At 33.3% G+C, this 71605-nt stretch overlaps 6 protein-coding genes across 10 annotated transcripts in view; 2 read left to right on the plus strand and 4 right to left on the minus strand.

Annotated features, from left to right (window-relative positions):
- Window positions 1-8936: 8936 nt before the first annotated feature.
- On the plus strand, window positions 8937-9725 carry LOC137822325 (uncharacterized). The gene has a single exon (XM_068627210.1). The coding sequence runs from the start codon at window positions 8937-8939 to the stop codon at window positions 9723-9725; it is 789 nt and encodes a 262-aa protein (XP_068483311.1).
- An 11842-nt stretch (window positions 9726-21567) lies between these two features.
- Window positions 21568-26562, plus strand: LOC137822844 (transcription factor GTE10-like). 4 transcript variants are annotated; one of them, XM_068627847.1, is made up of 11 exons: window positions 21606-21881; window positions 22075-23676; window positions 24073-24118; window positions 24214-24378; window positions 24577-24650; window positions 24755-24824; window positions 24938-25018; window positions 25098-25213; window positions 25478-25544; window positions 25639-25769; window positions 25846-26562. In XM_068627847.1, the coding sequence occupies exons 2-11, from the start codon at window positions 22366-22368 to the stop codon at window positions 26128-26130; spliced, it is 2346 nt and encodes a 781-aa protein (XP_068483948.1). In that variant the 5' UTR covers window positions 21606-21881; window positions 22075-22365; the 3' UTR covers window positions 26131-26562. The 4 variants fall into 4 exon arrangements, with proteins under 4 accessions (XP_068483949.1, XP_068483948.1, XP_068483950.1 ...); XM_068627849.1 differs by having other exon boundaries at window positions 24214-24372; XM_068627848.1 differs by having other exon boundaries at window positions 21568-23676; window positions 24214-24372.
- Window positions 26563-27491: 929 nt separating this feature from the next.
- LOC137822845 (protein PLASTID TRANSCRIPTIONALLY ACTIVE 10) lies at window positions 27492-38472 on the minus strand. Its single transcript, XM_068627851.1, has 12 exons — window positions 37649-38472; window positions 36870-36929; window positions 36747-36776; window positions 36321-36394; window positions 35547-35628; window positions 34237-34310; window positions 34057-34123; window positions 30368-30460; window positions 28576-28752; window positions 28445-28495; window positions 28116-28267; window positions 27492-28035 (listed from the first exon to the last, which is right to left on the minus strand). Exons 1-12 carry the CDS (start codon window positions 38399-38401, stop codon window positions 27606-27608), a joined length of 2043 nt encoding a protein of 680 aa, XP_068483952.1. The 5' UTR covers window positions 38402-38472; the 3' UTR covers window positions 27492-27605.
- Window positions 38473-45599: 7127 nt separating this feature from the next.
- Window positions 45600-52380, minus strand: LOC137821562 (uncharacterized). 2 transcript variants are annotated; one of them, XM_068626210.1, is made up of 9 exons: window positions 51662-52380; window positions 50485-50643; window positions 49897-49992; window positions 49738-49812; window positions 49492-49590; window positions 48389-48526; window positions 47956-48279; window positions 47286-47620; window positions 45600-46324 (listed from the first exon to the last, which is right to left on the minus strand). In XM_068626210.1, the coding sequence occupies exons 1-8, from the start codon at window positions 52148-52150 to the stop codon at window positions 47330-47332; spliced, it is 1671 nt and encodes a 556-aa protein (XP_068482311.1). In that variant the 5' UTR covers window positions 52151-52380; the 3' UTR covers window positions 45600-46324; window positions 47286-47329. The 2 variants fall into 2 exon arrangements, with proteins under 2 accessions (XP_068482311.1, XP_068482310.1); XM_068626209.1 differs by lacking the exon at window positions 45600-46324 and having other exon boundaries at window positions 47101-47620.
- A 5148-nt stretch (window positions 52381-57528) lies between these two features.
- Window positions 57529-60422, minus strand: LOC137822343 (glyceraldehyde-3-phosphate dehydrogenase, cytosolic). Its single transcript, XM_068627226.1, has 12 exons — window positions 60290-60422; window positions 60120-60143; window positions 59929-60029; window positions 59657-59772; window positions 59446-59545; window positions 59077-59223; window positions 58922-58982; window positions 58732-58829; window positions 58474-58616; window positions 58233-58316; window positions 58037-58126; window positions 57529-57885 (listed from the first exon to the last, which is right to left on the minus strand). The coding sequence occupies exons 1-12, from the start codon at window positions 60291-60293 to the stop codon at window positions 57837-57839; spliced, it is 1017 nt and encodes a 338-aa protein (XP_068483327.1). The 5' UTR covers window positions 60294-60422; the 3' UTR covers window positions 57529-57836.
- Window positions 60423-69941: 9519 nt separating this feature from the next.
- LOC137822344 (glyceraldehyde-3-phosphate dehydrogenase, cytosolic) overlaps window positions 69942-71605 on the minus strand; it is a 2917-nt gene continuing 1253 nt past the window's right edge. Inside the window, exons 6-12 of the mRNA XM_068627227.1 lie at window positions 71454-71600; window positions 71299-71359; window positions 71109-71206; window positions 70851-70993; window positions 70607-70690; window positions 70411-70500; window positions 69942-70259 (exon numbers count right to left, since the gene is read on the minus strand). Of these exons, the coding sequence (XP_068483328.1) occupies window positions 70211-70259; window positions 70411-70500; window positions 70607-70690; window positions 70851-70993; window positions 71109-71206; window positions 71299-71359; window positions 71454-71600 (672 nt within the window). The 3' untranslated portion in view covers window positions 69942-70210. The remainder of the gene's footprint in view (window positions 70260-70410; window positions 70501-70606; window positions 70691-70850; window positions 70994-71108; window positions 71207-71298; window positions 71360-71453; window positions 71601-71605) is intronic.

Genomic DNA, 71605 nt, shown 5'->3' on the forward strand with positions numbered 1-71605 from the left:
TAACCTCATCAAAGATGATCATGGGCCCAATAAGCATGGATGGAGGCCTAATCAGGCTCAATCTGCTTGTAGGCTCCTGGTCAGGGTTATAGGTTTTCAACCTCTTTATTATGTGGATGTTGTGGTTGGATGAGTTTCCATTATTCCCTTCCTCTTTAGAAGAATTTCTCCTGAGATCTGCATTGCTTTTAGTGATAATAACCTTATTGGTGTTCATGGTTTGTGCTTTCCTCTAGGGTCGAACACCATCCTATAAATGCCAAACAACAAAGTTAGTTGCACATGTACAAGCATTCTAAGAAGGAAAATTCCTCCAAAGACATTATTAATAAAAACTTGACACATAAGGGTCATGCACCTTTTATCAAATGAGAGACATAGGTACATGTTATTAGGAGTATTTTTATATATTTTTGTCTTGTTTTATAATTTTCTCCCTTGTGTTGTTTCTATGTTTCTTTGATTGATATTGGTTTTCTAGACAACTCAACACAAGGTTGATTTAAAAAAGGGTTCATATCGTTGACAATGTGATAAACTTCATCTTCTAGCTTGGAGATTCAATAATGGATTGTTGATTTGAAGTGGCGAAAGCTAATGAGTGGAAGATGAACCCTCGATGTTGAAGTGTAAAGAGAGAAGAGATTTCTAAAGGAGAGGTTGGGCCAACTCTTCTAAGAAAGAGATTAGGGTTTATCCTAATTAGGCAACTATCCTAATAAAGACTTAAGAACAAGCATAGGCTAAATTTTGGTAGTAATTTCTTACTCATTCAAAAGTGAAAATTACAAAGCCTCAAGGTCCTATTTATAGATTTATTGGTTGACCATTTGGAGAAGCAAAGGGTTGGAAATTTGAATTCAATTTAAATTAAAAAAAAAACCATTAAAAGTGATGCATGGAGTGGATCAAGTGTCACTTTTCCGCTCATGCTTTCCATATTAGAGCATGTGTTCAAGACATGGGAAGCATGTGCCCTTCCTCAACCCTAGACCGACTTAGGGTTTCTCTTGGGTCGTTGGAAGCCAAATTGAAATCCTAACTAAGTTAAAGAAAACCTAATCTAACCCTAATACACTTAAAACCAAAATACAAACCCAAAATCCTAGACTTCTTGGCCCAAATACAATGCCCAATTATTATACACTACTTGGCCCAATATAAGGCCCATGAAAACCTATTCTACTCTATACAATATTTACAAGTTAAAGCTTGGCTCATGATTATAAGAGTTTGGGTTTGTTGAGGTTAATTAAGTCCCCATCGTCTCGTATTCTTCTGGTCACGGCTCTAGTGGTTTAGGTAAGGGGTCTTCCATCATCCCCTTCCTCTTGAAAAGTATTTGTTCTCAAATCTAAAGGGTTTGTCTCATCATCAATACCACCTATAAAATGAATAAGGTCAGATACATTAAAAGAGGTATGTACTCCATAATTCTCAGGTAGATCTAACCTATATGCATTAATATTGACTTTCTTAAGGACCTAAAATGGACCATCACCCTAGGTGTTGAGTTTAAACTTCCTCTTTTTAGGGAATCTGTCTTTTCTCAAATGAATCCAAAGTCAATCCCCTTCATCAAAAATCAAATCTCTCTTCCCTTTATTATTTTGTTTTGTGTACCTCTCTGTTCTATTTGGTTCATAACCCTCTCATGAAGTTTCTTAATAAATTCAGCCTTAGATACCCCTTCCTTGTGTATAAATTCATGTAGATTAAAGTACCAACTCTAAAGGAGTGAGAGGGTTAAAATCATATACAATCTCAAATAAAGAGATCCTAGTAGACTTATGAACTACTTTATTATATGCATACTCTATGTGTGGAAGATACCCATCCCAAGATTTGTGAGTTTCCTTCAAGATTGCCCATAACATAGTGGAGAAAGGCTTATTGACTACTATAAGTGTCATAATCCAGTAATATTTTATATAAAAAGATAGGCACTTAAGGATTTAGATTGATAAAATAGTTATAATTCAACCCCTTATTTAGTAATTTAAACATTTTTACATATTTTTTATTATAAGATGAATGTGAACGATTTATTCCCAAATTTGTGTTAATTTCAGGATTCTATAGGAGAATGTAGATAAAAGGGCTAAAGGAGAATGGCCAAGCTAAAACGACAAAGTTTGAACATTGTAAACTCGCCCAAGCAAGATCACTCTAGAAGATCTTGCACAAGGCTCACCCAAGTAAGGAAGTAATAACTCGCTTAGAACATTTGGCTTTTTCTCGTCACACTCGCTTAAGTAAGTAATAACTCGCTTAAGCAACATGTCACTTAACCCAAACCCAACTAGGTTAAATAGAAGGCGTGAGGCATAACCTTAGACATCATTGAAAGAATATAGAGAAATAGAAAACCCTAGAGGAGGCAACCATCAAGAAGAAACATCTTGGATCTTCTTTTCTTGCTTGTAATGGCCAACATGAGTCGTTAATTCTTCCCTTTGGGGTTAAGAGTAATTTGTTCAAACTTTTATGTATTGAGGTGATGTTTATCTATAATATTTAGTTATTGATTGATGATTGGAGTTATCATTTTATTCTAAAAGCTTGAACTAATCATGATTTCAATCCTTAGATTTGACTAGAAAGTACTTCTAAACATTTTACCTAAATGATAATGCTTAACATATTTGAATGCTAAGAATAAATTTGAAATGTTAATTATTTTGTAACATTTGTTCTTAATGATAATGAGATTTTATAAATATGTGAGAAATCGATATTTAAGAGACTCTCTTAATAATTGTGTATGCGAGGAATCGATATGAATGAATTTTATAAGTGCATCAATATCAATCAAGATGGAATATTATATATGTTTTTGAAAAAAAAAATATACAAACAAGTGAGAAGTATGAACCCCAATATCAATTTTTCCAATTGACTCATACAAATCATTTACTTTCCTTTATTTAATTTCTTGCAAATTGACGATACAAACAACCTTTCCGACAAACTTTTACACATTTTCTTATATTTAGTGAATATTATACTTGAAATTTTATAATTGTTTCTTGTGGATTCGATATACGTCCTTAGGGACAAATTATTACTTCTGACTTAGTACACTTGCCGTAAAATAGTCATCAACTACCTTTATTTGCTCATTAGTTTGAAGGTGATAGGAGGTTGAAAAGTTAAGCATAGTCCTTAACCTCTCCCAAAGTGTTCTCCATAAATAGCTAATGAACTTTGGGTCTCGATCTGACATTATATTCTTTGGTATGTCATGAAACCACTTATCTGGGAAAGAGTTTTATTATATTGCTTTCATCATCCACTTTGTGGCATGGTATAAAATGGCTTTTTTGTTAAATTTGTCCATCACCACAAAAATAGAATCAAAGCCCCTTTGGGTTCTAGGGAGACCAAGGACAAAGTCCATACTAATATCTTCCCAATAAGCACAAAAAATGGGTAAATGAATGTATAGTCCATGAGGCATTATCTTAGACTTGGCATGTAAACATATGATTGTGCCTTTGAACATTTTTTCACATGTGGGCCAAAACAATTTTTTCTTTAAGTAGACTTAGAGTTTTATCAACTCGAAAATACCTCATGAGACATCCCACATGTGTTACTTTGATATGGAGTTTTCTATGAGATCCTTGGGATATATAAATTTTTCCTTCTTAGAAACCCCCATTGTGTCCTATGTTAGCAACTAGCAAAGGTGAAGGAGAAATCAAAGTCTTGAGCATACATCTTGGATATGTGATCAAATATGAGTCTTAAGTTTTTAAAATAATGTGTGCCTTCTAGATCAGGTACCAATAACAATATTGGACTTTCCTTCCTGTATTTAATCACATAAAAAGAATTGCTCTAAAATCTTCATCCATTTTTCACATCTTATTTTTAATTTATGTTGATTCTTCAAATATTTAAGTGGCTCGTGGTCACTATGAATGACAAACTCTTTGGACACAAGATAATGTCCCCAAGTTTGAAGGGTCCTCGCAAGATCATAAAGCTTTTTGTCACAAGTAGGATAGTTGAAAGAGGCACCATGTAATTTTGCACTGAAATAAGTAATGGGGTTTCCTCTTGCAACAATACAACACATATGCCTACTCTCGATGCATCACATTATAGTTCAAAAGATTTTGAAAAGTTAGGCAAGGCTAGAACTAGTGCATTGGTGAGTTGAGCTTTAAGCTTTTGGAAAGCTTTCTCATGTTTCTCTTTCCAACAAAATGTGACATATTTTTTTCACTAACTCATTGAGTAGTAAAACCAGACTAGAGAACTTAGGCACAAAATGTATGTAAAAACCTGTCAATCCATGAACTCTTTACTTCTCCCAGACTATGTGGTGTTGGCCACTCTTGGATGGATTTAATTTTCTTGGGGTCCATATGAAGCCCATTTTTAAAGACTACAAATCATAAGAAAATAAAACTTTCAACACAAAGGTGCATTTATCTATATTGGCAAACAAATTATTATTTCTAAGAACTAACATCATTTCCCTAAGATGTTGTACATGCTGACTAAGACTGAGATTGTACACTGTAATCAAAATAAACAACTACAAACTTACCTACGCAATCCCTATTAACATGATTCATAAACCTCATGAATGTGTTGTGCATTAGTAAAGCCAAAAGGCATCACCAACAACTCATACAATCCAAACTTGATTTTAAAAGCGGTTTTCCACTCGTCACCTTCTTTGATCTTTATCTAGTGATAACCACTCTTCAGATCAATTTTAGAAAATATTGAGGACCCATGCAACTCATCAAGCATAGGAGTTAGGTGCCTATATTTTATGGTGATGTTGTAGATGGCTCTTTAGTCACAAAACATCCTTTGTTTTCCATCCTTTTTTGGCACCCATAAGATAGGTACGACACAAGGACCGAGACTCTTTTGAATCCAAGTCTTCTTTAACAACTTCTGAACTTGAGATTATATCTCCTTAGTCTGTTGAGGACTTGTTATGTATGTTGGTCTATTAGGTAGAAGCCTAATTGGACCCTCACATGGGAATGCATAATCAAATTCATTTAAAAGATTTTGGATTTTTGAGGTAAAACCTTAGACTTAGTACATAAGGCAATGCACACGAGTGTTCATTTATAAAGAAGGAGGTATAAAGGTTACTCAATAAAGAGAACTTTTTTTATTGATTTATTTCACAAAATATTTTCTTTCTAACTGACATCGTGGGAAGGAACACTAAATTCCCACACCTCGGACACATCTTTAGTCTTAATTTTTGGAGTTTTTGTTCTCCCTGTCTTTTTTGTTTCATCTACATTTGATCCTTTAACATTGGTGTAGGTGTCAAAGGATTAAGCACAAACTTTTATTCCTTATGGGTGAATGTAATCTCGTTAGTAAGGTCATTGTGCATGGTTTGCTTGTCAAATTGTCAAGGCTCTCTCAATAAGATGTGGCAAGGTTCTATTAGTACTACATAAGATAAAGCTTTATCTTCATACTTTCCAATGGAAAACTTAACATTCACCTACTAATTTACTATCATATCCCTATCTTCATTTATCCAATGCAATTTATAAGGTTTGGTAAGTAGCACAATAGTTAGATTCAATTTCTCAACCAGTCTAGTGCTACTATAGTTATAACACAACCCACTATCAGCAATAAGAGAACAAGTATTTTCAAAAATATTATATCTTGTGTCGCTTTTATTTTCAATTTCTTTATAGTTTATATCTATTGTAATTTAATTTATGTTTTATTAAAAAAATCTTTGGATGACTTTAATGTACTTCTCTCTTTTTTTTCTAATAATTACAATTCTGGCTATTTTATTTGTGATTTATAATTTGTATTAATTGTTTTTTATAATTACTTGTATGTGGTAAAATGAATTGTTATATAATTTAATTGTATTATATAAGTAACACAAGTATATCAACTTATTAAACATAAATTTAATTTATTTAAATATAAGTGCTTTTCGGAACAATTTTTTTAATTTATTTTTTTGAAATATTATTTTTATTCATATTTGTAGTGAAAAAATACTTTTATTTTAATTTTAAAAAATCAAATTTTAATTATGTTTTTAAAATATATTTTACAAAATTAAGAACATATAAGATTATAAAATAATTAAACAGATACTTGATTCTTACTAGGGCAAACTTTTTAAGTCTAGAAAAGTAATAAATATTTTAATGCTTTTAACATTTAATCACTTTTAATCTCTATTATAAATTATCAAATCATCACAAGTTTTTTATTCTATTACCTCAATTCAATCATTCATAAAGTTTTCACTGATTTCATTTTTCATTTTATTTTATTTTACTTTATTTCCTTTTCACTTTATTTTCTTTCCATTCTCTAATTCAAACTTATGTAGCACAGACACTAACACATACACTAATACGACATGGACACAGATATACATATAATCTCTAAAATATAGGACATAGGGACACAAATATATATATTATATAGTTATGGATTATATAAATTACAATAAAGATTTATGTGTACAAGTATGTTTCAAAAAAATTTAGCAAAAAGATGTTTTTCATGGCTGGTTCAAAAGGATTTGTTCATTATTTTTATAATTATAATAAAATTTTATACAATAAGTTTGAGTTTTTAGAAAATTAATGTATTTATCTTTTTAAAAATTGTGTTACAATTGTTAAAAATCCAACAAATATTTTTTGAATTAGATACTTCATCAATATGTGTCCTAAGAGTGTCAGTGTCTCGGTGTCTGATACGTATATCCGACACGAACACGCCATTTAAGAGAAGTATCTGAGTCTCGTAGATTAAAAAAAAACTTATAAGAAGGATATTAATTGATTTCAGTATAACATATATTTAAGATTTAATTTTTGAGGTTTCCACACATATTTGGTTTAAAAATTATAAGAACATAAAAGAAATTAAATCAAACGTAAGATAATTTTATAATTTTTTCTTTCTTCCTAATAGTTACAAAGTGAAAAAAATCAATATATATATATATATACACTTTAAAAAATAATAAAAATATGAATACTTGAGTCTTTTGTTATTTACACCACCATTATATTCTTCTTCTCTCAAACTTGTGTTGAATTTCATTCTTTCTTTACTGTTTAAGGTTACCATTTAAAAGAACAGATTCTTTTGAGTTGTCCAGGATTCATTTATCTGGTTTTAGCTTGTTCAAATAGAATATCATAATCCACTGCATTTTGAATACAACTACTTCCTTAAATAAATAAATATATATATATATGATATTATTAAAAAAAGTCTTTCATTTTTTTAAATATTTATTTTAATTTTGTAAAATCGATTAATTTTAGTCTTTCTTTTTGGTCATAGACATGATGATGTCTGTTAATGGCTGACGTTTGAGAAAAGTGGACTACAATACTCCCAGGTGACAAACTCGAACAAAAAAATACCGTTTGATGAATTTTTAACGTTATGCCTTCAGATTTGGAAAGACAGATTTGGGTTTCCTTACAAAGTAAATAGAAGCGAGCTACTTCTACTGCATTATGAGGGCACATGCAAAAAATTTAGATTTCTTTTTGTTTTATATGAAATTCTGATATATAAAAAAAAATAGATTATATGTTCTATTAACTTTTACTCTATTTTATAATTTAGTTTGATAAATTTCTTCTAATTTTTCTTGTTTTATAAATATAAATATTTTATTTCTCTATGTTTTAGGAATGATAAAACGGGTTGAGTTTGGCGGGCCGGTCCGTCGGTCTGTCATCATTTTGTTGGGACGGATTAGTTTTTTAACCAGACAATCTGTATTGGTCCAGTTAACCTAACCTATCAACTTATATTGGTCCGGTCCATCTAACTCGCCAACCCAACAGGTCACAAGCAGAACGGAGTCTGCCTTTTTTTTTTTATACTTTTAAAGAGTAATCTCATGCTTTTGGAATACAAATTTGTGATAACCAATGTTTTATATAGAACTTTATTTACATTAATTTCTTTATACATCATTTTATTTTTTGAAGTATTATTGATATTTATTTTATTTTATTAGGTATTAAATTTTTTCATTAGAATATTAAATTTGTATTTAATTATATTACTATTTTTATTTTTTTTTAAATGATATTAATGATCATAACAAAATAAATATATCTAAAATAAAAAATAAATAAAAATTTGAAAAGTAATAGACCATTCCGTCCTACGACGGATAGGTTACTATTTTCAACCCACCCTGCCTCATTTTTTGTGGGTGGATCGTTTACACAAAATTTTATAATGATAGTTAACTCTTATGGTAGTTTAAGAGAACATGTTTTAGAAAAACAATAATGATTTAGTTTTAAGGTTTTGGAAGTTAGGTAGTGACTCAAGGTATATTTTTATTTAGATTTTCATAAACTTTTGAACGATTATGCATGTATATGTTAAGAGGTTTACACTAAAGTTATATTTAATTTTATTGTAAAAAAACTATAATCAATACCCAATTACTTTTAAGTTGCAGAGGGAAGAACTTGTAACCGGGAAGTTGAAATAAAAGAGAAATTTGGAATCTATGTTGAGATTTGGGAAGAATGGGAAACATGAGTCCTAAATTTAAAAATGAAGAGAAATAATAATTTGGGTGTATATATTTTATAGAATAAAATAAGAACGTGAGAAGAGTGTCGTAATCAAACCGTCCACTTGGCGAGTATCTCTGGTTTCTAATTAGGGAAATCCAATGGTCGTTTTCGCAATCTCCATTGGCACACGTGGTCCATGCACTCTTCCCCACACTTACCCAACACTTTACTGCTACGTGTCCACCGCCACGTCTCTCTCTCGCACGTGTCTCATTACTCGTGTCGTCTCTCCCCACTATTCCTATAAACCCAACCTCCACTCCCTGCAATCCCCTCCATGTTTCTCCAACCTCTTTCGCTGTTACTCTCACTCACTTTCCAAACCCTAAAAACACAAAAATGGAAACTGAAGGGGCCTGCTGCATCACCAACTTTCAAACACCTGCTGCACACCACATCTCCAGGGTCCACAGAATAATGTTAGGCTTCCGCCCTATCGCCCCCAAACCCCTCCCCGCCGCCGCTCTTTCCGATGCTTCTTCCTCCGAGACCGCCGCCGACGCCTTCTCCAGATCCACCACATCCAAACGAAAGCGCGCAAAAGGTAACGGTAAAACCACCACCAGGCACTGCACTCGTAAGAGAAACGCGCCTCCTCCGCCGCCACCGCCTACAACGCTCCCGCTGCTGCCGGAGACTCCGGTGCCGAAGAAAACCGCCTCCAGAGAAAGCCACAAGAGCGCGCCGGTGTGGCTGAGTTTCGGGAACCGCGGCGGTGCAGTAACGTCGGTGGATCCGTTCTGGTTCCCGGCGGCCGGATCGGTGGTGACGGTGGAGTGCGTGACGGAGATGTGGCGGGAGGAGGAGGGGCTGGGGTTGGGGAGTGGAGACGAGGAGAGGAAGGCGAAACTGGAAGAGGACACGTGTCCGGGGTTTATCTCGGACGGTTACGGGAGGGTGACGTGGACGAATGGTGCGTACAGGGAAGTGGTTGGTGAGGGAGGAGTTTGGCTGGCGATGAAAGTGAGCGTAGCGTATCCGTATCGAGGGTTCACGGGCTGGGTTAGGGTGCAGTACGCTTCTGGGAAAGAGAGAACCGTGCCGTGTGACGTTTGGAGAATGGATTGCGGTGGTTTTGCCTGGAGGTTAGACGTTAAAGCGGCTCTTACCTTGACCCTAGCTTTGTAATATAATATATAATATACCTCCACTAACTCCTGTTAAGGTTCTTCACCAAACAGACAAAAGAAAACTCCCATTCAAACGATACCGTTTTCTTCCCTGCCACCTCCACCTCCACCTCACTACAATAACTCTGAAATATATTACCCTATAAGGCTCTTGATCGTAAAGTGTAAATTATCGCACGTGCTTTTAGTGAGATCGGAACGTTAGTTTCTGTGTTGGAATCTGTATACGAAATATGTATATATATATTAATTATATGGGATGTTATGTTTTGGAGCTTTGATGGTTGCGCTTGGTTCTGGTGTTGATGATCGGAGGGGGGAAGAAGTAAAGTTGAAGGTGATGATGAAAAAGTTAAAAATTAGAAATTTTGATTTGATTGGATTGGCGTGAGGATAGATCTGGGTTGTATGAATAAAGATGATGTGATGGGTGGGACAGATGGTGAAGGAGGGTTGGGAGGAGAAGCAGTAACAGTGTTGGTTAGTGTTTTTGGTTGGGTGGGGTCAGGATGACATTCCAATATGCCATTATAAGCTCCTCGGAAGTTGTTCATTGCACCACGTCGCTGCATCTCACTACCATGCATACTTTTTCACCTTTTTCCTTATATATGTTTTGCCTTTCTTTCGTTTTTGCTTCTAATGGAAACACTACATTATAACATCCTTGCCAAGACCCATCCTTATCTTCCAACTACGTACACTACCCGTCACCCACACACCAGAACTACTTATATTGCAAACCGATATGCTTTTCTTACGCCTTATTACTTACTTTTCTTATCACTTTTGGAAAACGAATATTGCGAAGCGATGCCCTTCATTCATCATCAAAGGTTTAATTGTAAATGAGTTGCAGTCAAATCCGTGATGATATTTAATTCAAAATATGTAACACTATAAACCATAACTCAGATATTAGGTAGATGAAATCAAATGGAAAATGCTTTGCGCAAGACACTTTGACAAGAGTGCTAGGAAGACTTCATATATGATACTTGAAAAGGAAAAAATGTAAGTTGCATAACATGGATAGTGGAAATAACATCGGAGAGAGTGAGGGATGGGAACCGGAAGGACTTATCCAAGGATACAACAAGAAGTTTTCGAGTATCATAACTAGCAAGTTACTTTTAAAATAGTAAGAACCTAATAAAATTTTGAAAAATAATTATAAAATAAAAGAAAAAATGAAGAGAGATAGGGAGGAAGAGAAGAAGATGAACTCTGCATGCTGAGATGAAAATGAAGAAGAGAAGAAGGTGAGTGAGAGATGTGTTTTCTGAAGCAAAAGGTTGCGCTATTTATAGATGGAGAAAATAACCGCATCCCACTACATGAGCAAAACTGTTTCCCATGGTCAAGGCGGTTCCGAGCTGTTGCAGAGAAGAAGACTGTGTCTTCCTAGAGAGTGCGGAGCAGATCTGGATCTGTTGAGAGCACGCACGTTCTAGGTGATTCATTCAAGGTAGGAACCGTTTCTGGATGTCTCCTTAGGTTGCGGAACATTAGGACTCTATCCCACGTTCAACCTCTGCGAACGAGGGTTTCGAACGTTGGTCCTCTACGAACGAGAGTTTCAGAGGTTTGTGCGCACACTCTGTTTTCCGTTTTTGCACACACTTTGTTTTTTCATTTATGTTTTGCAATATTATAGATTATGTTTTACAACAAAAATATGATTTGGTTCTTGGAAAACGACAAAACTATTAAATATATTTTAAAATATTTTTGTATTAGACTTAAACATGACATGATTATTAATGAGGAATTTCGAATTTAACCCACTGTTAATAGTTTGAGAAATGTTCTTATACAATGTACAGTTGAAGCTTTCCAAAATTTGGGCATGAGTAAGTCGTTCATATAGGAGTGTGCCAAGAGGCAAATGTCCAAGGACATTAAAAGCGACTCGGTTTGGTCTACCCACCAAGTAAACTTCGTCTCTCCTCGGATTGCTCCTACAACATAAGTAGCCAATTCATGGTTTTGTAATTGATAATTGTTTTACTGAGGACGAGTTTCGTTCAAGGTGGATATTACACTTGTACGAGTCGATTGACCTTTCTTATGTGAAGGGTTACAAAACGTTGGTGATAAAAATAGTGGTGGTTTAGTTGCGGAAGATTTTTAATGCTTAAGTCAATAAGAATTTGATAAATATGAATGAGCACTACAAAAAAAATCATGAAATAGAAACCAATTTTAGAGACAAAAAATAATTAATTGTTGTAGTGACTAAATTAGAAACCATTTTAGGGACTAAATAAATTTTTTGTTTCTAAATTAGTTTCTATTATTGTTAAATGGTTTCTAAATTGGTATCTAATTAGCAACTAAGGTTTTTGCTACCAAATTTAGAATCTAAATAATTGGTAGTTAAAACCTTGGTAGCTAATTAGATACCAATTTAGAAACTATTTCACAATAATATAAATTAATTTAGAAACCAAACATTTTTTTAGTCTATAAAATGGTCTCTAATTTAGTTACTATTGCAACTAATTATTTTGGTTTTTAAAAATTGGTTTCTATTTGATGATTTTCTTGTAGTGGAGTAAATAATGAGTGTGAGAAGAATATTTTGTGAGATGGTATTTACAAGTTTTGGGCCTATAACTGTCTCAGTAATTTTTACCGTTATCAGATACTTGGTCGATTTCCACAGGGATGTGGAGTGATTACTTTCTATTAGTGGTATAAGTGACAACTGCAAGTGGTTGATTCTCACTATCGCATGTGAGTATTAGCTACTCAATGCCTTTCCATACTAGGTAGTACACAAGCTCCCAAGCTCTAGAACCCGATTTTAGGGTAATAGGACTTTTATTTTGAATTTTAGCTCTATTTGTGTCTTTGTTGAGCTCTCAAAATAGATAGTGTTTTCATGACTAGTCATAAGTCAGATTTTACGACTTTTTACATATCTTGTTGATCCATACTTTTCTAGCTTGATGTTTCGAGCTTCTCAAACTCGATATTCTGAGCTTAATATGATTACAATGCAATTAAGGTGGGAATTATTATTACTATTAAATAGTAATTAAAGCAGTAATAATGACATGTCACAATGAGAGGAACAAAATCCTATAAGCATTAATGAAGGGTTTAATAAGGGAGTTTTATTTCTAATGATGACTTGTACGTTTTTGTGGTGCCACGTTAGTTTGATGGCTGACGTTTCACCCAAAAGAGGCTACGAATGGATGTGTTGCCCTAGACCGAGGTGATGTTTCATTTTTTGCACTTGTCTTTTCGTTCATAGCATTTTGAGCGTTAAGGTTTTAAATGAGGTGTTTTCAAAACTTATAAAATCCAAAAAGTGAATACTTTGTCACCTTTCATTCATTTGCTTTGGTTGGTGTGTGCGCTCTGCTTTCATTCTCTATTTTCGTTCTCCATACTCTTGTTTATACATTTGTTGTTTACTCTCACTTAGGTATGTCTACTTTTGTTTCCTATTCTTCTGATTCTATCTCTTCATTTGGGAATATGTCGAACAAGCTCAAGATTGAAAGCTTCTTGTAGCACTACATCGCATGTAATGTTAAGAGGTGTATATGTGTCAAACTTGTTTATGTGCCTTTTCTTGAAGTTTTGGGTTAGAGGAGGAAGAATAATTTAACCTTAACTCATTTTTTGACCTCTGAGCTCTCTTCAATGTTGATGTATCTAGTCACTCGTTCTTGGAGGGCATCCATGATGGTTGAAAGATTAACATACAAGGAGTCTAAGAAAGAGCCTGGTTGGAGCCCTAAATTCATGGAATGCATAGTTACGACATGATGCAAGTCGGAGATGTTCATGGATGCTTTGGCGAACCGAGTCATATATTGTCGTAATGGCTCAATGTTTCCTTGAATAACATTTTGAAGAGACATGGAATCTGTTACAATGGGCTTACAATCTACAAACCGAGTTTTAACACATGTTGTAGAAGGTTTTGAAAGATTCTATCGAGAGAAGAGGTAACAAGTAGTACCACCTAAGACCTATTCCTTTCAAGGTATTTGGGAATAGTTGGCAATGTAAGCAAAAATCTATGAAAAAAATATTGACTTGAGTAAGATAGGCCTTGTTGTGAGTTGCCAGGTTTGAAGACCTATCATATCTTTCAAAGTTTTGCCACCGCCATGTCTTTGGTAACTGAACATGCATTACCTCGGGGGTAAAAGGATGAAAACGGGCCAATGTCTGCATGTTCCCAAGGCACAACCAAGCTTTTATAATGTGTGGTCAAACTCAAGTTCCTGGTTGTGATCAATATCAACTGTCCTCACTGATACGCTATGATTTGGAACTGATGGAACTGGTGGAACGTTTGCATTCGATTTTCCTCGTATACTCAACAAGACTCTACCATTGTCCTCGACCATTTTTGAAGGAGGTGCAGGACGAGACTCCCCTTCCTGATTTGTGCAATGTTGCATTGCCTACTTTGAGTGGAGGGTCACCCAATCATGCTAGAGCGAGGTATCTACTTGTGAAGAGTCAATATTTCATTATGATCTTGTCTCCCAAGGGATTGGATTTCTTCCTGATTTTGATTCCTCATCAGCTTTATGTCCTTTTGTATGCTAGAGATGGCATGTTGAACAACCATTTTGTTCCTTTGGAGGACATTGTCAATGTGGATCTTGAGGGATTTTATAGCATATGGATCCATCTCTGAATAGGATGTTGATGCAATTGTTTAGCGTCTGGTGAGTACCATAAGACTTGTGGCCAATGAAGAGTTTTATCAGGGCCCTATAGTGGGAGCCAAATTTTCTTACCGAGGATGAGTTGGAGTCGTCTGAGGTAGATATCCGAGTTGTGTAAGTTGATTGACCTCTTCTATGAAGGGTTGTCGAGCTTTGGTGATGAAATTCGAATAGTGGTCCACCTATAAAACACTTTTTGATGCTCAAGTCGGTAAGAGTTTGAGAAATGTGAATAACTAAGTAATGAGTGAAAGTAGTTAGTGTGAGAAGAACACTCCCTAAAATGGTATTGATAGGTTTTTGGGCTTGTAACTTGTCTCAGTTGTTGATCAAGAGTGATCATGTGCTTTGAAGAATCCAAATCCAAGGTGTTTGATGAAAGGCTGGTGTTGCTGTTGTGTTTGGATGGGATCTGGGTAGAATAAAGTGTGATTCACTCCTTTGTTGAATCTAAAACTGATGTGATTTAAAACCTTTTTGAAATCAAGTGTTTTTCCAACTAAGTGAAAAACAACATGTTGTTTTGTCGAATCAACCGGTTGTTTTGCTCTTAGGAGTTTTGAAAAAGGTTGAAAATTGTTTTGGTTTGGTTGACTTAACTGTCAAGCCAAACAATCGGTTGTTTCGTGGTTTCAACTGATTGTTTATTTGAAAATCCTAACACAATTCAATTTTGAATGGTGAATCTGTTTTAAATATTTTCTAACTGAATACGCTCCTTCATTAAATGCTTTGACCAATCTTTGGAAAATATAAATGGTTTGTTTATGTTTTCAAACAAGTAAGAAAACTGTTTAGAGAAATTCAGTTTGATAAATTTGATTCTAAGATTTCAAGATTCACATCAAGCTTTGGATTTTCAAGAGAGAGTGGAATAGGATTGCAATTGTATTCAATTCAGATTGTACTATGATAAGGTGTAATCCTTTCTAAAACTACTATATTTTTGGTGTTGTGTTGCCAAGGAGTGTTGTGTGTTCTTGAGGTGTTCAAGTTCAATACTCTTGGTGTGGTTTGCCAAAGGTAGTGTGTTTCTTGAAGGGTTCAAGGTCACTACTTTGGTGGTTTGTGTTTTGTAATCTGGTTTGATTGCTTAGTGGATTACCCAGTGGTATTTCGGGGACTGGATGTAGCTCTTGACTTAAGAGTGAACCAGTACAAACTGTTGGTGTATTTCTCTCTACTTACAATATATATTTAATACATTGTTACTCATTCCATTAAATTTATCTAATTCTCCTAGAACTCTAATAGTGGTGTTAGGTCTAAGTTCAACCATCTAGGACGCATAAATATAATACTAAACTAACTTTATAAAAACTTTCTTATTATATCTTATATCAATTTCAAAAATTTCCTAACCAATGAGTAATGTAAATCCTTCTTAATCTATTCATGTACCTAAATTTATTGGAGAAAATTATTAGAGATTACAACTTATAATAATTTATAGGTTATAGAGTTTAGAACTTATAATAATTTATGATAATATTTTGAAAATATACCACTGAGTAAAAAGGTTACCATCAAAATTGATGAAAGTGCTTATTGAAATTAGAAACAAGGAAAAATAATGAGAAACAACACCTTTATAACAACACACAAATCTCAAGAAGAAGTGATAGAAGATTTCTCACTTCCTTCCTCTATATAAGATTTCTCACTAGTTTATACTCCTAAATAAGTAAGATGTTTGATATATCAAACAACTATATCAAGCTCCATACTTTTCACTGAAGAGGAAAAAAGCTACATACATAGGCATGATAAGTTATGTCATGTATCAAAGAACTTGCGTAAAGAAGCCACAACATTTAATGTTGCATGAAGAGCCTTTAATGTGTCTATGTGCTTAAACATAGTCAAATGACATTCAAAGAAGATGAAAGACTTGTAAACCTCATAATAGTTCCACAAGGATTTACAACTATTATTTTCTTCTCAAATCTATATATGAAAACCTTCATAAAGACGACATATTGATGACACTTACGAAAGTTGTTATAATTGCTTTCAATCCTTAGCAATCCTTTAGCCTTAGTGTGCGAGTAAGAACATTGTTTATGCTCATATCAACCTAAAAGAGTATTTATCATCTTATATTCGTCTTAGGACGTTACCTTTTTTTAGTTAGTAACATGTGATATTTTATGCTGCATCCTTTGGATAAACAAAGTGGTTTATCTAAGAGTGATTGTGTTTTAAAGAATACATAGAGTGGATGTGTTCGAAATAATACTTGTGCTTAGTCAACGATAGCTACGTTCCAAAGAATATTCATGCTTATGCATAAGTGGTTGCATTTCAAACAATACTCATTTTTAGGTAGGAGTGGTGGATGTGTCCAAAGAATACTTATGTTTAGCCAAGAGTGATTGTGTCCAAAGAGTACTCGTGTTTAGTAGGAATGGTTAGATCTAAAGAATACTCGTGTTTAGCAGGAGTGGTTGTGTCCAAAGAATACTTGTAGTTTAGCCATAAGTGATTAGATAATACTTATTTTGTACCTTGCATCGTTAGTTTGCATTAGTGGGACCTTGATCTTATCGATAAAGAATTATATATACTTTGGTTATAACACGATCTATTACAAAACTACCTTATATAATCTTTCAACTCTTATCTTTTTGCATTACATGTTATCAATCTGTAACAAGTTTAAGGAGAGATTTGTGAAAAACGATCTTTGAAAAGTACTTTAGACAATTTATTTTTCAGCTTCAAATTACGACTAACGACTTTTAATCTGACATAGTCTTTTAGAAAACTTGATTGACAATGAGTCTATTAAACTTTGTCTATTCGTGTTTATCAAATGAAGCTTAGTAAAAAAAATTTGAAAATTTTAAATACACAATTCAATCATCTCTTCTTATGTTTTTGACCTATTTTCACAAGTATTTTTTGTGTATTGAATATCAATAAGTATTTTCATTCATTATTTCATCAATAACATGTATTTACAAGTACAAATCTATATTTTATTTCATTATTCACTTTAATATATATTTTTTCATAGTATGTTCCTTATTTACTTTTTAGTAAATCATTTATCTTCTAACTTCTTTAAGTGTTATACTTAGAGTAAATATTTGTTTTTATAAGATGGTGAAGTTTAAGATTACAAATTTATAAATGATTTTCTAAATTTCTTTAAAAAAAATAATTTAGGCAAATTATCCCTAAACTAATAAAATAAATATTAATAAAAATAAAATAGGAACAAATTTGTATAAGAAAAAACAGTTTTAATGGACAATCCTATTTCCTTTATATAAGTATAGATTAGTAGAATATGTTGCACTTATCCACATTTTTTAAATATATTTATATAATAATATTATATTATAATTTTAATATTACATTTATATGATAAAAAATATTACAATAATATATGATAAAAAATAGAACTAGTTCAAAAAAAAGTAATACATAGTTATATAATTTTAACAAATTTAATATAATAATTTTTTTTACAATTAATATATGATAAGAAAATATAACTAATTCAAAGAACCAACTTTTACCGTAATACACAATTATATGATTTTAACAAATTTTATATGATAAAAAATATTACAATATTATATGATAAGAAAACATAACTAATTTTTACAGTAATATAAGGTTTAACCAACATAATTTTATGAATTTTAAAAAATTTTATATGATAACAAATATTACAATAATATATGGTAAGAAAATAGAACTAATTCAAAAAGCTAACTTTTACAGTAATACATTGTTCTGATTATTTAAAAAAAATACATAATTAAAAAATATGACCATTAATATATGATAAAAAAAATATAACTAATTCAAATAAGTAACTTTTACCGTAATAGATAATTATATGGTTTTAACAAATTTGATATGATAAGAAAATGTAACAAATTATAAATAAAGTTATCTGAGAAAAAATGTAGTTAATCCTTCAAACAGAAGTTGAAACCCGGAGAGATTTTAACTTATTTTTTTAACTATGAAATAAATAAATAAATTGAAATTTAATAATTTCATGTTCTGTCCAAACTTTTGGTCCAATAGATCTGAACCCACAGTCCAACTCTTCAGCTCCAGATCACGAAAATGGCAAGCCTTTCACTTACATTCTTCTTATAACTATTAATAATATAGAAAAACAAAAAACAAAAAATTAAAAAACAAAAACCATATCATAAATTTAAAAACACAATTAATGTAAGGAAGATGAAAAATGGAAGAATTGGAACAAAGTCAGTGAAAAACTGAATTTGGATTCATCTAACTTAAAAAATAGATTTTGTATAGATTAATCAAAAGATAGAAAAAAAGTAAGATATATGAAAACAAGAATGTGTGTCTGCCTAAAAAATAAAAGGAAAACGAAAAGAAAATGAAGTTTAAAATACATTATTTGACTTGTAATTAATAATTTTAAGAGAAAGATAAATTATTAAATTGATAACTATTATATTTTCAAGGATATAATTGAGAAAGAAAAGTTATTAAATCAATATATTATAGTGATATTCTTATTTCTATGAATAACTAAGGATAAAAGTACAAAAATACTGAATATACTAAAAAAATCATTCAATAAAAATTGAGGTAAAAAATAATTAATTACTATATTAAATAAATTAGATATTATTTTAAAAATTAAAAAAATTTAGTCTTTAAATAAATATTAATTTAAAAAATAATTTATAAATTTTATTAATAATAATAATAATAATAATAATAACTTAAAACAACATTATATTTTAAATTCTAAAATAATAACTAATTTAAATAATATAGTACTTAATTATATTTTATCTTGATTTATATTCAATGAAATCCTGATATATCTATAATAATATATAATAGTTATAATCGCCTTCTAGCTATTATTTTGGTCATACACATTTTTTTTATCACAGTATTTTATTTTATTTTAGTGTATATATTTTATGTCAACATTCTTTTTTCCAGTTTTATTCTCTATATATAGTTACTTTTAATAAAATATTTTTATAATTTAATAATATATTTATTTTAATAGTTATTCTAATAATAGATTTTTTTTTCAAAAGAAAAAAATCAACAGTGTTTAAATTATTTATCTTCAGTAAATAAATAAAAATATTTATTTATTTAATAAAATAAATAATTGTATAATGTTTGAAAATATATAATAAATTTTGTAATGACATTTATAAATCTATAATTCAATAAAATTATAATGATTATAAAATTATAATATAATATTTATAACAAAAGATAACATAACAAAATATTTAAAAATTGCGAAGTAACAGAGAGAGTGCGAACCAGCTAAAAGAATATAAAGAGAATATATTGTTTAATAATTTTTTTAACATTATCTTTTAATTGAACAATTTTATGATTTAATTAAAAAAATTATTTATTTAATAAAATAAATAATAAAATAGTTTTCTTTATTTAAAAAAAATAAAAAACTAACTTTTTCTTTTAAAATGATAGTATATGTATTTGTGTAGGGTTTAGATAGTTTATATTTGGGGTCTAGATAGTACTTGTTACCGGTTTAAACAATCGTCTCTGATCTGTTGGTCGTTTTCCTTCTCTTTTATTTTCGTACTTGATTGTGATAATCACGCAATTCTTCAAGTTGCATAAATTTTGTTGCTCGTTGTCTCAATTCATCTAAGTTAGTCGCTGGTTTCTTGTATAAACTATCGGCGAACGATCCTGGCCGTAGTGCTGCCACCAAATGATGCATGGCCACTTCCGGATTAAGATTTCGGATTTTTGAAGATAATTTACCGAACCTCTCCATGAAGGTTTGAAGTGATTCACCTTTTTTTTGCCGTATATCGATAAGTGCAATGGATGTAAGATAATACGGTCTAGTTGCAAACTGAGTACCAAACTTGGACAAAAGTGTTTTAAAGCAATCCACCGAGTTAGGGAGAAGCCTTGTGAACCAACTGAGTGCCCCTCCCTTTAATGATGTGGGGAATACTCGACACAACACCGAGCTGTCTGACGTATAAAGACTCATTTGTGTTTTATATATGTTCACATGATCGTCCGGATCTGTAGTTCCGTCATAAAGATCAATGTTTAGCCCTTCCCAATTAGGAGGAAGTTGTGCTTTCATGATTTCATCAGTAAAGGGGTGTCCCTTTGGTTCGTCCTCCAAAATGAGCGTACGTTTTGAGGAGGATTTTTTCGGGAAGGGTTGTCTTTCGGCTTCCAAATTCAACCCTTGAGGCCTTGGTGCATGCGGTGGTCTCCTAATTTCTGGGTCCCGCCTTCGAGACTCTCGTCTGCATACGATCTTGGCTAGTTGTTGCTTCATTTGATCATTTTGTTCTTGGAGGATTCGTATTTCCTCCTCGTTCTTCTGTTGGAGGGCTTGTATCTTTTGACGCATTTCTACCATCTCTCTTTGTAAGATTTGGAGCAAAGTTATTTGTTCGGCCTCTGTCATTCTCTCGCTTGCCATCTGCCTTGTCGAAAGTATCTACTGTGCTCCTTTGAGTCTATCGACCTAGATAAAACCTACTCCTGGCTTAAACAATTGCCTCTCGATCGGAAGTTAATATGCAAAAAAATTTCCGAAGATTAAGTAAACTCTTTGTATAAGAGCGAATGATATATTAATAAATGTGTTTATGCTAATTTATAGGGTTAATAGTAGACTATTTCGTGTATAGTTAATAAAATAATATTCTCTGATTTATCGTATGGTTACCAAATTTATAATATATTTTTGATTTATCGCGTATCTTTTATTTTCTACTCAATATATCATACATTATATGATTGTTTGTTACTATTTTTATAAATTAATATATATATATATATATATATTAAATTGTATTATTTTTTGAATTACGTGAATACAGGTAAGATAAGTTTTTTCGCTAATTATGATAAAAGTAATATATTTGAGTTAAAGAAATGGAAAATCAGTTACGATAAAAAATAAAAAATATTTCAAATACAAATCTTTAAATTACTTTTAAAGATGCAATTGAATCAAATAATATATTTCTTTATTACCTAATACCAAATAACGTAATTATATTATTATTCTAAATTTTCATTGAATAATTTATGTTTATGGATAAAAAGATATGCTAGTTTTATTGCTAAAATCATCCTGGTATAATTTATATGATTATGTGTTAAAGTATAAAAAATATATATAGAGAGAGAAAGAGGAAAAGCATCAGTGAGCGTGCGATTAAGATGGAGGCGTGATGGAGTGTGGGCCGTGGGATCTTGAGATGGTGGAAAGGAAAAGAGTCTTTAAGTAGAAAGAGGAGAGAGCGATCTAACCCTTTTGGCATCGCAGCGTTTGCATTTCTTCGCGATTTGCTCTCTCTTTGTGTGTTGCGCTGAGTTGAGAAGGTGGTGAGCCTCTGCAATGGAAACGCGTCGCTGTTAGGGTTTCAACCACATTGCATTTGGGAGGTCACGCTATACACACCCAGGTTCTCAATTGGATTCTCCTTAGGGTTTCGCACATTTTTCTTTCCCTTCCATCGCGCATCCTTGAGATCTAGGGTTTATGCTTCGGTTATTCTTTTCGCTTTCCTTTCCATTTTCGCAATTCTTTCGTTTTTCTGTTTCTCTCCTCCGTTTTAAATAATGAGCGTCTCATTGCTCACTTGGCTGTGCCAATAGGGATTTTGAGGAATCTTGCATCGGATTAAGTCACGGCCTCCAAAAGGAAAGCCTCGTCTTTCTTTCCACATTTTTTTTATTGGAAGCGAATTGGGAAACCGACAAACTGATTTAGGCCGATAGGGTATGAGAGAAGTACACCCGTCACTGGGTTTTATGATATTTTGCTTTAAAATTTGGAGGATAAGACTTGATTTGTGCTTCGGGGGATTGGTTTTTTCTCTGAGATTGTTGTGTGGGAGTAAAATTTGTTGTCGGCGTTGATATGTGCAGTTGTTGGAGTTTTATCTTATGGCACCAACTGTACCTATAGAGTTTGCTGGACAAAAGGAATCCAGAAAGTACTCTCATTCACAGAATATGGGGAAGTCTAGGAAATATTCTAAAGCTTATGCTGCTGGCTTTGTTCCTGATTTTCGGCATGCTGTTGAGACCATGGGTGAATCGGAAGGGTTGGGTAGCTTGGGAAGGGTTGATACGGAGCTGACGGCATCAGCAGATTCTTGTGCACCAAAGAGGAAATGTCCTGGTTTGAATACCGGTGGTTATGGCAGTTTTGATGTACCTTTTCAACTTTTCTCTTTGTCAAGGATGTCGGGTTTTGAGAGAAAGGATTTGAAAACGAGGTTGACATGGGAACTTGAACAGGTAAAGGAATTTCAGAAGAAAGTTGAGGCTATGAACTCAAATGTTGTTGGATTGTCACCCTCCAGTGACATTAGGAGCTGCAGTGCAGGGCAGAAGAGGCCTAAGCTGGAGAGCCAGCATATGACAATGGAAGTATCGGTGCCACATGGTAAGAAGAGGCCCTTACCAGCAAATAGTGGTCCCAAGACAAAGAAAACTATATCTGGGCGTCCTGAATTTCCAAAACCTGCTGCGCCAATGACCTCACATGCTGCGATGCTGAAACCGTGTGAGTCATTGCTTAACCGATTGATGACTCATCAATTTGGTTGGGTTTTTAACACACCAGTTGATGTTGTTAAATTGAACATTCCGGATTATTTCACTGTAATCAAACATCCAATGGATTTGGGTACTGTGAAGAGGAGAATAACCTCTGGTGACTACTTAAATCTCATGGATTTTGCTGCTGATGTGCGACTGACTTTCTCAAATGCAATGACTTATAATCCACCAGGCAATGACGTACACCTCATGGCAGATACCCTTAATAAAATTTTTGAATCGAGATGGAAGGCAATAGAAAAAAAAATTCCTGTTATTGACTGTGTCCCATCTGAGCCTTCTAGAACTACTCGCGTGGATACAGAATTTTCTGATCGAGTTCCTCCCACAAAAAAGAAGAAAATTACATCAAATAATGTCAAGCCTGAGCCTCTTAAAAAAATCATGACTGTAGAGGAGAAGCATAAATTGAGTGTAGAGTTGGAGGCAATGCTTGGGGAGCTGCCTGATGCTATTGTTGATTTCTTGAGAGAGCAAAGTTATAATGCAGGGCAAACCAATGATGATGAAATTGAAATTGATATCGATGCTCTTAGTGATGATACCCTGTTCAAACTGCGGAAGCTTCTAGATGATTATTTGCTGGAGAAGAAAAGATCCCAGGCAAAAGCCGGACAATGTGAAATGGAGGTCTCTCACTCCCCCTCTCTGTATAACTAATATTTGCCCATCTTATTTGATATTATTGTGAAGTAAATTATATACTCGTAACTAAGTCTTTTATTGACTAGTCGTTCTGGAAATTAATATTAAAAGCATATGATAACGACAAGAAAAGGTAGATCAACTAATTGTAAATCCTATCAAGTTACAGGAAGACTTGCCTTATGATGACATTCAACCCAACAATTTAATTAATGAAATTTGACGATAAAAATTCAATGTAGTGTTTTAAGAGGCGTAGACAAGATAGGTGGTTCCCTGATTATGCATGTACCAAACTATTATTATGTGAGATGTCTACAAAGCATATATGGCGGGTATCATTCTGACTGACCATTTTTTGCTTGCTTGATTTTTATGCAGCCTCTGAATGAATCAGGGTTCAGTAATTCTCCGGTGCAGGGCAAAGGTATATTCTTTTTCTTATGCTGTTATGTTTTTTCGTACCTTTATTCTATAAATAATTGACACCAGGTGTGGTCTTTTATCTCACTGCAAATTCAGGCAATGAACTGGTTGAGGAGGATGTGGACATTGTTGGTGGAAATGATCCTCCTATTTCAACTTATCCTCCATTAGAGATTGAAAAAGATGGTAACCATAGAAACAGTAAATGTAGTAGTTCAAGCAGCTCTAGTAGTGAATCTGGCACTTCATCCAGTGGTTCGTGTTAGTGCATACTTTGACATTTTTCACTTTTCAGGATATGTTAACTGTTTCTTTTAAATTCATTAGATACTAGCAACTCTGCCTGTTTGACTCATGATCATCGCAACATTAATCACCTAAAAATGAGTTCTTTATGTCAGGAATAATTTATTCTTGTCTGTCACATGCAAATGATTAAGTGTAATTGTGGTGTAACAGATTCAGACTCGGGTAGTTCATCTGGCAGTGAGTTGGATATAGCTAAAACATCAGAGCCTCTTAGTGGTACCAAGGTAATTGGGATACATATGGTTTCAGATGTCATGGTATTCCGGATAAAAGGGAAAGGCTAGTGGTTTGATCAATATCATTGCTAACAATAAGCCACGTACTGCAGGAAAATGTAGGATCTGGCTTGACTTTAGATCAAAACAAAGGGGATCCTGGTAATTCAGAAACTGGAAAGGGTGAGTACCAAAGTTGATGTCAGTAATGATGTCCGTATTGGGTTTGTTTGGATTATTTTTTATGAGGATGCCTCAGCCACTGTTGCCTTCTAGCTTATGATCTCTTTCTTTAGATTCAACAAATGTGGGAGGCCAAGTTGATCACACTTCCCAGAGTAAGCTTGTTGCTTCTGAACCAGAAAGCCATCAAGAGGGTAAGCTTGAAAAATTGAAGAAACCTGTCTGCTGTTTGTTTTAGGGTATGATCTCACCGTTCATGCTGTAACATTTTAGGGGAGAGTGCTGCATCTAAGAGGCAAGTCTCTCCCGAAAAGCTCTACCGTGCAGCTTTATTAAGGAGCCGTTTTGCTGACACCATTCTTAAAGCTCAAGAGAAAGCCCTTGAAAAGGTTTGTTAAGGGGGTAATGCTTTGATTGCAATTTTAATTCCTTGCATCACTAGAAAAGGTCTATTGGGTGAAGTGCAGACATTTGAAAAACATCAAAATCTAGTAATTGTTTTCTCCTTCCACCAGTAGAGCAGGTCTGTGACTGCTAATGTATCATTAAATCTAGTAATTACCAATTTACCACCATTATTGTCTTTCATGAAAGCTTTGCCAGCATTTTTGCTAGTTTTTTTGTTTTGTATTTCAACTCTGTCTTGATCTCAGGATGAAAAGCGGGATCCTGAAAAACTTAGGATAGAGCGAGAAGATCTTGAACGGCGGCAGAAAGAAGGTGTGTTTGTTGTTTTAAATATTCAGTTTTATCAAAATATTGCCTCGGATTCAAGAATCAACTGACAGTTGTAATTTTGTTTATGGTGCATTAGAAAAAGCACGGTTACAGGCAGAGGCAAAGGCTGCAGAAGAAGCTCGGAGGAAGGCTGAAGCAGAAGCTGCAGCTGAAGCCAAAAGGAAAAGGGAACTGGAAAGAGAAGCAGCCCGTCAAGCTTTGCAAAAGGTAACATTGAAAAGGAAAGTATGGTAGGTGAAAATTCAGCTTCCTTGTATGTTGGACTGAATGGTTCTGTTTGCAGATGGAGAAAACTGTTGATATCAACGAGAGCAGTCAATTTTTGGAAGATCTTGAGATGCTGAGTGCTGTACATGACGAACCTATGCCAAGTTTCAAAGAGGAGACAAGCACAGATCAACCTCAAAATGGATTGGGTAGGATCAAGCTACAGGGGAATCCCTTAGAACAGCTAGGATTGTATATGAAGGATGATGATGATGAGGAGGAGGAGGAGGAGGAGGAGGAACTGCCTGCGAGTGGTGCTGCAGGACCATCAAATGATGTCGAAGAAGGAGAAATTGACTGATTTGTCCCCCTTGATTGTGAAACATTATTTTGGGCAAATATATAAACGGTGGATCTTGCGAGCAGTTGCTGGACTAAGGAAGGAGGGATGCAGAATATATCTCACTATTTGTATGGTCTGATGCTAGTTCACACCTAAGTTTGAAGATGGAATAGCGAAAACTTATAGCAAAGGAGTGAATATTGGATTTGGTTTTGCTTCTTTCTGATTATTTTGGTTTTAACTTGGGAAATGATTTCTGAAAATGTGGATAGCAAGCTCGCAGCCCCCATTTATTGAAGGGCTTTGGTATCTTGGATGGGAAGTTTGTATCAATCAGGATGTCCAATTTTGCTTGTAAAAATGAAGTTCTGTGTCTGACTTCCAAGTAGTTAGCTTCTCTGACAATGTAAAAATATTTTAGAGCCAGGTAAAATCAATTCTTTCTATTTATTCTTTCCTTTTTGATTGACCGAGTCTAGTAGTGTATATAAGTTATTTCCTAATCGACATTAGAGTTGTCTTTGCTTTTCTTGAGTTGCAAGGTTAAAGTCGCACATTATTTAAAAGCAAGTAAATAGTTGTTTTAAAACCAAAATTAGAGATTGATAATTTAGTTTTGTAAAGGTACAAGTTGATCCTTCCCGAGATTTGGGGGTCTGGTTTGATTGTTGTAGCTGGGTGAGGAGGCCCTAAGTAGGATGTACTTTTCTGTGTTTGATTGGGGGGTAATGTGGTATTGAAGAGAAAGAGAAGTGGAGGTTTATTCATGGGATTATTTTAGTGACTAAATGCCAAAACTTAGTTCGCTGCAAACCAGATCCTCTTTTGTTTGGCTAAGTTTATAAGATTAATTTTCATGACGTATTGAACTGAGTGTTGGTTGGTGAAACCATTAAAGAAGAAATTTGGTAGTAAAGCAAAGGTTGTGGTTTTGGGAAAAAGGAAAATGACCGCAATGACATTATTTTCACGAAACATTTGCATTTAATGTGATACTTATAATTTTATATGCGTATTTCAATCAGCGTTAACTCGAGAGATTATTAGCTAGTGATCATAATGACAACCTAATAATATGATGCGACATCGAACAAAATTTCTCCAATTAAGACCCTTTTTGGATAAAGCTTTTCGAATTCACAAGCTACGATCATACAACATCAAATTACCAGAAACGCGGTGGCGGTTATTCATAAAAAATTCCCAGAAATCCTTGTCGGTTGCATTTTTTAAATAGTACAAAAATTTGAAACTATTTCTAAAATAATTTATTTTAATATTTTTCTTAAACAGTAATGTCTAAAACTACATGGTTGACATTTCGCAGAATGTCTTGATTTTCATTTCAAGAAAACCAAAATGATTATTTCTTTCGCGACTTCATAAAAGTGCATGCATAGAAATTTTTTCGTAATGGTACAAAATAAATTAGATTGCCATTGTCAAAATTTATGCACATTTCTCAGCCTAACTGTACATTTTAATTTGCATACTTAGTCCTCAAACATGCCCTCACCTGATACTGTAGAAGACTCGGTCCCATTAACATGAGGCTGATCTGAGAAATTACTATCTACAGAGTTCAGAATACTGAAGTCAAAATAGTCATCGTCATCTTCCTCATCTTCATCATTTTGATCATCCTCATCTTTGCCTTCCTGTTCCTTTGACTGGGCTTCACTTTCCATCTGCTCCTTGACGCAATCATCGTAGGACATTGAATACCAGACATCTGCCTTGCCCACAATTTTTTTGTTATGAATATCAGTCATCCGCTCTTGAATGCTCTTCTCTGAGTTCTTAGGTTCCCCCCAGTAGTCATAACGATAAAGAGGACTTGTAGGATCATATTTGTCTTTATCAAAATGACTAGCATCCATATACCTTCCAGGCTCTTCCAATGGCAGACCAAGAGCTTTGCGACTGCAAAAGGGAGAAATAGTTAAAAAATTAACGCATCATTACAAGGAATTATGTTGTGATGAATATCAACGTAACAGTACCAGCTCATGTCTCTAATCAATGCTTCTCTTTCCTCAAATGATCTTCGCCAATGCATGTAATCATACTCATCCATCTCAATATTGCGCCTCAGTTTGGTAATTTTGTATTTTTCACCTCTCTCCGCTGCTTCTTTGCCTAGTTTAACAAGGTGCTGTGTACCAAAAGGGTAACATCAGATTTTGAAAAGAGGAAAACTACATGTATCAGTAACAGGTCGAGGAAATCTACAATTTGACAAAAATATCAATAAAAGCCCCTTCTAACAAGCTGTAATACATGCATTACAACAATATCATAGAAAAGGTTTTAGCAAAAATGGAAAGCCGACCTCACGCTCGACAAGTGCAGCCTCTAAATCGAGCTCTTTGAGACTTGTTTTCTGCCAAAGTGTTAAAAATCAAAATAGGTAAAAAAATCCACAACCATGTATAAATGCAAATTCACAAGAATAATACTCACCATAGTCATTTGTGGTATTAATGTATTTTTATATTTTACTTTGGAATACTGAACAACATTTTGTTCATCAAAATCTTCTTCATCAATCAAATCTGACACCTTTTTATCTTTATATTTATCAGGATTAATTGCCATATCATCCACCATCATTTGCTCAGCCGCATTAATTTGCCACAACTGCAAAATAAAGACAGTAAAGTATAAGCAAGGATAAGACACGGCTATGATCAATGTAAAATTCAAAGCACATTGAAGAAGGCTCATGCCACAAAGTTTCTAGTTAAGTTTTACCAGCGCACAGTTTAGTGGTCTGAATGTTCAACTCAAACATAGCAAAGGGAAAGTGATTTATATTGATGAAATTCGAGTTTTTTCTCAGGTTATAGAGTATTGCAATGTGTAATCTTTAGTAAGGTTAGCACTGACAATATGAAAAAAAATTCATACACTCTATGCTGGGGTTAGAGATCACGAACAATTTGGAACAAGGACAAGGATTCTTGAAATGCATCAGGGCCTTAGTTCAACCAAGAATATGTAGTTTTTCTTCATCTCGTTCTTTTTCTTTCTCTCTATGTGTAGTTAACTCTTTATTGTGGGCACGATGATTTCAATTAAACCTCTTTGAAGTTTGATTTGTTCTTAATTTAATTCGTCTTGATTAATGATTAGATGAACCATGAAATGATTTTAGATTTAATTATACAGTTGGTGGGTCTGTTACATTTGGGGTAGCTCACCATACACGTTCTTAGTCTAGGAATATAATGATGTGCATGTTATCTTGGTTAATACCTGAACTGTCATGCTTGCTCTAATTAATGAAATTTGAGATATTAGATTCTTGAGTTAGGATAAAGGGTTAAGGTATCAAGGAATTGAACCTTAGCAAATTGTGTGAATTTGATCATGAACTGAGGGAAGGAGTTTGAATTAAGTCTTGTCAGAGAAGAATGATGTGTATGAAATCAATTCCCCCCCTTCCACCTTTTTGCTTCGTGATTTCACCTTCTAGAAACTAAATATCATTACCTTTAGTTTCTTGTCCCTTTAATTCTTTTAGTATTTTGTAGATATAACAATTCACAATATTATGATCAATTAGATTGATTCTATATTTATGATATTGGCCTAAAATAGAGTAACTGAATATTCTGTAATTATGTTTTCTCCTCTACAATAGGTCTATTGTGGTTTAAACTCACAAATTCATCATGTCTTTTCGTTCTCCCTCTTCTCAACAATTTAAAACATTTAAGTCTGAATAGGTAAAAGAGCTCGAAAATAGTACTTGAATCTTAATTCCTTCACATGCAATTTATTACTTATGCCAACCTTGTACACTAGCTGGTCTAGCAAATATCCTTCAAGGCAAGAAGTGTCTTTTACCCTTCAGAGTTTTAAGGAATAATGTAACTGCACGTGTATAGTTTTTATGAATGACCATTGTCCATGCAAGATTCAACTAAACATCCATCCATTCAGGTTAACTATGGGTGGATAAGAAAAAGGCAGAAAGTTCTTCTGGCTTCACATTCATGCAGAGTGCAGCCAGTTTAAAAACTAAAGTCATGCTCACACAAGGGATTTGGAACACCGTGTGTGCTTATAGACATATCAATTCAAAAAGAGAAAGCTGCCATGATCTAGACCCACCATTAACCTATATTATATTGACTGGTATATTCTTGAATGGGGTAAAATTTGGTTAAAGAGAGAAATGTAAGAGCTAAACAGCCCACCACAAATGTTCCTCCTTGCAACTACTAAAAGAGATGAATTTATAAGATACCTTATCAACATATGGATGATTAGACAATAGAGATTCTTCCTCTGGCTTGTCTCCCATATCTTTTCTAGGAACAGGAGGTCTTCCACTGTCACGCTGCAAATTTTGAAATCTCAAATCAAGAGAATAACTAATAACACCATTTAAAAACAAACCACATTTTGACAGATTAAAAACACAGAATCCAGAGAAAGTTGAACCTCATTAAATGTTAAATATTATCCATTGAAAAGGCACTAATGCTTTTTAAAATGTTGACCCTCTCTTACATACTCTATGAATAATACCAATGTAATACAAATATTTCCAATTGACAAATCTATCTCAATATATTATATTTGTTAGAATAAGTATCAAATTAGATAGTAAGTAGTTGTATTGGAAAACTATTATGAGTTGTTTACTTATTAGCATTAATTTCTTGTACCATGTAAATAACAAAGATCAGCTGAGGATAATCAATCTCAAGTTCTATTTATCACATTTTCATTCTTCTGTTGGAACTTGAGCAAGTATATCCCACTATGCTAGTATTTCGGCTGTCCACTACCATCCTCCATTGTCGTTGTCTCTCCCCTAGACATTGTTTTGTTATGATGAACACCTAGTGTGATTCGTCTCATTGAGATATAATTAATACATTGCATTTTGTCACTTCTCGCCGCTAGCCACCTTTTTTCTCTAATGACCACTGGATCTAGTGTGTTTCATCGTGTGACATCCAACCCACTTGGTCACGTCCACTAGTTATCCGCCACACGCAGCACGCGTCATCTCCATCTGTAGCAACTCAACACATGAAGGTCACACGCCACCTTCTCGTCACTGGAACAACTTTGTGTCTTCTCGACAAGGCTCCTTGTCCTTGTTTTGACCCTTGTTTCTCTTATTTCAACTTTGGTCGAAAGGCTCCACTCTCCTCTCTCTCATATCTTGACCACTATTTGCCGACTTTTACAATTACCACTGCCTATGGAGTGTAGATTGTTGCTGAAATTCTTATTCTTGGTGAGTTCTTCCTTCAATATGCCTTCCTTTACTCAAAGTGGATACAAATGTCCTCAGTATTTCTTTTGTAATAGAATTGGTCACACTCAAAATAAATGTTTCTCCATACATGGTTTTCCTACCAAGACAGCAAACATCTTTTAATCTAATAAGGTTGAACCACATTTTTCTAATGAAGAATATCAAGAATATCTTAGTTTGAAGTCTGACAACCAAGCATAGCCTTTCACTAGCTTGTCAACAACTTGCATATTTGAAACCTTGGAATGTCAATGTCCACAAATAATTGACTCAGGTGCTTCAATTTCTCATCCTAACATTCCTTGTGTTATTACTTTACCCAATGGATCCAAAGTTACTTCTCAAGGAGTTGCTCAAATCTCCCTTTCACCGTCTCTTAAACTAAACCATGTTTCTTTTGTCCCTAATTGTCTTTTTAACCTAATTTCCTTAAGTCAATTAACTAAATATTTTAAATTGCTCTATAACATTTGAGGAAAAATTATTGTTATACAAGAGTATAGTACAAGTCGATTTATTGGTATAGGACACGAATTTAGGGAATTCTACTATCAAGGCACTAGATCATCAATGTCTCCTTTCGCATCCTCATCTCGTAAGCTTCTACAAGATCGCTTTTTAATCCACATTTATCAAAAAGGATGACTCCCAAACTTAGCAAACTCCAAGTCTTAGAATGTGAGTCATGTCAAACATATTCAGTCTTCTTTTCCAAAAAGAAAAGAATCAAGATGCAACTCTATCTTTTCTATAAAGCATTTTGATATTTGGGATCTAAGTCATGTTTCATCCATTGAGTTTCATTATTTTGTCACTTTTATTGATGAGTATTCTCGTTTTATTTGGGTTTACTTAATGAAAGAGTGGTCAAAACTTTTGAATGTTTGTGTCTTTCCTTAATGAAATCAAGAACCAATTTGGCCAAGTGATTGAGTTCTTAAGGTGTGATAATACCTTCTGGTTTAAAACTCACATGGTATTTTACACCAGTCCACTTGTCCTCACACCTCAACAAAATGGTATACCAGAAAGAAAGAATAGACACTTAGCTGAAACTACTCATACCTTGCCACTTGATGTCAATGTACCTGTCCCTCATTAGGGTGATGTCATTCTTACTACGTGATATCTTATTAATAGAATGTCCTCTTTTTCTTTGGACAATAAAGTTCCATATTCCATTGTATTTCCAAACGAATCTTTGTTTCACATTTCTCCTCGAGTCTTTGGTTGTGTGTTTTGTATATTTTGTGTTTCCAGATTTGGATAAACTTTTAGCCCGAGATATCAAATGCCTTTTTAGGATATTCTCATCTTCAAAAAGGATTTTGATATTATACACCAAACACTAAAAGATATTACATGTTGGCAAGTGTCATCTTTTTTGAAGAAATTCCTTTCTTCTCTTCCTTCACACAAGATGTTAACTTTGTCCAACAAATCTCACTTATGCCTTTAGTTGACACCTTGGTATACCCTACTCATAACACTATTCCAACGTCTCCCAGAATCTCGCAACTAAAGGAACACTTATGTACTCACTTTCAGACTAAAGACCTCGGATTGGAAGTCTTAAATACTTTCTAGGCATTGAAGTGGCTCAATCAAAGGAAGGCATTGTAGTTTCTCAAAGGAAATATGCCTTAGATATCTTGGAAGAAACAAGCAAGAGTGACTGCAGGCAAGTAGATGGCCCTATGGATCCAAATCAAAACTTAATGGTAGATCAAGATTAACATACCCTTGTATTGATAAAAACTTGTTGGGAAATTTATTTATCTCACAATTACAAGCATTGATCTATCTTTTGCAATGGGTATTGTTAGTCAATTTATGGAAAATCCTTGTATTGATTATTGGAATGTTATCATCCACATCCTAAGATACCTCAAAAAGGCTTCGGAGTAAGGTCTCTTACACGAAGATAAAGGGAATACCCAAATTTCTCGATATTGTGATGTTGATTGGGCAAGATCTCCAGAGGATAGACGCTCCACTATAGGTATTATGTTCTCATTGGAGGAAACATTATTTCTTGGAAAAGCAAGAAACAAAATGTAGTTGCCCGATTTAATGCTGAAGCTAAATATAAGGCAATGGCATCTCTTGTGAACTTGTAAGGGTGAAACAATTTCTTCAAGAACAAAATTTTTGAGAAATCCAACAAATGAAGATGTATTGTGGTAATCAAGTTACTCTCCACATTGTTTCCAATCTAGTGTTCCATGAGAGGACTAAACATAGCATTAATTTTTTGTACCTTTTGCTGTTCCTAGTGTAATTTTATTCTATAAATACAAAGAACAGCTGAGAGATAATCAATCTCTTAAGCTCTTTTTATCATATTTTCAGTCATAAGTATTAAATTGAGTATTATATAGAATCTGTGATTTTGTAAATAGCATCATCTATCCAAGCATTAGCATCTGCTTAATTGTAAGAGCTTTGCCTGAACCAAACCTCATGAAAATATCTTGAATTAAATAAAATTAGACAGTGAAAAATCCAGAGAAAAAGATACATTTGAATGCTTTTCCATAAAAAGTAAGCATGAAAGAAATCACAGCAAAGTTATTGTGGAAGAGTTCCATGCGTGCAGAATAACTTTTATTATGCAGCAAGATTGGTGTGGTCTGGTATAATAGAGGGGAAGGTATGCAAACCCGTATTTCATCTTCATTGGTATCTTCATCACGATAAAATATTGGTGGGAATTCAAATTTGTGAAAGCTGAAGTTGAAAATAAAACAAATGTCAAATTTACGGTTTAAATCTTATCAAATTAATATAGATTAAACTATGCACTAAGAATGAGTTACAGAACATTGAATATGCAATCATACATTAGATGATCAACATTCGGATCAACAAAACGAAGTTCAATAGGAAAGCGGAAGCGATAAGGATCTCGTTTTGCCTGCAAAATAAAATGTGAATAGGTGAACTGATGGTAAAGGAAATCCATTGATGTTTGAACACAGAAAACATGGAAACTAACACTATAGTCTATAGTAATTAAAATCTATTTGATATTCAAATTTGTCAGCAAGCAATTTATGGATACGGATGCAGAAATATCAAACATGATACACAAGAAAAAACTTCAGTAACATACAGACAATGGCATGGTTAAAGTTATATCAGTGGTGTATTAATGCAAACTCTGAAGCAAGATATTTTATATAGCTTAGTACCAAAAATAGATGAAAAAAAGTAAACCAGCAACCACCAAGGACTGTGGCTAATGCTCCACAAACTACACTGAGTTTAGAGGTGCCCAAGTTAGGTCCTTGAAACAGCCACATGGTGGATAGGCTTGAAATTGGGTCCTCAATTGAGTTAAGTGTATCCCGCTTCTGTCTGGGATAGAGCCAATGATAGTGAACTGTAAATTCAGCAATAACTTCCTTGCCTAAAAATCAGGGTTAATGCCTCCGCAGCTGTAGAGGACACGAACCAGAAATTCCATTCTAAGTACCCTCCCCCAAAGAGGCAGCAAGCACACTTGAGAGAGAGAAATTTTACATTTCATAATAGATTTTTGGCTAAAGTTTCTATTTCTAAACATAAGTAAAACAATATAAACAAAAATATGCAGCATGACTAGCATCTTACCAATGAATTGACGCAGACTGCAATTTGGTGAGTGTTAGTATAAGCTAAAAGCTTCATACAATAATAATATATTTGCTGAAAGTGGAACAGTTACATAAGTTGAATTGTGACTGTCATGCTGACAGTTTAGTCCAGAAAGTTAGTAGCAAGTTACAAATTATTAAATGTGTAAAGGGAATAAGCTTCATAAAATAATAATATATTGGCAGAAAGTGGAACACTTACATAAGTTGAATTGTGACTGCCATGATGACAGTTTAGGCCAGAAAGTTAGTAGCAAGTTACATATTATTAAAGGTGTATAGGGAATGTATATTATTAGAAGTTAGTAGGAGTGTATATTATTTTCTAGTAATTTGCAGGAAGTCTTTGATGTGGGAATCTGAATTTGAGACAGCAAATTCTGCTGTACTTTATGTATTGTGGATGAATTCATTTAACTCTTCTCCAATACATCAATCGGTGTTCTATCATAACATCAAATATACATTTAATGACAATCTATGGGAAATTTTCAACTAGTGACTGAAACACTCACCGTAATTTCAACAATGACGTCCATACCCACTTTTATGTGATGGCGAAGCCAAAACCAATCATTCCTCCTTATAGGCACCCACCTAGAACACAACATGGTAGGTGAATCTTCTAGAAGAAAACTCACATAAAAATATAAACATCATATAGTAACACTAAACAAGATAAACATGCTACAAAAGAAAATCGTCAAACTTACTGGTGATAACAATGAGTGCGCTGACAATAAAGCTTCGTGAAATGGAATAAAATATGTACTATTTAATGTCTGAATATAAAGAGAAAATAGTGTTTAAAGATTTATTGAATGGGATTGTTTAACTATAAATTGAATACTGTTGACATGTCTTCAATAACCAGCTACTAACTGATACTTCTCTCTTGTATTTAAACAATAAATCCTTTTTCACTACCAAAACAATGGATCCAAATCAAAAGGTTTAACTAGTCTCAAGATGTATCTTTCAATACTTGTTCCTGTCCCTGGCTCCCCATGTCACTAGAGGATTTCAGTGCTAATATACTTACGAAGTTGCTTTTCCCCATTTTAGAAAATGCATCTAGTAGTTTCTTCTGTCCCCTGAGAGATTCATTATGCATGAATTAATGACCTAACACATTCTAAAAGTGTAGTAAATCAATTAGCAAGATTATGATAGTGGAAGTAACTTGTTATCATGTGAGTAGTACAGCACCGTTCCAAACAATAAGGAAACCACTATACAGAAAATATTCAATGAACACTACAAGGAGAAACGAAAGTATTGATAGCTACCCATCATGTACCCCGCCAATGTCAACAAATGCCCCTTGATAGAGATGCAACATTGTCACCTTCCCAACACAAATCTGCACAGAAAAATGTCCCAAGTAATTAAAGACAACATATGAAATCTACTTTAGGTACTTTTCTCATGAATTATTTTACACAGATTACAGAAAAAAGTATATTTGAACTTTGAATTATATGTAAGCATGAATATGAAACCAGGGCAAACAAAACTAGAATTATCATTATCTATCTATTGGATTAAAAACACAATTATCCAAATAGGACAATCACTGAGCCAGGAGGGAAGACACAATGCTAATACTCTTTAGAAATCTCAGGACAGATCATAAGTAAAGTTTCTACTTTTTAGAGTCTAGAACTTGAGAACAACATGCTTCAAGATTAATAAGAGTGAAACCGCATACTTACTTGCCCAGGATAATAGAACGGAAGCTCATACTGCATAAAACGTTAAAGAAAAGTAAGAACTAACCACGTTTTCATAAGCCACAAACACATTCAAAGGAAAGAACAATGGCAAAAACATCCTACCATGCCCTCCTTGTAGTCCTTCCCTCTTTTCCTTCTACCAGGGTAATAATCTTGGTCTTGCTGTCAACCACATTTACATAAACCATATTCAAAAGAAGAAATAAGCAAAATCTTAAGAATTTATTTTGAGAAAACACTTTCTATTTTTAATTTTAATCGCAATTTTCTCCTGGTAAACAATAAGGCAATGTGAAAGAATGAAATTTAAAGATTCATAATAGCTTAGAATTATGCTAAAATCCAATACACATATAATAAACTCCTTTGGCTAAAAACCAGGGAATTCTCTAACTAAGTTTCTTGAGATACAAAGATTTATTAATAGTCAGTGGGATTAGCTTCTTGGAGACAAATAATCATTTGATTTTTCATGGAGAAGGTAAAGCAACAAACAGTTGCTTCTACTTTTTCAGGTCATCACTAGAGTTGTAAGATTTTATCGATTTTAGTTAATATTTCCCAACAAATGCACTCCAGTAAATGGAACTAGAGATCGAAATCTCAACTACATACTTTTGAGATATAAGATTATCTCCAAATCATTCCAAAAAACCTGTGCGTGTATATATAAAATATACTCTAAAATTAATTAGAATGCCTAGATGTGATTTTCAAATGATTATTATTGCATTTCATATTTTAAAGTTTACTTCACCTTCATCCTCACTTTTAAAGGAGTCAAAACGAATATTTTTGTAAGAAAAAGAAATAAGAAAATGTCCTTTCAATCCAATCCAAACAGCAAAAAGTTCACCACTAGTTTGAAGAGAAATTGAAACCTTATAAGACTCCTCTTCCAACCTATCCTTGTTAGCCTCCACCCACTCCTTATACTGCTTCAGAAACACCTTATACCTATCGAAGCATACATCATCGGTGTCAGTCCTCACTCCATTTTCCACCTCCTCCAGGTTCACCCTCCTCGCCTGCATTTTATGTGCCTCACGAATAAACGCCAGCTCCTTCCGGTCAACGTGCCACCCCGGAGGCGGCCAGTCGCGCGGCGGCACGAGACGCACCACGAGAGGCCCCGACCACGTGGTCACGAGCGGGTCCGGAATCTCACCCTTGATCTCAAACTGCTTCGCAACGAACTCCTCCTCCGTCAGCCCCATCTCCTCCCTCTTCTTCTTGCGGTAGCTAGGTTTCAGCATTTTGAAAGCTTCGATGGCTTCGGGGGATTTCAGGGGAACCTCCTCGCCTTCGTTGAGGCTCTTGCGTGCAAAATCCGCCTCCGGAGAGAGGATTTCCTCCCACGGAGCCCACCCGCGCTCGATCCAGTTTCGGCGCCGGGCTTCATCCTCGGATTCCTTGTCGTTGGGGCCGAAATGCTCGACCAAGTTATCGTCCACCGGGAACTCTTCCGTGCGGAAGGATTTGGGGACGAGGAGGGGGGTGGAGAGAGGGCGTGAGCGGAGGAGAAAGGGCAGAGGACGGTGGAGAAATGGCGGAGGACGGTGGTGGAAAGGAGGAGGGGAAGGGTTTAAGGGTTTAGGTAAAGTGAAGAGATAAGAAGTTTGCAGGACTTGCATGACTGAACGTGGGAACGATGCACCTCTCTTGCAACGGAACTTTGCTTTCTTTGCATTTGTACAGATTGAGCGGATAAACTTTTTTGTATTTTTTTCCCTTTAATTAGACAACATTAGATTTTTTTTTTTCTTTCATTATTCATTTTTTTAATTGTGTTAATTTGTTCCTCATTTTGTTTTAAATGGTACTTTACTAAATTAGGAAAAATACAAATTTACTTAAAAAATTTAAGGTACTATATTTTGGTGTTAATTTAACAAAGCATAATCAACCATCTAAAAATATATCTTTTTGACAAACTTTTTTATGGTGAGTTCACGGTGAATCATTATATCCAAATCTAAAACTCAATGTAATTAATTATTAATGTTTTGTCGAATTAGGTGCGCTATAAATGAAAAAAACTAGTGAGATTTTTTTTTATTATAGAAAACAATGAAAAAGGTATGCATGAATACGAATAAAAAAATGATAGGAGAAAGAAATAGAAGAAGTATATATAAAATATTTTTACATTAATGAGAAATATGAAAAATTGTAATCTAATGTTTTTTTTTATTGTAAAATTATTTATTACATAAGAAATCATGTCATATAAAAATAAAAAAAAGATGATTTTTCCCATTTATCAACTTGGGGGTAATGTTTTCTAATTAGGTTCCGTTTAATAAAAGGATGCTGAAAATCTAATAAAAACTAAAAGTAAGAAAGTAATCGAAAGTTAGTAGTTAATAACTTCAAAATATTAAGCTAACTAATTAAGTTATAAGTATTTAGTAAAATTGTTGGTTAAAGTAAACAAAATAAAAAATAATATATATATATATATATACTTTTTCATTGCCAAATCTAATACGTGTCGATTTGATCTAAGTCGAGATTATCGAATTGGTTGAAATTTCACCTAAGTCGAGATTATTGAATTAGTACCAACCTTCTATCAATTACATTCATAGTTGATGATGCATGATCGTGATCCGTAAAAGGGGACATAGTTCTAATAAAAGTCCAAATATGTTTATTGGTATCTCTTATGAAAATCAGTTGAGATATCATGATTCCATTTTAACGGTTTATGAAGATATAATAATTGATGCAATTCTATTATAACCAATGTGGTTTACATCTATTTTTATTCTTTTGCATGATATTATACAGGAATAACTAATATAGAAAGATATGTATGATGCAGCTCAAAAAAACCCTATAAATATACAAAGGCTCCAATCCTTGGAAGTAACTCAACTTTTATAAATTCTCACTATACATTATATTCATATATTTTTATGCTCCCATTAACTTGAGTGTCATTTTTTTTGGAAAAAATGATAGAATGACAATTTTGCTCCACTATATAACCTTCTTTCAATGCTTAAAATTTCAAATTTTACATGAAATGACAATAATACCCTTTTTTATATCATTAATAAGGAGTTGTATAATGGAACAAGATGTCACCGTATAATTGCTCTTTTTTAGGTGAAGGCCCTCATTACTTGGTGATCTCCAACATCAAGAATTATAGTTTGTAAAGAGATCACTTCAGTGGGGATCACTTTGGTACCACCTCGAAATCATCAAAATTTATCTATGAGAGAATATTTGGTGCCCACTGTTAGATAGATAAAACTGATCCTGTTACCACCAAACCTCTGAGAAGCAGAAGAAAACCGATGACATGAGAAATACTAGGCAAGGAGTGCAAACACATGATGAGGAGGACAACAAATCATGGAAACCATGCAGGCCCTTCAAGAAGACAGTGAGAAGACCAAGAAGCAGGCAGAGGAGTTTCGCCAAAATCAAGAGCGCATGCGAGAAGAATCACACCCAAAACAAGAGAGATTGCAGGGCGAAGCAAAGACATCAAGAAAATTGATGAAAGATACTATTAAATTCAACTAAGAAATGAAAAAGTTGAATGAAGAACTGCGAAAAACAATGCAAAAACAGACAAGCAAAGAAACAAGACCTAACTCTCTTGAAGCATGCTCACGTGAAGATCCTCAACTGTTTTCACGAGCAATAGTGGAGGAACCAATCCAACCACACTTTATGATGTCCGAGGTGACCCTTTTCTCGAGAATCGAGGATCCCGAGAATCACCTAAAGGCGTTTCGGACCCAAATGTTTATCTCTGGATGGTCGGATTCAGTCTGCTCCAAGATGTTTGTGGGCACTTTTATAGAAATGGCTTTGCAATGGTTTAGTGGACTCTCGAATAGGTCAATAACCTCATTTCGCGAATTTTCCAGGATGTTTGAGGAACAAATTTTAGTCAATAAGGTCAAACCCCCTTGGATTATTGATTTCTTTAATATCAAACAACAGGATGGTGAACCACTCAAGAAGTACCTTAACCGCTTTTGCAAAGTATCAATCCGGGTCCAACACCTAAATGAAGAGATGGTGGTAGACTCATTTGTGAAATGCCTCTAGGTAAATCCATTTAGCAAATCTTTGCTCAGAAGCAAGGTAAAGTCGATGACACAAATTCGACCCAACCCACATTGAGGTCAAGGAAGAAATCTGGAGGAAGAAAAGCATATGAACAACAGAGGCATGGGAAGTACATGGATAACAGTCGGGAACACCGACCAAGGATAACTGAAGGGTCGATCGGCAAACAACCTGAACAAAGATATATCCCCTAAATGACTAGGCGAGATAATCCAAAAAAACTGCAGCCAATACACCAATCCCCTTGCCTGAGGTTCACTCTATCCTGTAAACAACTTTTGGAGGAACCCGATGTGGCCAAAATATTAGTATTTCCATGAAAGACTAACTGCCTTCTAGGGCACTGCTGGGATGCTTGGTGTGACTTTCACCAAGCGCACGGGCACGATATCGAGAGATGCCAAACTCTTTATCATCAACTTTCTAGTCTCACAGACAGAAGATTTTTGAAAAAATATTTGCAGGTTTCATGGGAGAAAAAGTCGACCTAAGAAGCTATGCCAAAGAACCATGAATATGAGACCCCTGTTCTAAGTGATTTTAATACCATAATGTACTGGTAGGCACCGGACGAACGCACGTGGCCGACCGGCCTTATGCACTAAATGGAAACGAACGCACGTGGCCGACCGGCCGTATACACAATAAATGTAAGGGCATTTATGTGACAAGCTAAGGTGGTTAAGATACACCTCCGAAGAATAAGGAATATGCGTTTAGAGAAGATATGTTCCCCGGGTATTCCGGAGCACGACTGACAAGACATATCCATAACCACCCTGAGCCCAAGGGATAGAAAGCCCATTAGGCAATCCTATAAATACTGTGCTCAAGCCAGAGAAAGGTACGTTTTCATTCACTTACGAAACTGCGCTTAGAATCTCATACTTACTTGAGCGTCGGAGTGCCTTCGCAGGTACCCTCCCCCGCCCGACCGAAGTTGATAGCACGAAGGGACGACCGACCAAAGGAGACAGCAAGAAAGGACAATCGACCAGAGGAGAAGAAGATCAACACGTCAGCAATTACACCACGTCAACCGACCGTGCCTGGGCCCCATCTCTCCACTCAGGTACACATAACAAATGTGTTTTTAGGTGGAGGAGTCTTGTCTTTAGAATCCCGAGTGGCCAAGCCAACCATGGCCCCATCCTCTGTTGCTCACCAGCTGACTTAGAGGATGTGTTTCCTCACGAAGATGATCATGTGGTCTTGACGGTAGTTACTATAGGAGGAATGTACATCAGATGTTGATTGACTAAGGAAGCTTCGCTAATGTGATGTTTTGGGACACTCATGAAGGTCTGCAGATCCTGTCTAACCAACTAAAACCCTTTGATGGGATCCTTGTAGGGTTCACAAGAGATAAAGTAGAAGTCCATGACTACATGGAGTTACGCACAACCTTCTCAAACAATAAAGTGGCGAGCACTATTATAATAAAATCCCTCATCTTACCACTTGCTTTTGAGACGACCATCATTAAATAAGTTAGGTGCAATGGTCTCCACTTTGCATGAAGTTACCTTCACTTGATGGGAAGGTAATCACCATGAAGATACACCAAAAAGTAGTCAGAAAGTGTTATGAGAACAACCTAAGAAATCAAAGTGGAACATATATTATAACTACCTGTAGGGGGTAATAGACATGGATAAGGGTGACAGTGCGGGTTGGCTTGCCTCACGTAAGAGCTAGCTCGCGGGCTTACCGACCAACACGCATAAAAAAAATAAATTTTAAAAAATTAAGATTTAATTATAAAAAAATATTTCTGTTGCTAAAAAATTAAAATTTCATCATTGTTTTAATTCATTCAATTAAGATAAAAAAAATATTAAGGTATTCAAGTAGGAAGGTTGTTAGAAGACTTGTTTTGCATATATTTTTCTCCTCCTATATGTATGTAAATGTATGAGAGTATCTTATCAAAATTTTGTTATAAAATATTTTAATGAAATCTCTTCTTTATATTAATTTTTATGAAAAAAGTTTAAATGTAAAATTTTACTTAAAACTAAATCCACTCTTATTTTTAATATTAACTTTCTTAGATGATTAAAATAAAACATACTCTTTTTTGGTACATTAAATTTATTTATTTTAAAATAAAATAAGGTTACACTGCAATAATAATGTGTGAGTAAAATATGTTTTTTTTTGTAAAAAATTACTTTTTTTATTTATGCGGGCCAACCCGTTCCGTTGTTGGCCCACGCGAGCTGGATTAGTGAGCTCATTCTGCACTTTTTTCTAATGGGCCGCGAGTCGAACCGCATGGCCCGTCCCGCATTGTCAACCCTAAACATGGAGACTGACTATCGGGAAGTTCATAGCAAGAGGCGTCCCAATCTTGTCGGGGAGGTATGAGAAATAGAGGTGGAATGAAGAAAATTCAAGGTCGGTGCATCTTTGGAAATGAGTCTGGAAGTCATGTTGAAGAAAACATTATCCCACAATATAGACGCCTTCGCATGGTCGATTGCCGATATGCCCAACATTGACCCTGACTTTTTATGCCACCGCTTGACAATAAATATAATTGTGAAGTCAGTAATATAGAAGAGGTGAAAGTCTAGTGAAGAAAAATGCTCAACTATTAAGGAATAGAATCGAAAGTTGATGGAAGCCAATCACATCTGGGAAATCTCAACTTTTAATCTTGTGCATGTTCCGAGAGATCAGAATTCCTGGTCGACCTATTGTCCAAGCAAGTAATTTTGGGAAGGGGAAGAGCACATCGAACAGTTATACAAGAAATTGGAAGGTTCCAAGGGTAATGATAAGTGATTACCTTAAGGAGGAGCATGCAAAGGTTTTGCATATCTCAACAAAAGACACTTGGATGACCCTTTACATCCGCTACATTGCGAACACAATTCTCTTGTCAAATTCTGCAGAAGCAAAAATCGTTAAGAAGAATGTTGGATCACATTAATTGATGGATACCTTTTTCGACATGGCTACACTCATCCTCTGCTCACCTATGTAAGTGGAAACCATATAGAACATATTCTTGCCGAGCTTCGCGAGGGAATATGTGGCAACCATATTGGCAGTCAAGCTCTCTCCTTAAAGGTAATACGAACAGGTATTATTGGCCTACAATTAAAAAAGATAGCATGACATATGCTAAAAGGTGCGAACAATGCCAAAAGCATAATGATTAGCATCATGTGCCCACAAAAGAGTTGCATTCAATAACTAGCCCATGACCTTTTCACACTTGAGGAATAAACATTATGGGTCCTTTTCCACTAGCTGCCCAACATTTAAAATATTTAATCGTAGCAATTGAATATTTCACCAAGTGGATAAAGACAAATCCTATAACAATGACAACAATATAGAAGGTTTAGAGTTTCATATGGAAGAATGTGGTATGTCGTTTTGGTATTCCTAAACACTTGGTCTTCGACAACAAACCCAATTCACCAGCTGACTGGGACAATTGTGTAACAAGCTCGAAATTCAACAAATTTTTTTCATCCATAAAGCATGCACAAACAAATGGGAAAAAAGAGTTGGCTAATCAAATATTGTTACGAGGATTGAGAAGAAGATTAAGAAGGCAAAGGGGGGATGACCCGAGGAAATTCCGAGAATCTTGTTATCCTATCATACTACCCCACAATATACCACACGAGAAATGCCTTTCAGCTTAGTGTATGGGACCGATGCCATGATCCCTGTTGAAATTTTAAAATCCTCCCAATGTGTACGAAACTTTTCCATGGAAGAATCCTATGAGAGACTTCGAGTGAACCTGGATATGATTGTTGAAGTTTGAGACAATGCCTGAATCTACCCCAAAACGCTCAAAAGAAGGATCGAGAAGCGACATAAAACTAAGGTTATTTCATAACAATTCAATGTCATTGATTAGGTGTTGCGAAGAGCTCATCCATACCAGGTTTAAAATGAATTGTCTCCTAAATGGTTGAAACTCTTGATGGAGGAACACTCCCGCGAACATGGAACACAACTAGCCTTAAGTTTAATTTCAGTTGATTTAATTTCATAAATATTTTGATGACCAATTTATTTAGTTGTCTTAATAATGTGGTATGACACTCTTTTTCTTTGAGTTATTTCCAAGTTTTTTCTCAAGGATTTTTAACGTAGTTGTCTATAATAAATTTCGTGTTCTTATAGTATTCATGTTTGCCTTTTCAAATTCTGATTGAAAGCAGATTATAACTCGAATTTACTTTTTTTTATTAAAATAACTGAAATCTACTTTTCTAATTAAAATAACTTGGATCTACTTTTCTGAACAACACGGATCTACTTCATCGTTTGACTCGGATATACTTTTTTTATCAATACAGATCTACTTTTTCATCCAACTCTTATATACTTTTCTGACTAACACGAATCTACTTTTTCATCCAACTCAAATATAATTTTCAATCAACACGGATTTACTTCTCCGTCCAATTCAACTCTACTTTTCCAACCGACACAAATATGTTTTTCCGTTTGATCCGGGTCTACATTATCGACCTCAATATCTAATATAAACCAAATTTGCTCAAAGTTAAGAATTCTTACTTAAGTTCATTTTCGCGAGGTTTTGACTTAAAATTTATTTTAAGTTAATAACCTAGTTCAGGTTCTTCAGTGAAGTCTTCTCAGTTGAAATTCACTTACGTGTAATTCCGGTTTAGAATCCCTAATTCAAGGTCATCTCGTGCTCGCATGATTAAAAGTAGTGGTATAAAAGGCAGGCAAGAGTAGGTAGATAAAGCAATGAAATTTCTATAAAAGATAAATAACGGTTCACAATAAGGAAATTATAGTTCATAATTCAGAAAAGGGAAATTAAACATTCTTCACTAATTTGTTCAAATCAACTTCCTTTTGGGCAAGTTGTTCCTTTTTGACGTGAATCTCTTTATCCCTGGACTTTAAGTCCCTTTCCAATTGGTGCACTCAGACATGGTCAGCTTTCTCTTGAGCCCAGTGAACCGCTTCAGAGCGAAGGCAATCCACTTCCACGACTTCGGTTTGAAGCCTTCTTTCTGAAGATCGAATATTTGTCGTTGTTTTTTGTTTTCTATCTTGCGTTTTCTTTGGCTTTGATATTGACCAAGCTAACCAAGATGGTAACTTGGCCAAGAAGACTCTCAATGTCTCCACATAGAAGATCCACGTCTTTTCATGAAACCCCTTGAGCCACGCACTAGACTTTTTTAGTCGTTTTTGCATAAGAAAGGTCTTTTCGTGGATATACTGGTAAGCCTTTTCACCTCACTCTCGGTTCGAGACTGGGGTTTATGTATCGTTCTGGCCAAACCGTATACGTACCAATTTGACCTTAAGTCTGGATTATGCTAAAAGATTCAGATCAGATTGGTATCAACCTGATATCAATTAGATTCATAACTAATGCATTACCACGATCCATAAAAGGAGAAAGAGTTGTGATAAAAACCCAAATACGTTCCTTGGTATCTCTCCTGGAAATCAATCGAGATATCAGGTATCCCATTTTAGCTATTTACAGAGATAAATTAATTGATGCAATTCTGATATAATCAATTCAATTTATATCTGTTTTTATTCTTTTTGAATGATATTATACAAGAATAACTAACACAAAGAGATATGTATGATTCAACCCACAAAAATCCTATAAATATACAAAGACTCCCAGGAACTAAGTAAACTTTAATAAATTCTTACTAACTTAGTGAGAGAATTTTCTACAGGGAGAGTCTCCCTTATCACTCGGAGATCTACAACATCAAGAATTATAGTTTGTAAAGAGATCACTCCGGTGAGGATCACTTTGGTACCATCTCAGATTATCCAATCTGAATTCATCTCGACAAGAACAATATATAATATAAAATTATAAATGAAATCCATTAAAAAATCAAAAATAGTTTTATAATTTTTAATAAATTTCAATCTCTTTCAAAAAAATATGATAACAAAAAATAAAATAAAATAAAATTTGTTTCTAACGTACGTTTAACTATTAACACTTGCATATGATTTGCCAACAAAAGACTACCACAAGCACGGCTGAAGCCAATGTTTTCTTTTTCCTGAACAAAAATAGTTAAAAAAAAATCTTTCAATCAAATTTAGAAGTACGAATTCAATACTCTAACTTTGAAAAGTTATTTTTAGTGCATCTATAAACGTGTTTATAATAAATAATGAATAGAGCATTTTAAGGTAAAAGAAAGTTTTACACAATCTAAATCTAAGCTAAAAAATACTCATGTATCTAATTTAAATTTAAATTTCTTCATCCAATAGTAGTGTATGGATGGTATCGACTATTTCTGGCAATAATACATATATCTAAAAAAGAACGCTTGCACGTATTTTATGCTCATCGTTCATCAACAATTTAGATATGGAAACATAACTAAATAAATAGCAATTATCTGTACATAGAATTCATACCAGGTGAGAGGAAGGAATGGCCGTTCTTCATAAACATATCATGTCTAAAATAATCTTAGGCTACACAATAGGAGACTGCCTGAATTAATTCTACGCCGTTGCATCCAACTCTCAATCAACAAATCTTCATTGCTTTTTTTAACTTTGAGGTAATCATCCATATCATACCTCAATCCTTTGGATTTACCTGATAATGACTGCTCTGTGTAACAATAAGCTTCTCCAAATTTATTGTATACATCTTTTCCAACATACTCCTGAAGGTAATCAGGGCTCCAGCTTCCACGACTACTGATAGAAATGCTGCTACCTTGATCTTGTACTTTGATGTTTTCCTATGACGCATGAATAAATTTCAGCAACCCAAGTCGTATAAAAGTAGATAATAAGAACTATACACAAGAAAATATGGACAAAGAATTGTTGGCATAGTTTAAAGTTTTCCCCATGTCAATGGCAATTTTGTATGATGTCTTTCCGATCCCTTGAATTTAAATTTGCTATTCCGTAACTCCAGATTATGCAACATATGTGTGAATGTCCAGATAAAATGATGACGAGTCAATGTCAAGATTTAACGATATAATTATGATATGGTCAAGTTACTTCCGCAGATTATCAAATCACAGACACATTTTATTGAAAAATAATTTGAGAGAACAGTGATAACCTGAGTAGAACTTGAAGTTTTTGGAGTGACCGCCATACGTGCCTTATTCATGCTTGTCATAGAAGAAGGATCATTACCTGTCTCCCATTGCAACCATGGCAATGTAACTCCATCCATCAAAACAGGAAGAGATCTAGGCACAGTGACTGGAGGACTATTAAATGTTTCAGGTTTTATTAGTCCTCCAATGGATGAGCTTGCATCACTCCTTTCACCATCAAGTGATGAAATATCTGTATCTTCAATATTTGAAATAAAATCCTCAATATATCTCTCAGCCTCCTCAGTCAAGCGCATTGACACTCGGCTTCTGTCATTACCTCTCTGGACAGCAAAATAAAATAAATAAATAACACTGTTTAAATAAATCAAACAACTAATACTGTTAAAATTATATCATCATTAGCAGAACTAGCACAATAGTGATAAGCACCTTCCTGGTTGTCGATGGATTTTGTATATGATTGTCCTCTTTAGAAGGAATCAATTCATTAACAATCTTAGAAAGTTCTCTGCCTCGCTGCTCCTCATACACTATTTCAGCTAATAATTCTTGTTTTCGCTTCTCTGACTGAAATTTCAAACCAAAAAAAGGCAAAATATGATTGTCTTGGTCAAATAACTTCTACCTGCAAACAGCATATTTCAGTGTTCAAAAGAGTCCAAGGCATGCAATGAGAGTGGCCTAACCTTCCTCTTGACATTAATGGAAAATTATAATATTTGGATTGATAAAAAGTGATGGAATGAAGTGGAACAGAATGAAATGATATTAGGTTCCATTGTTTGGATGATTTAAAAATAGGATGGAATGAAATAACACTTGATGGATATGGAATCCACCCGATAGGCCTCTTTTTCTTCTTCAAATGGAGAGCAGAAGTATGAGATGGAACAACTCTTTTCCATAAATGATAACTTTATTTCACTTGACTCCATTTTATTCTATTTCATTTCATTTCACCTCACCGTTGGATATCCAAAGATAACTAAGTGTGCAAGAGGAGTTATTACTACAGAATGTTCTGGTGTGCTTGTTTCTGCTTATTGGACCTCTACCCCGTGCAATGCCAGAAGAACAAAACACAAGAGTCTATGATACTCAGTTTGGTAGATACATATAAAAAATTAAGTATTTCACAAATTGGTGCCCCCCATCAGCAAGAAAGCAAAGATGTTCGGTTTACATTACAGAAGTGAAAGTTTCAATAGCATAGTTAAAACTGCAGGGAAAACACTTTTTTTTTTTGCACTGTCAGAGTTTAACTGAAGAACCCACATGCCCTGCTTCTAGATCATTAGCAATAATTTGGTTTTCTTGTAAATTGGTCCTCATATGGTTTGAGCTTCCCAGCTAAAAGTATAATTAGAAATAAAAACCTTAGGCTAGTCTCCAACTTTGCCCCCCTCAATAATAGAAAATTATGCTATGAAGTAGCAAACACTATTACCCAGACTTTCATTTCATACAACTCAACAAAAAAAGTCTCATCAGCATGAAAGAAAGAACTTCTATTGTATTTGAACTTTTATTACCTGTTCCAGTTCAGTTTCGTAGCTACTTCTGATTGAAGAATTGCTTGATAACAAGTGATCACCTGTGGATAAAGTTGAGGTCCTCGGTTTTACCACAGCCTAAAAGTGGAAGTTTCATAAAAGAAAGTAGGAAGTTTCTTCAGTGAAATGAGCAGAGGATGCAATCATAACATGCTAAAGCATGACAGAGACCATGCAATACAAACAAGCAGATTTACATAAAAAACTGAAACATGTTTCACAAACCTGCCCAGGTTCCATATTCCTTAATACTTTCTGCTTTGGTTTGTGCAATCCTTTATCCATGTCAGTAGGTGTCACCTGAACATTTTTAAAAACAGTTAGAATATGAAGCAAAATTCAACAAACTGAGCCAGTGCTCTTTCACCACTGTAACTCTTCAACCTTTTTCTGTGCATAGACTGCCCGTAGTTTCGCAATTCCACTTTTATTAGAGTGAGCTGTTGCTGCTTCATCATCAGTGAGAACAGAAGAATGACTCTGAAAAGAGACAGAAACAATCTCAAATTGGGTAAAATACAAACAAATATGTGTTGACAAATTTAAGAAAAGAGTGAATACCATCTTTTATAAGCTGTTGTTTTCAGTTTTCAAAACTTTATACAGGAAACTAAAATAACCTTCTTTGTTTTCTCTCTGTTTATTTCTTGTTTTCAACGTTTAATATACAAACTAATAACAAAAAACATTTTCTCAAACCAAACTATCCCTGAAATACTAGTAAGCTACTTTTTAACCTTTTTATCTTCTTTTCCTTAATTATACTGCCTTTGACTTGTCAAAATTCCTGTCAACCCCCTCTATCTCTCTTTATTTGTAACATCCAAACAATAGAAGAAAAGGTTACCATTTCACTCTCCTAAACATGACATGTGAGTTTCAATTTATGGATACTTTCATAGGAAGAATTACTGCTAGAAGCTTCCACAGCAAGATATAAACAAGTAAAACCCTGAAAATGATCACACTTACAGAGTAGCCATCATACGCCCTCAAATCCCTCTGACTAAGGGATTTTCTGAGCACTGGTCTTTGATCTGAAGCAACTGGCTTATGCATTAGCTTGTTCCCAACATCAGTATTTTTCAGTTTTGAACGGCTTCTAGAATTTTGAGATTGATCCAGGTCACTCTGTAATGCAAGATATGTACATGCATAAATACATGATGTTTTAATGGAGAAGTTAAAGAGAACCATAACAATTGAGGCCAATCACACAATTGAGGAGGGGATGGTAATTTTGGAGTGCAAGCAAAGCAGGCTGGTTGTTATTTGGTTCCAAAAGATGGTATTCTCAAAAGAAACTTGGTACAACTTGGGCTAGATCTCTTAGTTTATGAATAATTTAAGCATTAAACTAAAATGAAAAAAAGAGTAAAAGAACAATATTATTAAATAAAATATTAAGTAAAACACTTAAAAACATAGGCTCTGACAAATCAAACAGATTAGATGCCGGACTTAGCCAAATAGTTTTTGTGTTACAAGAAAATGATGGCAATTACATAAAAAAATATAAACCTCGTTTTTTTGTGAAACAATATCAATCTCTCTAAAAGCAAAAGTGAATTCCCCCAAGCATGGAAGCAACAGTACGATATTTTCTCATACAAGGAAGGACCTACCACAGTCATTTATATGGTCCACCAGTCGCATTCAAAGAAAATTGTCTTTTTCACAGTAAAAGGAAGCTAGATCCATTTTTCCAACTATTAAAAAGATCATCTACTCTTTCCAACAAGCTTAAATGACATTATAGAACGAGTTAGAATTGGATAGATTTCACCAGAAGAAACAAATATGCAATTAACAGCGCCTGGTTTGAGAAGCAAATAGGAGGGGAAATTACGCTAGGAAACCATTTTTTCAGTATTTTCATTTCCTTCTCCTTACTTCCCAAATAACTTGAAACCACCACAAACCAATATATTACGAAAGTTTTGTTCTCCAGACACCTAACCCACTAAACGATTCAAAATACACGTTCAAATTTGAGCAACCATTATCTACACAGAATAACGCAGGAACATAAAATTCTCCACCTACACGGCGTACAACCGAATATTATTTACTTTGAATTTATAACCAAACATTGAAATCAAATTCAATCCTAAAAATTATAGCAAATCAAAGACGTTCACTGGAATACCTCGGAATCGCTAACTTGATACCGAACCACCGATACCGATCTCCGTCTTCTCGAATTCGCATCGGCGACCGGTCTTACCCCACCGACACCGCCAACACTGCTCCTTCTATCATCGCCGGCTCCGGAGCTCTTCCTCGAAACGGACCTCCCTCGCCGCTGCGACGCGCCGGCGCCGGCGGGACTGGCCTCCGACTCGGAGGTTCTGGAACCGCCGAAGCGGCCGCGGTTAGCGGACTCGAAGAACTCGATGGCGAGATCGTCGAGGCTGATCTCCGGGAAAACGGAGCCGCGGACGGTGTTGACGAAGCGGCCTCTCGGAGTGTGGCGATCGGAGCCGCCGTCGTCGTCGCGAGAGGAGAAGGAGTGGCGGGCGGGGCGGCTGAGGCTCCGGGATCGGCGGTGGTGGAGGGAGGAGGAGGCGGAGTCGTCGGTGGAGGAGGCTCCGACGGGAATTCTCTTGGTGGTGGATTTGAATGCCGCGGTGGCCATCGGAGAAAGGGGAAATTGAAATGCAGAATCCTAGGGTTCTGAAAATTCAAATTTCATTCATTGCTGGTGAAGAAATGTGATCTGCGTGTAGTGAAGAGGAAGAAGAAGAAGAAGAAAAACATTGGCGGAGAGACCAGAAAATGAAGAGAAATTTGAAAATCGTAACTTCTCAATTATATTTGGTATTGAGGCATTATTGGTATTCAAACTGTACTATACTATATAAGAATAAAACATATTTATAGACAAGGTAAAAAATATATAATAAATGAACTTAATAAATACATTCATTTAAATGTAAATATTTTAATCAATCTAAACAAATTGTTATTAAGAATTTTAAAGTAATTGTTAGATAATAGTGTAAGGTACTTTATATCAATAATATTAATACATAATTTATTTTTTTATAATATGTAATTTGTGCCACTAATCAAAAGTTAATAAATACTTTGGATATAAAAATAAAATATAATAATATTTAATAATTTTATATGATCAGTACATTTAATTAATTATTTTTATGAAAATACATAAATTATTATTTAATAACTAATAAGACAATTAATGCAACAAAATATGATATTGTTAAAAAATTTATTAAATATATTAATAGTATGAACTTTTTCAGTAATATATAATAGCATTTGTTATCAGCATATATAATAGCATATTATTATGTATAATAAGAATTTTGAAGGATTAGAAAAGTGAAATCAGATAAAATCTATTAAACTATGAGTTTCAACTTTTTCATCTAAGTATAAGAAACCTAAGTAATTTATACATAAATAATAAATGTATTATTTTTATAATAATTTTGTAGAATTATTTTTGTGAAGCATGTATTACCGTGCTTGATTTTGATTTGAAATCACATGTATGATAATCATGTTTTGATTAGATTGAGAAATTAACAAAATTTATCTGTAGCGTTTCATTTTTATTTTTTTAATTTACCGTGCTTGATACTGGATATTTACCGTGCTTGATACTGGATATTTATTTATTTTTAAAAGTAAATTTGAATGCTCACTTCAATGAATATATTTCTATAAATATTAGATTTTATTACTTTAACTATTAAATTTATCATATAATCTCAATATTTATTCCTACTAAATCCTAAATAAGTTAATGTTTATAAATATATAATTTATATTTTAAAGTATGTATTTATATTGGTAAAAAAATACATTAATTATAAATCTAACACAAATCTATATTTCTTTTAGATGATGATGGTTTTTTTAAAAATAAAGAATTATCTAAATTTGATTAGAACATCATCTCATATAAAAGTGTTAATATGTAAGATGACACGAAAACTTTTTGTATATTATTAATTAATATTAAATGGACGCTTTGTTACATAAATATTATTATTTTTTTTTAAAATTTGGATTTTCATCCTTTCTAACAAATATGATTCACTAATTATGAATATGAATCCATTTATAAGTTGAAATTTGTGTGTAAATACATATAATGGAGGTAAGTATTTATAATTTTATTTATTTATATTTTTATATTTAACCTTTCTGTTCACCTTCGACCTAGCAATCATTAGAATCTATTTTGTTGCAAATAGACTAATATCATCCATCAATTGACACTAACAAGTTAATAATACACCATAAATCATCGTACAAGAAAAATAAAGTTAAAGATGAATGTGGACTACCTACCATTCCAAGGAACAATAAAATAAAAAGGTTTTTCTTCCTCTACTATATAATTTGGGACTCCATTATATAAAGTTTTTAAATGTTTAAAATACTTTTGAAATTTTGATTTGAAACATAGGATTGATAACTTGGTTTTTGGCAATGGTGAATTACGCTGAAGGTGGAGAAAAGGCTAAACTCCTGTGCATGATCGTGTTTGTGATTAGAAGGTTAAATTATGTGATTAAGGTAAAAATGAATGATTGAATATGAGTTTGAGATGAAAAAGTGAAGGTAGTGATTTCTGAAAATAGAATTTCAAAAAGACTTTTCGGAATAAACAATTCAAAAGCATTTGTATGTATTTTTTTTTCATAAATAAAAACTCATAAATAATTTTAAAATGTGAATGCATTCCAGAAAATGAAATCCATGATGTATGTTAGTTATGAATTTTAAAATACAAATTCTTGAAGAAAAAGTTTGACTTACGAATTTGAATTTCTGGAAGATTTTTTAAAAACTTATTAGACATTTTACTTCTTTGTTACAATATAGGTTCTAAAATGATATAGTGCAAGAAAAAGAAAAAAAGGGTACAAAGTTTATACAAAATCACATGACTCAGCATGCAAAAGACCTTTTCTTAACTACTTATTATAAGAAAAAAAGTAGAGGATTTCATCCACAAACATAAAAGATATACTAAGTAGTAGGATATATTAGGTGGCATCATGTGTGTTTAATAACTTCTCAAGTGTAACACAATTTGTACCTACTACCTACTATCATCCACAAAGTCGGTGGAGACCACATCATCTTCAATGTAACCAACAATTCCCTTCAACTTTTCCTGTGCAGAGAGACACCATTATATGAAACAATCCAATGAAAAAGGAATGATTCCAGAATATAAATGAATGACTAGTGAAAGTGATGACCTACATATGATCAATATAATGTACAACAATATTTAAGGAAAATATTTTGTTTTAAACTTGTCTTATCGGTTTATCGGTTGATTTGTTTACTGGTTAACTCCAATGACAAGTTCTATCTCTGTCTGTTTTTTCACGAGTCTGTCATATGTAGGACGTTGAAATAGAGGGGGGCCTACCTAGAATCTCAAGTCCCTTTTATAGCTTACCTCTTGTAACAACTTTTTATCACAAGGATCTAATCTCAACTCAAAGTATACTCAACAAGAAAATATTTTGTTCAAGGGCACACTCTCACGGTGTTGCAACATAACAAAATCTTTCCTCCAAGGATGCATAAAATAATAACAAAATAACCACTAGGACACCAACTCATGTGCCAACATTAGGGGGTCCATTCTAGCACCAACTCATGGTGTTATACATGCAATCTAACCACTACATGCCCTAAAACACATGAGTTTAGGTTTAAAAAGAAAACACTTACTTGACCTAAATCCCATACGTACTAAGTGCACCCTAGGTCTACAAACACTATCTTTTTTTATCCACATACATTTGACAATTATTTTTTATAATAAAATATTTTCTTATAATAATAAAAATAGATATAAATAGAATATTATAATAAAATAATAATTTAGAAGTTTGAAAGTTGTATGTTATTGATAAAAAGTCATGGATGCCACCAATAGTGTTAAATTAGTCACCTTTGATGATCCATTTCTGGTAGGAATGAAGCAGTTCTTCCCCTTCTTCATTCTCTTTTGCTTGGCCAATCTAATTTACAAAACAGAAAGATAAACTTAGACCATGTTTAAATGAACGTATGTATTCATAAACACTTCAAAAATAGAGTGGAATACAAAATAAAATATATTCAACTTTTCCTATAAACCAGAATTATTTTTCATATAATCTTTTGGATAAATTTGATGAAAACACTTCTATAAAAGTTAAATATATAAATATAATTTAATTTATTACAACATAAATTTTATCCAATGAGAACTTTAACAAACAATAGAATGTGATATCAGTAACAACAACTAATGAGCAGTTGCCATCAAACCCTCAACAATGCTAAACCTTTCATTAATAGCCTACAAAATTGAAGTTTAGACTTAATTACTATTTTAATCATATTATTTATTTATTTTGTTCAATTTGATCTCTCTTTTAATCAAGTTTTTTATTTTATTTTAAAAGTGCACAGTTCAAGATTTTAATAAAGCCCCCAATTTTTAAAAGCATAACGATATGAGGTGTGTCATATATTGGTTATAAATTTTATTATGTAATAAAATTGTCAATATTTATCTTTTAAAGATTTTATTATTCACTCTGAAAAAAGTGGCTACATTATTATGTTTCAGAAAGATGAGAGACATGATTGAAACTTTTTTTTTATATTAAAAATGTTGAATGTATTTTGTCTTTTTATTCCGCCATGGTTAAAATGACAAAACCTGCAAGAAAGTTCCGAGTTCAAAGAATATAATGAGAATTGGAAACCTTTGTGGAGTAAGTCAATTAGTTATGTTGCCATCATTAGAAATAACATATTTGGAATATAAACTTGTATTAAAGATTGTAGAGTTAAAAATCCAAATCTTATATTCTGACTTTTATAATCTGAAATTTAAAATTTTGTATTCTGAATATTCAGAATACAAAATTTGTAATTAAGATTGTAAAATTCATATTTTTGAAAATATGGAGGTACAAGAAGAAGAATATATGGAAGTACAGGAAACATTTGTCAACATAAAAAATAATAACCTAATTTTCACCACCTCAATTATATAAAATAAACACACAAGAGACAATTTCTTCTTGTATCTCCATGTGAAATAACAACTTTGCTTATTTCTTCATTTTTTTTCATTGACATTTTTTTTTAATTTTAAATTTTCAAATTTTAGAATTTAAAATACAATTTTGAATTTTCGAAAATTTCTATAAAATGACAACTTTGCTCATTTCTTGATTTTTTATTGATTTTTTTTTTAATTTTAAATTCATTGATATTTTTTTTTTAATTTTAAATTCAAAATGTATTTTCAAACACAAAAAATATCTTTAAACTTCTAAAATTCAAAATATAATTTTGTATCCTTAATTTTAAAATTCAAAATATAAATCATGCACCTTTTATTCAAGGATAATTTTGAAATTTAAAGATTTATGGTGATGCAGGAAGAAAATATGGAGATGAAGAAATGACCCACTAAAGTCCTAACCTAAATATCTAGCCATTAAATTATGGACTTTGTTCTGTACCTAGATTATTACTAATTGCACCTCCATAATATGGGAAACTTTTTTGGAATGCATTTTATTTCTTCTGGAAAATTTGTTGTGGAAACTCTGTTCTGAAAGTTATGTTTCAAAAAAATTATTTTGAAAATTCTGGAAAACGTGTTCCAAAACATTTACCAAAACAGTAATATGAAAGTCACTTTTTATAGATAAAAGCCTAAATTATTGAACCATAAACTGAAAGCATTAACTTGTCACTTAAATAGTTCAGTCCACCAAAAATTAACCAAAGCATTTTCATATGATATGTCTATATCTATTTATCTCTCCCTACCACCATCTCCACCTTCAAATAATGTCAACTGATTCAAACTATACATTCCAAAAAAGTTTTGTTCGTTTCAACATGTAACCAAACACACTATTTAAGATTTGAAAATCAGGGTACACCCAATATGAACAAAGAGCCAAAATGTTAAATATGAGAAGACAAATATGCAAGAACCACAAATGAAAAATGGAGGACGGTCAAATATCCACTATAACAATAGATAGAGTACATTATAGCAAGCACATAAAAAGCCAAAGCACATTAGCAAGTATCTAGAAATCCAAAAACTCCATCCCCTCTTCACTAAGAGACAAAATACCAAAAAAGAGCACAGGCTCCTCCTCCTCACACAGGGTAAATACCACTGTTTCCGCAAACCAATAATTTATTCAGACTACTCATTTTTGCTCCAGCAAGACATTACTGAATCGCAGCTAAACGTACACATAAAGTACTACTGTGTAGACAAGCTACTGTGCAGTAGCAGCTTAAAGAGAGATCTTGGCAACGTGAACAAGCAGATCAATCACACGTGAGCTGCAAGATCAGGAACACAGTAGGTGTTAGATCTAGCTGAATTAAACTTTTGGCCAAATTTAACACAACTAATTGAGTTAATTAATTAACCAAAAATCTGTTATGTGACGCACGACAGCGTTAAATATCAGAAAGGTTTAAGGCGGATTACCTGTATCCCCACTCATTGTCATACCACATGACCAGCTTCACAAAATTATCGTTCAATGCTATTCCAGCCTTGGCATCAAAAATACTTGATCTGGAACAATTATATGACAAAAAGGTTCAATAACAGATAAATGAATAATGTCAACAACGGAGACCATGAATGTTGAATAACTTCTCAACTGTGACATGATTTATACCTGCTGTCACCCACAAAATCGGTGGAGACCACATCATCTTCAGTGTAACCAAGGATTCCCTTCAACTTGCCCTCTGATTCCTCCCTGAGAAACACAACATTTATATGAGATAGTGGAGAAGGACCAGTCCCAAAATGTACGCACCTCTGAATTGAATTTCGAATAACAAAAGTCACGAAAAATTTGCATAGCATTCAACAACACAATCAATAAGAGAAAAATTAAAGTATTCCGCCCTTACTTGATAGCCTTTTTAATGTCCTCATAGGTGGCACTCTTCTCCAGCCTCACTGTGAGGTCAACAACGGAGACATCCACGGTGGGAACTCGGAATGCCATTCCAGTCAATTTTCCATTCAAAGAAGGGAGGACTTTCCCAACAGCCTTGGCACACAAAAATAAGAACAAGTAAAAACCAAAAAGAGACGTCTGTACACAATACAATAACAACCTTGTGGCAAAGCCAGCAACACCAAAACATATTCAACCAAATGTTCACCTTGGCAGCTCCAGTGCTGCTAGGAATGATGTTAAATGAAGCAGCTCTTCCACCTCTCCAGTCTTTGGCTGATGGTCCATCAACAGTCTTCTGGGTAGCTGGTTTGCAAAACAATAAGATAAACCAGACTTAGCAACTAGTATGTATATGAGCCAATATATGCAACAGACAACTAAAAAGTGATGCTCACCAGTGATGGAATGAACTGTGGTCATCAAACCCTCAACAATACCAAATCTGTCATTAATAACCTGCAAAATTAACAAGAAACAATTAGAACTATGATAGTAAAAAACACAACCAACAAAACAAAATCAATTACACAGAATGAAGCAAATGGCAAACCTTGGCGAGTGGAGCAAGGCAGTTGGTTGTGCAGCTGGCATTGGAGATGATATCAAGCTCTGCCTTGTACTCGTGCTCGTTAACACCAACAACAAACATGGGAGCATCCTTACTGGGTGCGGAAATAATAACCTTCTTAGCGCCACCCTGGATTAATAAAATGACAAACCAAACAATCATCAAAATTCTACCTTACAATAAATACTATCGGTACATGTGAACATAAAAAAAATATATATATCTCAAACAATATTTAAAAAAAAAAAAGGCAGGGAAATTAGGATACAGTGATCCAAACATGGAACACAGAAAATAACAACGCGTGAAAATAGTTAGTAGAGGCAAAGGGGTAGTGTTAGAAATAGAAACCTTCAAATGTGCGGCGGCCTTGTCCTTGTCGGTGAAAACTCCGGTGGACTCAACAACGATATCAGCTCCGGTCTCACCCCATGGGATCTCATCGGGGTTCCTGAGGATTAACAAGAGATTTAACGGCATTGTTCGTGAAGAAACGAACACTTACAAGATAAACATGCATGGCAAAACAATGGAACAGATTAAGAAGTTGTGAAAAATAGACCTGTGTCCAAAAACAGTGACTGCCTTCTCACCAAAGAGAAGGGTCTTGGAGTCCTTAACGGTGACATCGTGATGCTTCCATTGTCCATGAACACTGTCGTATTTAAACATGTATGTCTACAAACGCAACCAAACACCTTCAACAACCAGATCTAACAAATAATAACAAAATATAAATGAAAAACCAAGCCGATCTGAAGCGTAAACCTTGTTCTAGTATTGACAGTGAGACAGAAGAGAAGGTTAGGTGTGAAAGTAGGAGATGAAGGGTACCATGTAATCGGTGGTGATGAAGGGATCGTTAACGGCAACGAGTTCCACATCGTCTCTCTGAAGAGCCACCCTGGCCACCAAACGCCCAATTCTTCCAAATCCTGTTACATCAAACTAAAATTAAATCTAAAAAAAGGCGAAAACGGAACAGTGGAAAAAGCGTTGAACTGATCTGAAGGAAGATGAATTACCGTTGATTCCGATCTTGACCTTGCCTGATCCACGAAATTCATTGGAAAAGAAAAGGAAAACGAAACAGAAAGAAGAAAAAAGTGAGATTATGAGAAAGCGAGAAGAGTTGAAAATGAAGAGAAGAGAAGAGAAAAAGAAAAAGTGGAGAGAAATGTGGTGACTAACATACCCATAACTGGTGAAGTGAGAGTGAACAGGGAGAAAAAAAATGGCAGAGAATAGAATAGAGTATGAGTGATGTGATGAAGTGAGTTAGTGAGGTAGGGTTTTAATAAGGTAGAGAGGAGTAAAAGACCGGAATAACCGGTACGTGCCTCAAGTGAGTTCCGTGTGAGCGTGACTATTACTACCGGAAATCCCAGTCATATTCTGTTTCAATGCAATATGCGAATATTCCATTCTTTCTACATTTTTCCTTATTTTACTTTAATAATGTTCTTAACTGATGATGAATTGTTTCTTAATGGATTTGAATTTTCTGTTATTTTGTTATTAATAGAAATATTATACTTAATAAATGCAAATCATCTTGTTTTAGTTAACTTATATTGTTAAAAATAAAAATTAACCAATGTATTATCTTACTAAATTAGTCACTTATGTTTCTTGTTATTTATTTTATTATTTTTCTTTGTTTTTAATGTAACAGTTAGATTTAATAATAAATTAGTAGTGTTTATTCAAAAGGATTTTTTCTGTTAATTTTAAATAAGGGAGGATTTCAAATCATTTTTTAATTACTACTTTTAAAGACTATGCAGTATTACTTTAGAAATATGTTATACTTAATCACTTGATTTGACTTAATTAGTGTAACTGCCAAATAATAGTTTTTATTTGAAAATAATATAGAATTATTTGATATTATTGTGTAACTTGTTTTAGTTCTAAACTAAAATAAGGATACTGCTTAACATTTTTACCTATTACAGTTACATCATCTTTTTTATTTGTACGAACTAAACGTATGTTATGTTTTATAATAACTTATGCATTATATTCAAACAGTTTTATAAAAAGTGAATTTGGACAAAAGTATGATGAAAAATGTTAAAACTATTTGTGATAATAATGTGTTTTTCTTAGCAAGTGTAACAAAATGCAAAAGAAAAGTAATAGTCACTTTACCTTCTCTTTGAATTGAGAATTTTATAATTTCTAAAATATTCAAAAAGTATTAAATTTTGAGTTGATGTTATTTTTATTTTTATTTTTTTTAATAAAGCAATTCATATTTTGTAAATTTTAATTTTTAATGAATTATTTTAATTACTTTTAAAATTTAAAAATATTTAAATATAAAATAATTGTTAATAATTTAAAAATAGTATTGCTAATGATTCTTTTATTTAATTTTGATTGATGTTATTTTTTCAACTAATATTTGTCAATTGCTTTCAATTGTTCATCCCAATTATTTTAGGATAAGATCTATCAATATTATTTTTAATATGTTACGGTTAATAGTTTTTGCCTGTCCGCTGAAAATTTTCACTAATCAACATTAGTAAAAAAATTAGTTAATATTGATTGAAAGTTTTTCTAGTTAACATTAAGGAAAAAAACTAATACGCAAATTATTGGCAATAATAACATATATTGTTACGCAAATTATTGGCAATAATGACATATATGGCAATAATAAATAAATATTTACTACAGATATTTGCTAAAAAATCACGATTGACGTAAATTGAAAAAAATTAATTTGAATTTACAAAAAAAAATGTCTTCCTACAGCACTGATCAATAAAAACCTAATTATAAGTAAAAGATAAAGGTGATTAAAAAAACAATTTTAAGAATTTAAGTAACATAATAACTCTTACAAAAATCTTACTAAACATTAATTGAAAACTAATATTCATTCTTGACGATGTATGAGTCTTAATCAAGCACATAACATATATTATAACGAATTATAAAAAATATGAAGAGAAAAAACCTAAATTTGAATATGATTCTACAAAATATTTTATATTAGTTGTGGAGTCGACATAGATCCAAATGACATAAAAAGTTTAAACTTTTTATATCAGTCAAAGACTATTATAATAAATCCAATTTATTATATCGATTATATTTAAAGTGCCACAAAATATATAAAGTCAAATAAAAAATTTATATATAAAAAATAATTAATTATTTTGTGATTTTCTTCTATGCATGACAATATATGATTCTCAAACAACTAAGACTTGAACAATTAAATAACTACAAAATATCATATTTACAATATAATAGTTGACACACTATTATGCACCTACATATTTGATGTAACAATAAACATTTTACTAAAAAAGAGCAAAAATATGACATTTACATATATATTTAAATAAACTAGATAAATTTAGAACTTTTCAAACAAACATAAAAAAAAAAACACCACATCCTAATATTCTTCACATCTTCATCTTTCAACAAGGATTTTTTTTTTCTATCAGCAATAAAATAAGTTAAATTAAATTGAATACTTCAGGAGTATTCCAACCCGTATACATCAATCACATTGTTACTTCTCCAAAAACTTAGAGAAACCACCCAATGTGTGACTTAACCTACAAAAACTCACCCCAAAAAGATTGAAACACACAAAAACTGCTAAGAACATAAGAAGAACTGAAAAAACTGAAACTGAATAATAACAGCACTTAGTTGGCACCTAAATCCAGGGGCAAAGCCATAAATAGAACAAGGAATAACAAGCAAAAGTGCACCAATCATGACGAGAGAACTAAACCAGTTTTGGTAGGACCCAAAAAGAAAAACAGCAGCCATGCCAGGAATTTTCTACGTCACTTTAAGGCCAACAGAAACTCCTCCAGCATTCCAGCAGTAATCACACCTAACCTTTGGCTTCCATAATCGCTAAACAAACTTATCTTTCAACAAGGATGATTTGTTGACTAACAACAAATTCAAAATTAGACTTTATCAATAAAATATAAAATTCATATATAAGTAATTAATATATTGGAGTTAATCATGTATGACATTTATGAATGAGTTAGTAATGTTCATAGATAAGATTATGTCCATGTGTTTCATCAGGCAATATCCACAACTAATCTTGGAATGATCTAAGGAGTGTCATGAGGTGTCGACATGTCTCATCATACTCTAACATAGAACATATGAATAAGCTCCAAAGACTCCATCAACAAGACATGAGTGTGAAAGAATATAGGCAGAAGATGGAATTTTACATAATGAGAATTGTTATTAGGGAGGAAGAAAGCACCACCATATCTAGGTTCTTGAGTGGATTGAGCCTTGACATAAGAGATAGAGTTGAGCATTAAATGACTTGGTAAAACTTTACATCTAGGTAGAACGACAAAATTTAAGAAAATCTTCTTCCAAGAAAGAAAATGCTCACTCTAGTTCTTATGCCAAGAAAGATTATCCACGGGAGAAAACTTACTCGACAGAAAAACAAAGAATATATAAAACCTCCTAATAACGAAGAAAAAAGTGAGAGAAAAAGAAAAGAGAGATTATTCTACCTACATTTATACTAGTGAGATCAAATGTTTTAATTGTTCAAGGGAACTTCTCCTTATGAAAAGATTCATCCCCAATCAACCTAGTACATCCCAACAAAAAAATATTTTTAAAACAAATTGTCAAATTTCTAACATAACTTGTTTTGTCATTATGGATAATGGATCATGCTACAACTAATGTAGAACTAGGTTAGTTCAAATGTTGAAACTCATTACCATGTCCCATCCAAAGCCTTATAAGCTTCACTGGGTTCATGAAGGTGGGAATGTGGTTGTGATTCAACAAGTGAGAGTACAGTTTTTCATAGGACAATATGAGGATAATGATTTATGTGATCTAATATCTATGGAAGTTTTTCACTTTTTGTTAGGATGACCATAGCAATTTGATCATAAAACTATTCATGGTGATCATACTAATAAAATAACTTTCACTCATCAAGGAAATAAGGTTTTACTCAATTCTTTATCATTTTCTCAAGTGATGAAGGACCAAGTACAAACCCAACTAAAAATAGAAAAAAAATACAATTAAGAAATAAAACAGTGTAGCTATCCTTGGACAAGAGTTTAAGATGATTGAGCTTAGATAAGAAAAACTAAAAAGAAAGTTTGAAGAAATATAAGAGAAAAGAATTTTTTTGTTTAGGTGTATCCATGACATTGACAAAAATAAGAACCATTCTTCCTTAAACAAACCTTGTATTGAGTTGCCTAAGGAACACATGCAACTCCAAGAAACGTGGATACCACATAAGAGAGAAATATAGAGAAATAAAAATAAAACTACTTCTATAGACATGTACCTTTGTTCCTCATTCTATAAGAGGTGCATAAGCCTTAGAAGTCATGTCTTTCTTAATTATATCTCTGAGGGAATTATCCTTCTTAAGATGTTTGCATATGTGTAACTTGCTCCGATTGGTGTTTATCATAGGATTGTGTTCAACCCTAGAGGGAAGCACGAGTCATGAACAATAATAAAACTAAGTCACTGAGAACAATGTATATCCGAGGACAAATGATTCTCAAGAGGGAAGGGGTGATGGAAACTTATCCACAAAATAAAGAGGTCAAAGACCTAAAGCACTGACCAGGAGTTTACAAGCAGATTGGGCTTCCACCCATCCTTATTGGGCCTAAGAACATCTTCGAAGAGGTCAATTCTAGGATAATAAAATATACATAGCAGTTGATGGTTGAGCTCTAATCTAGGGAACAATTATGGCTATGGTTCAGAAGGACTTAAGAAGATTGGGCTTCAACTAACATCAATTGGTCCAAGCTACTATCATCATGGGTAAAGCCTTAGTATGTAATAAATTTTACATAGTAGAATATGATATGTTAAACCTTGAATTAGGCCAAGTAGTGCAGAATTTTGGGTTTGTATTTAGACCCTAAGTAGAGCAGGGTTAGATTGTAGTTAGAGAAGTCTTATTAGGTGATGTATTGATTTTGGAACTTGGTAAAATATATTATTCTGATTCCCCTTATATATTGGAGTCACATAGATGAAAGTGTTAATGGGTTAAGATCCGAAGAAGGTTCATATGACTGAGTTTGTGGTTTGAAAAATAATTGGTCAAAACAAATCATATGGATTTACCTGTGTCACTTGACAATGGGTTTCCTGAAGAAGAGACTATGTTGTGATGATAACATAGTAATATGAAAGATGTAGATATCTAAGTCTAGTTTCAACACACGAGTCTTCTGGAAGTAGAGTTAAGTGTGTATTGTTGTATGTCACTAGATTTCTTACTTGAATGGTGAATGAGATATGAGAAGTTAAGAACAAACACTTGGTTGTTTAGTACATTGAAATAGATGATGTATGGTTATTCATATGTTGTGAATGTATCCTTTAAATATAAAGTTATATTGAAAATTTTAAAATACTAGCTTAGCCCATTTTTTTGTTTCTTTATTTTTTTTAAAGAATATGTGATGATCGTGTGTTACACTAGAGCATGTGTTAGAATTCAATAGTAGGTAGAAAGAATTTATTCTCTTTTTTTTATATGTTGTTTTGATATATATATATATGAATGTCTATTTGTAATACTCTATAAATAACATGCATATATTTAATTATATATTTAGTTATATGATATAATGTTTAGGTAATATAACTATGTTATTGTGAGTACATATTCTCTTGCAACAAAATGTAGTAATCTTATTGATTATATTCAACAATTATATTAAAAAAAATTAAGTATTTCATGTCTCAAATCCGTTTAAACAAAAAAATTCAGATAAAAAAAAATTGTTTTTTCTAGGCTAAACTTAACTTGCATACACACAAACTTTTAAAGAGTTTCTACAAAAGTTACATGCATAACTAAATTTAACTTAAGAGAAAAATAATCAATTCATTTTATTTTTGACAACAAATATTTGGGTATAAAATAGACCTTAAATTATGAGATAAAACTTCATATTCATTAAATTGGTGAAAACTAATTGAATGATTCACTAAAAGAAGAAAATGAGATAATCCTATTTTAAAGAGAGAAAAAAAACTAAATGTAGGTATGTGGTGTGTATTTTATAAGGAGAAAAGGAAGCAAGTGGATGAGAGTGAGTGGGCACAAAAAGATTTAAATGTTCGCGCACATGTGGCTTTCAATTTTCGAACCACACACTCGCCTTTTTACTTTATTTTTAGGGTTCCAAACGTGTGGCAGTGCTTAGAGGGTGGCCAGATATTTTGATTGAAACAAAACAATGAAATGCCACAAAACTGCTATAATAGGACATGCATGCCTTAATTGTTTGACCATATACTTTTGTCTTTTTCTCATTATTTCCGTATCTGAAACTCAATTCACAGCTTCTTCCTTAAACAACTTCATAAATCTACAACTTCCCACATTTGTTTGGTTTTAGTTTAAATCGAATAGAATTAATTCTATATTATATTAAAATATATGTAAAGTACAAAGAATTTATTCTTAACGTAAACTAAACAAATCTTGTATTTGTGAACTTATATGATTGGACATTGAAAAACAGAGGAAAACGTATAAAGTGGGTAGTATTTTATACTGAAAAGGAAACAATTCATTGCATAAAATAATATATTTTAAAGGAGTGAAAAATGATTTTGTCCCTCTAAATAAGTTCAGATTTAACCTTCGTAAACTACTTATACATAAGCCGACACATTTTGATCGAATTAAAAAAAAAAAAAAACTAAAACTGAATTTTAAATATTTTAAAAAGATAAAAAAACCTATTTTGCATTTTAAACCTTCGTTTTACTATTTATTTTTATAACACTTCTTTTATTTTGTTCAAGATTACACGTATTTTTCATACAAGTCTATTTTGTTCAATCGCGTTACAAGTATTTTTACAAGAACTTTTTTATCACTAAAATATTATAACTTCTTAAACATAAGCTTTTTAAAATTAAAAAAGTCCTCAAATATTTTTTTTTTCTCATTTTAAAGAACCATACAAGTAAAGTTCACACTAAAACAATATTTTCTTATAAAAAAACCTTTTTAAAATGTTTTTAGTTATGAAGTCAATATTGTAGATAGAGCTTGAAATTCAAAAATTGACTTTACAATTTTAGACACGAGTTATCTATAAGAACGCTTGTTCATATTCATGTGTCATTTTAGTGATTGTATAGCACAAGAGTTTATATTCTCTAATTCTTTTGTACCAATTTCATTCCTCTTTAGATTATAACAACATAATGAACTATAAACGAGTATAAAAAAAATAATCCGATGAGTGATCATACCAAAGTGAAATATGAAAATATAAAGAGAAAAAAATATCTTAAACATGTAACATATATGATTTAAAACTAACACTTTATTTGGATGAGGTTGTGACACTATGTTAAAGGATTTGGAAGCTGAGATAACTTGGTCATATGTAGATGTTTGGTAGGGTGAATTTGAAGTGATTTGTGTAGAAAGAAAAGAGAGGACGAGGGAGGGTCACTCATTCTAAAATGAGAAGATTTGTGTGGAAAACTTGGATGAGAATGGTCAATTACGAGTATGCTCATGCATGAGAATTTAAAATTTACGTGTGATTTACTTTGCATGAGTTTGGTGAAGGCTGAAACATTATGATCATAGCCGATAAGAATACTTGCTTAATTGGTTACCATAAAGGTCATAATCAATTATGGTTTGGAAATTATTAAAAAAATTAAACACATGGACTGACAAATAATTGTAGTTGGGTTGTCATTGTATATGTATATTATACACATTAGGTTTGCATAGGTCACAACTTTAATCACTGTGCAAAGAAGACGTGTTGTATGAAAAGGTAAAGTGAGGAGATTCTTTCATAAGAAATAGTAAGTGTGATTTTTCATAAGAAAGAGTAAGTGTGATTTTTCATAAGAAATAGTAAGTGCACATGTCTATGGACCAGATTGTAAGTTAGGGAGAGGTGTGATTGTATAAAAGGAAAAAAGAAGAGCTCTTTTCAGTGAAGACAAAGTTGTAAGTTTGAGATAAGATCTTTGTACCCTTTAGTTCCGTTTGGTTTGTATTTTGTGAGGAGGTACTGAATATTGTATTTTTTTTTAGGTGTAGAAGAACATTTTGGTGAAGTTAAGAACACTGTACAAGTGCATAAATCCTTCAAGTACCACTAAAAACACACATAACATTTGTAACATTTGTGAGTTTGTTGATATTGGAGCTTTCGTATGGTAGATTCATTTAAGATTTTGAAGTAAATGTGGTAAATGTTTATGTAGAGTGTATGGATGTATGACATGGTGATTATGTGTGCAAATGAAAGAATTGTCAATGTAGCCATGACTTATAGATTTTAAGCATTGGACATCACGAAATGAAATATAATCGATTACAATTGAGTTTGAGTCCTTAATCAATTAAGTACTTAATCGATTACATCCCTAACTCTAATCAATTACAATTGGATTAAAACACATATTTCCTTATACAGATAACATGGTGAGATTTTCAATTAATGCACATTTTCAATTAATGCATGTAAGGAATAAGGGCAATGTGACTACAAAATGTCCTTCAAATCCACATGCCTTCTGCCTAAAAATTTAAAGTTGTTGGAAGTCTAATCACATGTTAATTCATTCACAATATTCCAACCAACATTTTCTACACTACTGTGCCCATGAATGTGAGAACCAAAGCTGAATGTGAGTGTGTGCATTAAGGTCTTCCCTCAAGCAATTCTTTATTATGACTTGAACCGGAATTGCACTCAAGCTTCGCTCTATACACATTACAAAATTCACTTTGCTTTCAAAGAATACACTTTTGATTTCCAACAACATGGTCATCCAACATGGAGGAATGATGCTTTATTATTATTGATTATGCATCCAAGCAATTATGGACTCATAGGCACGTGTTTTGCATGATCGGGGAAGTTTAATTTGTCCAAGTTTTATTACATCATGTTATATGCATTAGGCAATGCTTAACGTTTAATTCCATGTAGGTTAAAGAGAACCAAATTTGATTGCCGCTTATTATTGACAACGAAATTTTCACTTCTCATATGTTAAGAATATAATGCTATTAGTACACATTCTTAGATTTCGGATCACTTAAAAAATGTGAATAATTCCAACTGAAATAAAAAAAAAAAAACTTTTATTATTGGTCTATACCTAACAATCGAAGGCATTTAATAATTACCGTAATAATTTATTTATAATTTATTAAATGTTTGACCTTAATTTTGCCATAAATCCGTAAGTGAACATAATTTTTAATTACAATTTAAGGTGAAGTTTCGAAAATAATTGAATATTAGTATAATTGCATAGTTGGCTAATTAGTAATGATTGCATAATTGAAAATATTTAAATGTTACCTTTAATTACAAATATAAACATAATGCTTTACTTTAAACTCAAATTTAGAAATAAATATATAAACATATATATCTAAACATTTATCTTTCTAATTTCATAACAAGGATATTTTGATCAATTAATAAATACCACAATTATATTTTTTTAACATTTCAATCATATCATTTCCAATTACCTTCCCTTCCTAGGAAAGATCGTAAATACCACCTCTTTCGTATATTATCACTTCGAATTTAAATCAGACTAAAGAAGACTGGCTAAATGAATGGTTGGTTTGCATTGCATTGCATTTTAAGGAATAATAACTTTGTATAAATTTTCAACATTCTTTGCTTAAGTTTTATGAAACCAAAAAAAGTTGGCTTAGAATCCCAAGTTTTAAATGTGCAAAACGTATGCAGAAATATATAAACAATGAATAAATTATTCAAAGCAGTAGGGGGTTAAGCACTACAGATCCATGGATGAAAAATGGAGAGCAGATGTCTATTATCAGAATCAATAAAGCCGAGTACATCAGCAAGTACATAAAATCAAAAAGCTCCATCCCCTCCGCACACAGAAGAGCAAAACAAAAAAGAGCTTAAAGCTCCTAGCAGGGTAACAACAATGGTTCCGCAAACCAATGATTATTCAGACTACTCATTTTTGAGTGAGCAAGACACTAAAATCGCAGCTAGACATAAACATACGGTACTCACGTGTAGACAAGCTACAGTGCAGTAGCAGCTTAAAGAGAGATCTTGGCAACGTGAACAAGCAGATCAATCACACGTGAGCTGCAAGGTCAGGAACACAGCAGGTGTTAGATCTAGCTGAATTAAATTTTTGGCCAAATTTAACACAACTAATTGAGTTTAATTAACCAAAAATCTGTTATGTGACGCACGACAACACTGTTAAATATCAGAAAGGTTCAAGGTGGATTACCTGTATCCCCACTCATTGTCATACCACATGACAAGCTTCACAAAATTATCGTTCAATGCTATTCCAGCCTTGGCATCAAAAATACTTGATCTGGAACAATTATATGACAAAAAGGTTCAATAACAGATAAATGAATAATGTCAACAACGGAGACCATGAATGTTAAATAACTTCTCAACTGTTACATGATTTATACCTGCTGTCACCCACAAAGTCGGTGGAGACCACATCATCTTCAGTGTAACCAAGGATTCCCTTCAACTTGCCCTCTGATTCCTCCCTGAGAAACACAACATTTATATAAGATAGTGGAGAAGGACCAGTCCCAAAATGTACGCACCTCTGAATTGAATTTCGAATAACAAAAGTCACGAAAAATTTGCATAGCATTCAACAACACAACAATCAATAAGAGGAAAATTAAAGTATTCCGCCCTTACTTGATAGCCTTTTTAATGTCCTCATAGGTGGCACTCTTCTCCAGCCTCACTGTGAGGTCAACAACGGAGACATCCACGGTGGGAACTCGGAATGCCATTCCAGTCAATTTTCCATTCAAAGAAGGGAGGACTTTCCCAACAGCCTTGGCACACAAAAATAAGAACAAGTAAAAACCAAAAAGAGTCGTCTGTACACAATACAATATCAACCTTGTGGCAAAGCCAGCAACACCAAAACATATTGAACCAAATGTTCACCTTGGCAGCTCCAGTGCTGCTAGGAATGATGTTAAATGAAGCAGCTCTTCCACCTCTCCAGTCTTTGGCTGATGGTCCATCAACAGTCTTCTGGGTAGCTGGTTTGCAAAACAATAAGATAAACCAGACTTAGCAACTAGTATGTATATGAGCCAATATATGCAACAGACAACTAAAAAGTGATGCTCACCAGTGATGGAATGAACTGTGGTCATCAAACCCTCAACAATACCAAATCTGTCATTAATAACCTGCAAAATTAACAAGAAACAATTAGAACTATGATAGTAAAAAACACAACCAACAAAACAAAATCAATTACACAGAATGAAGCAAATGGCAAACCTTGGCGAGTGGAGCAAGGCAGTTGGTTGTGCAGCTGGCATTGGAGATAATATCAAGCTCTGCCTTGTACTCGTGCTCGTTAACACCAACAACAAACATGGGAGCATCCTTACTGGGTGCGGAAATAATAACCTTCTTAGCGCCACCCTGGA

Source organism: Phaseolus vulgaris, chromosome 9, assembly GCF_000499845.2.
Source record: "Phaseolus vulgaris cultivar G19833 chromosome 9, P. vulgaris v2.0, whole genome shotgun sequence".
In the NCBI taxonomy this organism is placed as follows: Eukaryota; Viridiplantae; Streptophyta; class Magnoliopsida; order Fabales; family Fabaceae; genus Phaseolus; species Phaseolus vulgaris.

What these genes read in the sequence shown, in the direction of transcription:
- LOC137822325 (XM_068627210.1), top strand. Translation starts at nt 8,937, where the DNA reads ATGGAAACTGAAGGGGCCTGCTGCATCACCAACTTTCAAACACCTGCT.
- LOC137822844 (XM_068627847.1), top strand. Translation starts at nt 22,366, where the DNA reads ATGGCACCAACTGTACCTATAGAGTTTGCTGGACAAAAGGAATCCAGA. An exon ending in TAATTCAGAAACTGGAAAGG is followed by an intron (nt 24,825 to 24,937) that starts GTGAGTACCAAA and finishes CTCTTTCTTTAG; the next exon opens with ATTCAACAAATGTGGGAGGC. An exon ending in AAGAGAAAGCCCTTGAAAAG is followed by an intron (nt 25,214 to 25,477) that starts GTTTGTTAAGGG and finishes TCTTGATCTCAG; the next exon opens with GATGAAAAGCGGGATCCTGA.
- LOC137822845 (XM_068627851.1), bottom strand. Translation starts at nt 38,401, where the DNA reads ATGCAAGTCCTGCAAACTTCTTATCTCTTCACTTTACCTAAACCCTTA. An exon ending in AGGACTACAAGGAGGGCATG is followed by an intron (nt 36,777 to 36,869) that starts GTAGGATGTTTT and finishes CGTTTTATGCAG; the next exon opens with TATGAGCTTCCGTTCTATTA. An exon ending in CTGCACTTGTCGAGCGTGAG is followed by an intron (nt 28,268 to 28,444) that starts GTCGGCTTTCCA and finishes TTTGGTACACAG; the next exon opens with CACCTTGTTAAACTAGGCAA.
- LOC137821562 (XM_068626210.1), bottom strand. Translation starts at nt 52,150, where the DNA reads ATGGCCACCGCGGCATTCAAATCCACCACCAAGAGAATTCCCGTCGGA. An exon ending in ATCCATCGACAACCAGGAAG is followed by an intron (nt 48,280 to 48,388) that starts GTGCTTATCACT and finishes TTTGCTGTCCAG; the next exon opens with AGAGGTAATGACAGAAGCCG. An exon ending in AAACTTCAAGTTCTACTCAG is followed by an intron (nt 47,621 to 47,955) that starts GTTATCACTGTT and finishes CATGCGTCATAG; the next exon opens with GAAAACATCAAAGTACAAGA.
- LOC137822343 (XM_068627226.1), bottom strand. An exon ending in GACATTAAAAAGGCTATCAA is followed by an intron (nt 58,317 to 58,473) that starts GTAAGGGCGGAA and finishes TGTGTTTCTCAG; the next exon opens with GGAGGAATCAGAGGGCAAGT. An exon ending in GACAATGAGTGGGGATACAG is followed by an intron (nt 57,886 to 58,036) that starts GTAATCCGCCTT and finishes CTGATCTTGCAG; the next exon opens with CTCACGTGTGATTGATCTGC.